Source organism: Rhipicephalus microplus, chromosome 4 (assembly GCF_043290135.1).
Source record: "Rhipicephalus microplus isolate Deutch F79 chromosome 4, USDA_Rmic, whole genome shotgun sequence".
Classification (NCBI taxonomy): domain Eukaryota; kingdom Metazoa; phylum Arthropoda; class Arachnida; order Ixodida; family Ixodidae; genus Rhipicephalus; species Rhipicephalus microplus.
Genome location: NC_134703.1, coordinates 482,572 through 554,660, shown reverse-complemented (window position 1 = coordinate 554,660; position 72,089 = coordinate 482,572). Strand labels below are relative to the sequence as shown.

At 44.9% G+C, this 72,089-nt stretch overlaps 4 protein-coding genes across 5 annotated transcripts in view; all 4 read right to left on the bottom strand.

Annotated features, from left to right (window-relative positions):
- The window catches only part of LOC119171889 (uncharacterized), a 12,850-nt gene extending 11,275 nt beyond the window's left edge, over window positions 1-1,575 (bottom strand). Inside the window, exons 1-2 of the mRNA XM_037422760.2 lie at window positions 1,484-1,575; window positions 282-450 (exon numbers count right to left, since the gene is read on the bottom strand). Of these exons, the coding sequence (XP_037278657.2) occupies window positions 282-448 (167 nt within the window). The 5' untranslated portion in view covers window positions 449-450; window positions 1,484-1,575. The remainder of the gene's footprint in view (window positions 1-281; window positions 451-1,483) is intronic.
- Window positions 1,576-15,960: 14,385 nt separating this feature from the next.
- On the bottom strand, window positions 15,961-34,345 carry LOC142814143 (uncharacterized). The gene is made up of 7 exons (XM_075892091.1): window positions 33,937-34,345; window positions 23,011-23,240; window positions 21,639-21,758; window positions 20,547-20,722; window positions 19,512-19,671; window positions 19,057-19,206; window positions 15,961-16,906 (listed from the first exon to the last, which is right to left on the bottom strand). The coding sequence occupies exons 2-7, from the start codon at window positions 23,226-23,228 to the stop codon at window positions 16,507-16,509; spliced, it is 1,224 nt and encodes a 407-aa protein (XP_075748206.1). The 5' UTR covers window positions 23,229-23,240; window positions 33,937-34,345; the 3' UTR covers window positions 15,961-16,506.
- Window positions 34,346-41,588: 7,243 nt separating this feature from the next.
- On the bottom strand, window positions 41,589-58,357 carry LOC119171887 (uncharacterized). Of its 2 annotated transcripts, none has more exons than XM_075892090.1 (4): window positions 57,623-58,357; window positions 45,313-45,943; window positions 43,046-43,713; window positions 41,589-42,216 (listed from the first exon to the last, which is right to left on the bottom strand). In XM_075892090.1, the coding sequence occupies exons 2-4, from the start codon at window positions 45,761-45,763 to the stop codon at window positions 41,686-41,688; spliced, it is 1,650 nt and encodes a 549-aa protein (XP_075748205.1). In that variant the 5' UTR covers window positions 45,764-45,943; window positions 57,623-58,357; the 3' UTR covers window positions 41,589-41,685. The 2 variants fall into 2 exon arrangements, with proteins under 2 accessions (XP_075748205.1, XP_037278655.2); XM_037422758.2 differs by having other exon boundaries at window positions 57,909-58,357.
- LOC119172591 (solute carrier family 2, facilitated glucose transporter member 8) lies at window positions 53,656-58,031 on the bottom strand. Its single transcript, XM_075892002.1, has 3 exons — window positions 57,623-58,031; window positions 56,249-56,985; window positions 53,656-54,333 (listed from the first exon to the last, which is right to left on the bottom strand). The coding sequence occupies exons 1-3, from the start codon at window positions 58,029-58,031 to the stop codon at window positions 53,803-53,805; spliced, it is 1,677 nt and encodes a 558-aa protein (XP_075748117.1). The 3' UTR covers window positions 53,656-53,802.
- Window positions 58,358-72,089: the final 13,732 nt, after the last annotated feature.

Here is a 72,089-nt window from a genome sequence, read left to right as displayed (position 1 = left end):
CACAGTGGTCTACATTTTTTTTTTGTCTAGTGCATTGTAGCTAGCAATTGTGATTCATTAAAATATGAACATTTTAGTCGGCTGTATTTCTAGAATTTCTGTCAGCAGATAGTGGGGGAGGGGCTAAGAGGTGCACGTGAAAGCAAGATCGCAGGATCGCGTTGAAGCTGGAGGGGTTGAACATCCTGCATGGTATTCATATTTGTGTTGAATCACATCCCGTGTTACATTCATTATTTTCGTAGCCTACATATGGTGTAAAAAATAAATGGCATAATTACGTGTCTTTGAAAGCAGACGCCGCTTTACTCACAACACTTGATACTCCTTTCACTGCGACCTTGAGAGGAGAAGCTCCGTAGATCTTTATAGTGGCCGAACAATACTGAACGCCAATAATGTAACTAGCAGCAAATACAAACAAAAGTTCGATGGAAATCCGCACCATTTCTGAAAAGAAAATTGTTGTTTGCACAGGAAAAAAGCAATGCCGCGTCAAACTTGTAGCCCAATTTGTATTTAATTAAGTCCACTGAAACTTTTGAACATTGTCGTTTGTGAAAGAGCAACATCTAGTCATCGGACACTCTGGTATAGAAGATGGCAATAAAAGGCACCTAATTGTTTGACAAGTTAGATTACATTAGTTTTAGTTAGGAGAAGTACTAGTCTTTTCTACCTCCCAATTTAGTCTAGAAATTTACTGCATTTAAATGTTCGCCGGCTCACGTATGCTATTGGGAACAGAGTCAAAGTCTACGGTGCATTAAATTTGTCAACTTTACTTCGTCGCATGTGGTAGTGTCCAAAACCGCACTGTGACATAAATACAATAAAATACAGCGCGCTTTATTCGACATTCTTAACTTTTCTTTATATCAATAATTAAAACTACAGGTAATTGCCGGTCTTACTCCTGCTAGCCACATGACCTATCAAAGTAAGAAAAAAATGAAATGAAAATTGGGGTTTATTACTTTTGTTCAACCTGCAATAGGGAAGCTCTATACATGAGGCTTCCCTTCGCTCTAGTAGCATTGAAAAATTTTCAAAAATTATTGGCAGCATTTACGAGCGACCCTGTGCAAGCTCATGGATGATGACGTCAACGTTTGCGTTGCTTTCTTAGTGTGATAGTGTGGTTTTTATATAGATGTATTTGTCTACGCAGCCTAGTGCCTACGACTTCATACTGGTACGACCAAGTTTACATGCACTCGTTCGTATCACCCTGGTCATGACTTCCGAACTTCAGAAGGGGCAAAATGGGAAGAAACTCTCATGTGCCTAGATTTAAGTTCACGTTAAAAAGCTCCAATTGGTCAGAGCTAATACCCAGTCCACCCCCATCCCATGCCTTATAATGACAGCTATAGCATGTACGAATTCCAGGAATTAATTATTCTCCTTCTTATCCTACTGGTCTTACAACTAACGTACCAGCATAGATTCAAAATAATAATTTGCACCACAGAGGACTTACTGAGGCTGCAATGGGTGCTCCTAGCAGGCTTCTCTCCACACGTTTGTTCCTTGCTGAGACTGACTGCACCGAAACTGTGTGAGGTAGTTACCTGACTTTGTGCAACATCAGAATTCTCCGAACGTAGAAGCGTTATTTATGCAAATTCCGGAAGTCGTTCGAACGCATCACGTAGATCGCCTCGTTAGATATTTGACAGCCGACCCGTAAACAAAAACGCCATTTCCCGCGAAGCTGTAATAGGTTGAACTCCGGCAACCTTTGAATCATCGGCTACGCTTAAAGGAGAAGTCATCTGCATAAGAAAGCGACATATTGGCTTTTGTGCACCTGCCAAAGGGAAACAGGCTTAGTTTTATTGTGTTTTATTGACATTATCACTTTTTGCTTCTTGCGTCCTCACACCTGTTCGCTGAGTAAAGTCCGGTGAGGTAAGTAAGCGCAGATAGTTTATTTCCCTTGAGCCGTTCTCAAAATTTATGTTCTCTAAGACTCGTACGCCACCCTCCCCACTTTCGTGGACTGCGTAACAGCCTGCGCTACGCCAGTGCTCGTAGTGGTGAGGGCAGGCACTTCTGCGATATGTGTGAGTAGATGCACTTTCTTTCATATACTATTCAACGCCCATGAAAAAAAAACGACTCTAACCCACGCTGTGGTGCCAATCATTGTGTGATTTGGGAAGCACCAGCATGGCTAAGAAGATTAAGGCAGCATCACCCTAGTGGTGCCAACACTGAAGGAAGCGCAAGACTGGGCAGCTTTCTTTGTTATTCATATCCATATGGATATAGATATCCCTGTGAATACTCATATGGCCATTCACACGGATATCCACATACGGGCATTCATGTCCATATTCATATGTGTACCCGTATGGATATCCTTATGAATATTCATATGGACATCTTAACACCATATGCGCGATGTGATTAATAAACAACTTCGTATATACTGTGCACACGTGTCATCACTTCTTTGCATGATCGAGTGGGCAATGTACGAAGGTTAATGGATCCATCAGAACTTCGCCCACTCGTCTTCATTCACTTCGTGAATATGCTGTGACTTTTTTTCCTCAATTTTCTTTTTGTCTTTATTTCTATATACTTCTAATTTTCTTTCTATTATTACCCTTACTCTATCTTCAAACTTCTCACTTGTTTTCTCTTTTTTTTTTTCAATTTTCATACATGATTTCATGTAAACTTTTCCGCAATTAATAACGGCTCGAACAACAATAGAAAGAAGACTTTTTTTTTTTTGGTGTGAGCACGCGCTCAATATGCTACAGATGGCTCAGGTACAAGTAGTTCTGCCTGCATGAATACCATCATCGAGACTCTCGGTGAGAAAGACGAAGAAGCTAGACTTTTTAGGTCAAGCACGCGGTACAGATGGCTTTTCTATGTGCAGTTTTGACTGCTTTACGCCTAGAGGCGCCGCCAACATACGACGGACTGCCCCACTTAAGTACTCCACACTTTACAAAATATTGTGGAAAGTGAAACACAGGAAGTGTAGTGCATACTTGTCCCGTGAGTCCATGCTCAGAGATTTAAAGCTAAGCCTCCTTTTATTGGCCTATTTCGAAAATTCCCGTGCCAGCCATGAAATAATGACGACGTCTGTCACATACTAACATTTTCCACTTTTCCGAAATTTAAAAAAGGGTCAAGTTTTTTTCTTGTGAAGTTTACCGTCTTTCTTTTCTTTTTCTTTTTTTTTTGCTGCAGTACATCACGGCACGTGATAAGCACATTGATCAATTTGATACGTGGGGTTTAACGTTTCGAAACTACCATATGAAACTGAGAGAAGCCGTAGTGGAGGGTTCCGAAAATTTCGAACACCTGGACTTTTTTAAACGTACACCCAAATGTGAGCACACGGGCCTACAGCATTTTCGCCTCCATCGAAAATGCAGCCGCCGCAGCCGGAATTCGATCCCGTGACTTGCGGTTTAACAGACGAGTACCTGAGTAACTAGACCACCGCAGCGGAGCTAGTCGTAAATAGCATGATCGAAAATAGGTTCAACCATACAATAATACGAGCCACGAACCTGGCTGGTAGAGTTCTCCAATGAGTTTATGAAGTGCGCCATGTAATTTGGCTCACAAAGCCTAGGCAACTGTCAGCCATTCCACCAGGCAGTTTCGTAGAAGAGCTGTAGGTGTCAGTGGTGGATGGAGAATTCAATGGGAAAATGTTCTGCTTATTCGCAGTATTAAATCGTCAATGTGGCGCTCATTCACCGGATGCGTTCAAACTTAAGTGAAGCCCAGTTCATTCGGAACACAATATCAGCTGTATTTATTTTTCAAAAAGCTAATCAATATATACCATTTCACCATACGTAATATAAATATTTCACGGCTTCCTAAGATAGGCGTCGAGGAAGCTTTTCGAGTCAGACAGTTTCCATGTAGGTTTCGAGGTATCAATCTTGAATTTTCGGCACGTTGGTTCATGCAGAAGACGTCTGCAAAACGTGAAATATAAATAAATAAGCGAAAATTACAATAATGTCACTATTATGTGTGTCATTTGTTCCTCTCTTCTTTTTCTGTAAACCGCAGTCCACAGGCTTCTACATAATTCGTCAAAAAAAACATGTTCAGCATACTGTGCCCATGGCAAAGCAGCTTCCCTGCGTTACGGGCCACGAAAGCGCTGCTGACTTTCTTGCGCATAACAATCATGAATGAAACTCAGTAAACAGTGTAATCTATGTGTGGTGTGTGTGGCTGTATGTATTGTGTGTTTATAGGTGTATATATCGTAATCATCAGCCATAACTTGAAGTAGCATATCAGGCGAAAAGCTAGAGAAATATCGCCAGCTCTTCATTAAATATTTCTCTCTTCTATTTCTCTCTCCCTGAAGCTCAAGCACTCTTGGTGATGGCCATAAAAATTTCAAGATGTATATCTATTTCTACGCCAAAACCAGAGTGAAATGAACCTAATTTGAAAGTGTAAACGTCGCCTTTTCCACGCTTCACTACGTTCAGTACTGATCCTCACTAGATAATGAAAGCTTGATTAGGGACGTCTTCCAGCTTTACAAGACCCCCTCCTCTTTTTAGCTATGCATAGATTCATCATAGAAAGTGATTATTCCTATCACATGAACGTACAGTATCAATTTTTATCTCTGTTCAAAGCTATAACGCAAAAGGCCGCTCTTTAGTGTTATCGCCTTCAAGGGAGCCGAGGTAGCAATCGTGCTGCCGGTTCCACATAACCGATGGCTGGTTTGTTCGCTCGCCACTAGGTGACGCGATAAGAGGCTGTATTTGCTCTCGCTCCCACAGTTACGCACTACAAGCAGCTGCCGGAGCGCGCAGGCCAGCGCTCGCGTGTTCCCTTTCGTAAAAACTGACAGTGTAATCTTATCGACCAAAGTTCTCGAAACAGTATACTAATATTTCGTAGCAAACCTTCCCTTTCTGTGCTCGCCATTCAAGGCACCTCTCATCTATGTCACTAGTACGTTACCTTTTCCCATTATTGTAGCATCTTCTTCCATATGTAAATAGTTGTCGGCGTTGAGATATACAGATGTATTAGGTATCCCCTTCAGTACCAATAAAACTTACGTAAGCTTCTCCCAAAATTAAGCACGCCAAACTGCGTACCCAAACTTCTACATTACTTATAAGGAACACCACTTACCTCACAGACTCCACGCAAGTTACAGTATAGGCCTTTTCGAAACACTGCGTGCCGAGAAAATCAAAGTATATCATTCCAACACAGGCCGACATCAGTTTACTTTCGCTGTTATCATTCAACAGACAGTCGTAGAATTTTTGGTCGTCTTCGCATTTCATCCTGGAAACAAAACGAAACATTCGGTACAACTCGAGGTCAAGTTTCAGTGGCTTCCTGGCCATTGTGGGATCAGTGGCAATGATTCCGCAGACAACGCGGCTCGCACATCTCACCAAGAAGAACACACCCTTCCGATTCCTTTGTCAAGGACTGACGCTGCAAATCAACTTCGTCACCTGGCACGTAGTCTGAGTTTGCAGGAGTGGAACACCCCAAGCATAAGACATACGAGACTATACCAAATAAACCCTCGACTGGAACTTCGACCTCCATCCGGACTTCGTCGACGTGAAGCTTCACTTTTTTGTCGTCTTTGTTTGGGGGTTGCCTTCACAAAAGCATATAGAACCCTCATCGGATTGACCGACAATGCGGCATGCGACGTCTGCTGCACCAAAGAAGACATCGACCATCTGATATGCCATTGCCCTCGATTTGCCTCTAAAAGACAGAAGCTTTCGGACGCATTGCGACAATTGCACGATCGGCCACTCTCTGTGCAGATGCTACTGGAACACCGTCATCGCCTTTCGTCGGCTCAAAAAGCAGTCAAAGCTGTCTTGTGCTTTTTGAGGACTACAGGCCTATGTGACCACCTTTAACTTTTGTGTAGTGCCACCGCTGCATACGCGCCAGCCGATTGACTGACAATCCCCCTTTTTCTCTCTCTCTCTCTCTCATCTTTATTCCCCCTTCCTATTCCCCCAGCGTAGGGTAGCAAACCGGGCATGTGCCTGGTTAACCTCCCTGCCTTCCCTCTTGTTGTTTACCCCCCCCCCCCCCGTCGGTACAACTGATGGGGCCGTCGTCGCATATGACAGCATCACAAGCATCTCAAGTAAGGCAGCCTCTAGCAAACCTGGTTCCTCTGTATTAGCCTATGTTAACAAATTCAATACATTAGACTTCCCTAGACCCGCAAACGAATTTTCGTCTCTCCCGGTGTGCCTTTTGGTGAAAATACTAAGCCCACAGTCATCACCGACAAAGCGCGAAGAAATAGCTTCAACAGTTTTTGTTGTTGTTTTTCTTTTAGACACTAATAATTCCTATGGCTAATATATATATATATATATATATATATATATATATATATATATATATATATATATATATATATATATATATATATATATATATATATATATATATATTACTGGACGCGCTTAATACTGCAGTAATAAGCGCGTCCAGTAAAATTAACAAGATCCACGGATATCGGAACGCATGGCTCGTTGCATTGGCTAGGCATCTTCACTTTTCCCTTTTCCACGGACGCACGTGGGTTCTCATGCTCATGCTCATAACATCAGATTCTAATGAAATTCTATTGCACGTACCATCAAAGTCATAACATCCGATTCTAGTCCACATAAGCCAGGACTGTCACTCAGTGAAAGTGAACACGGCTCGAATTCGAAGTGTTAGATTTTCATTAAAGTGAGGTATAACTGGTTTAGGGGGAAATTTTCCCAGCCTTCAGATGCCATCGTGGTTCCGCAGAGGCACCATCTTGTTTGCGTTGCTAATGTAGATAATCACTAAGCGTGGAGCTAGAAGCTAATATGAGCGCTCCCTACGAACAAGACAAAATACTCACATGGGCCACAAGCGTGTGTTCACGATCCCGTGTTTCCTCGAGAGGGGCTGAGTGTATTCTACGCTGTGATCGTGATCTCGGCAGCATCGGTCTGTGCCTCGCAGCGGACCCAGGTCGTCTTCATGTTCCGATATATTTCCATTTCCACACCACTGTGTTCCTGAAATGATCTGAACACGTCTGACCAACCATAAGTTAATCAAGCCACAACCTCACAAAGTTAGCGACGTGGCCTCTTTGTACATATATTCTTATTCTGCCTCTAGTTTATACCCCAAGTGATGTCGCGTACAACCACATATTTTTTTTTTGCACTAAGTTCCGTGATATGTCGAACTATACTATTAGGAAAACATGCAGCTGCTCTAACTCTCACAGACTAAATGTCGTTGAACGTAGAGTGTTGCTGTAGGAAGCATTTGGTCACGGGCAATTGTCTCGAACAAGTTCTTTCAGGCACCCAGCAAATTCTTGAAAGTGTGGTGATCTTACTTTTCGCTTAAATAGCAAAAAAATGCATCAGGGCTGGTTCAGTTTTATGTAAAAACTACCCAAAGTTTACTTTGTTGTGCAATGCTTAATTACTGACTTTTAGAAAACATGTCGGTAATAATACCTGGAAACATGAATAGATGTTCGAGAGTCTTCATACGTGAAATACTTTTCAAGTGGTCATTAATTACAGCTGCGCAAAACGTGAAGAGCTTGAGCAGTCTAAAAAGCCTCGGTCCTCTTTTCATATTGGAATATTCTTGCTTAATGTGGTTTGCATGCCATGCAATGATATCCTGGTATGCAGTAGCAATCTCTTTTACTTGCTTGGACGTCACGTAGGTCACACTGCTTTCATTCGCAGTAGTCACAATCTTCGTTGTGAGCCTGAAAGACGCTCTCGTTAGGCCAGCACGATGGTCTCTCACACATATGATAGGCAGTAATCTCCACTGAATCACACTTAGGCAAGTGGTAGCAGCCGAAACAAGATAAGAAAGAATAACCATCAGCTCTGAAGCAACCCAAGTTAGAAGTCACCAACATCTTTCTAAACTATTATGCAGGCGCATCCAATAAGGCTGTTTGTAGGCAATGCGATTGATTGATTGATTGATTGATTGATTGATTGATTGATTGATTGATTGATTGATTGATTGATTGATTGATTGATTGATTGATTGATTGATTGATTGAATAATAAATAACTGAAACAGGCAGAACTGTTATTCGAGACCAGGTAGAAGCGTAGGCCATCTTTTGACAGTCACCGAGCTACCTTAGGTCGAACATCTACTGCATGCCACCAGATCGACACGGGTAATCACCCACCACTACCGCAGTGACCGTACCGTGTTTCACCGACTGAACGCCGTGTCATCGGTGAACACGTAGGTGACATGCAAAAGCGTGGCGTCGTTCAACTATCAAACAGTCCTTGAGCGTCGCCGGTTGTTTTAGTTAAAAAGAAGGATGGCAAGATACGCTTTTGCGAAGATTATCGTCGTATAAACAAAATAACACGAAAGGATGTTTATCCTTTGCCTCGGATCAATGACTCCCTCGACTCTTTACAAGGCGCAGAGTTCTTTTCCTCCCTTGATCTGCACTCTGGGTATTGGCAAGTGCCCATGAATCCTGATGTTAGGCGAAAAACTGCCTTTGTTACGCCAGACGGCTTATACGAATTTAACGTGATGCCATTCGGCTTATGCAATGCGCCGGCAACATTTGAGCGCATGATGGACACTATCCTACGAGGCCTCAAATGGAACACGTGTTTGTGCTACCTAGACGATGTAGTGGTATTCTCGCCCGATTTTCCCACGCACCTTCGTCGCTTGGAACAGGTTCTACGCTGCCTTTCTGCAGCAGGCCTCCAACTCAACTTGAAGAAGTGTAACTTTGGAGCACGCAAGCTGACCATTCTCGGACACGTCGTGTCGAAGGATGGCGTTCTCCCTGACCCCGCTAACCTACGTGCTATTTGCGAGTTCCCGAGGCCCGCGTCTCTCAAGGAGCTGCGTAGTTTCATTTGGCTTTGCTCATACTTCCGCCACTTCGTCCGGGATTTTGCCTCAATCACGGCACCTCTGACAGACCTACTTCAGGGAAACCGCAATCTATCTGCGTGGTCTCCAGCCTACGACAGTGCTTTTGCGAAGCTGCGTGAACTGCTTACAACAGCACCCATACTGCGTCATTTCGATTCAAGCGCTCCCACAGAAATCCACATGGATGCTAGCGGTGTCGGTATTGGCGCTGTACTCACCCAACGAAAGCCTGGTTACCAAGAATATGTTGTTGCGTACGCGAGCAGCACTCTTACAAGCATAGAAGCAAATTTTTCGGTAACTGAGAAAGAATTCCTAGCGATCCTCTGGGCCATTCCAAAATTTCGGCCTTATCTGTAGGCCGCCCTTTCGATGTTGTTACCGATCACCACGCGCTCTGCTGGTTATCTTCCCTCAAGTATCCCTCCGGACGCTTGGCACGATGGGCTTTACGGCTCCAAGAGTACGACATCCGTGTCATTTATAGCTCAAGCCAAAAGCATGCCGATGCTCTATCGCGTTCGCCTGTTTTTACCGATATTGCGAGTGTCTTCATCCAAGACAACTTACTTCCACCATCAGGACTCATCGATATGGCTGCGGAGCAGCGCAAAGATTTGTGGATTGCGTCTTTGATGGATTACCTATCTGAACATTCGGCCGTCCGCCATCTCGAGCGCTACACCGACAAGCCCCTCACTTCGCCATGCATGATGGAATACTTTATCGCCGCCGCTACCACCCTGACGGCCGCAAATGGCTACTCGTCATACCCAGGCACCTTCGTGCCAGCATATGTGCTGCTTTCCATGCCGATCGGCAGTGTGCACACGCCGGTTTGTTCAAAACCTACGCCAGGCTACGTTTTCGGTTTTATTGGCGTGGCATGTACACATTCGTTCAAAAGTACATTCGATCTTGCACAGATTGCCAACGCCGCAAGCACGATCCTAGCCGTCCTACTGCACCAATGCAGCCGTTACCGTGCCCAGTGCGACCATTTGACCGGGTTGGTCCTCTGCCATATACAACATCTGGGAATCGCTGGATTATTGTAGCGATCGAACATCTCACGAGATATGCAGAAACGGCCGCTCTACCAGCCGCGACAGCACGTGATGTTGCGTCTTTCGTGCTGCAACGGTTTGTTCTGCGTCACGGCGCTCCACGTGAACATTTGAGTGACCGAGGCCGCGTGTTTCTCGTGGATGTTATTGAAGAACTTCTTGCTGAATGCCATGTGATTCACCGCTGTACTTCCGCATATCGTCGACAAACAAACGGCTGGACCGAACGTTTCAACCGCACTCTTGGCGACATGCTTTTTATGTATGTCGCCTCCGACCACATCAACTGGGATCTTATCCTTTCTTACGTAACGTGCGCTTACAACACGGCACCTCAAGCGACGACAGGCTTTTCTCCCATCTTTTTACTCTATGGTCGAGAGCCATCATCTCCAATCGACACCATTCTCCCCAAATGACCCGACTCATCCGAAGGCAAACCATTTTCCAAAGCCGCTCGGTGTGCGGAAGAAGGTCGGCGATTAGCTCGCACCCTTACAACACAAGAACAAGGGCTACAGAAATTTTGTCGCGACGATGGATGGTCCCACTACGAGTTTTCGCCCAACTCTCTTGTTTGGCTGTGGGTGCCTCCCCCACTGCTGCTCCTGGTACCTCTACAAAGTTCGTCTGCAGGTACCATGGGCCTTATCGCGTCATAGAGCGAACTTCCGCTGTCAACAACCTCATCGAACCTCTCACGCCCACTGCGGACCTGCGTCGCCGAGGCCGCGAAATCGTACACGTGGATCGTCTCATACCGAATCACAAACCACTTGTCCTCACGATACCTTAGAACACATACTTGGCTCCGTCTTCAGCGAGGGGGAAATATGTAATGGAGAAGTAGTGGGTCATGCAAAGCTCGGCAAACACATCGTCAGTGCTAAGCACGAGACGCTCGGCTCGGACGTTGTCGCTGCTTTCGCTGGCTAGGCCTACAGCCCTACCTGGTCTCAAATAACAGTTCTCACTGTCTCAGTTATTGATTGATTGATTGATTGATTGATTGATTGATTGATTGATTGATTGATTGATTGATTGATTGATTGATTGATTGATTGATTGATTGAACAACGAATGACAGTCAGTGGCTAAGCGGCAGACGTCAACAAGGAATCAATGAAATAAAAATCGTACTGCAGATTGTACCTGCTCTCTACATGTCATCATCGTGCCTTAAACATCACGGACAACTACAGTACCAAGTTAAAAACTCAGCGAAATATCTTCATGCAAATTGAAGTACACTAGCAATTTTATGACTTGGATGGGGTACTTTGTTCCAGTGCGGGCTCAAAAAGACTAGCATAATTAATTTCTCATTGACTCATCCAAAATCTGTCATTTCCTAGTTATGCATTGATAGCTTCGATATAATTGGTTGGATCAAATAACAACAACAACCAAGTCTCGTGTGTCAGTGTCATTAAAATAGCACTGGAACCACAAGCATTGCTACAGTCACTTATCAACTACACTCACGCAGCAAAACAAAGGAACACAACTGCTTACTCACGCACAGCACACAAAGCAAACGTAATTAAGAGTAAGTGTCATGTCTCTTCTGCGGAATAAATGTGAAACATGAGATTCTAATCCACATAAGCCCGGACTGTCGTTCACTGTGCGTGAACTCGGCTTCCTCTCGAAGTGCTAGATTCTCAGTAAAGCGAGGCAGCTTCAGATGTTTGGCTGGCTATGCAGCCGTGGCTAGCATAGACGAAACTTGAAAAGACGATACGATCACTTGAAAAGCGAGCGAGTACTGGCGTTATTCAAGCAGATTCGATACGAAAACATAGCGTTGCCTACTTCTTCTGTAAATGCAGTAATGCCGTGAGTGACATGCATATAAAGTTGTTTTAGCAGCTGTTTGATCGATCCTTACAAATGATCACGTACATTTCTGGGAATCCGTTCGTGCATAACTCTAGAACGCAGCCGCTTAGCCGCTTACAAAAGCGAGGGCTTTCAAAAAACCTGTAGGTGCGTTAAACAGCAAAACTTTATTGTCCTGGCCGACGGTCTTGCAGATCTCCCTCGAGAAGCATGTGCACCCGTGTAAAGAACATCGAGCTTCTGAATTCCATGACCAGATTTTCGAAATCTCTAAATGAGCCTAATAAGTGTACATGATTTCTGCTAGAATCATAGCACCTACGTAACTAAAATGAACTAAGATAAAACAACGTCTTTCTCAATTGACAGAACTTGTTTAGAAAAAGTTGCGAACGTGTTGAAAGGAATGTTCTATATAAGCACTAGGCAACACCTCGAAGCAGTAGAGTAAATATTACAGTAGGTCGATAAAGCTAAAAACATGATGTACAGTTGTTGAATGGCCGAGTTTAGACACACAAGACTTGCGCATAAGCGATGACTCAGTTGGCCTGGTTCTTCCTTGAACAAATACCGTTCGGTGTTTCAAGAAACATTTTTTATCCTTAGAGTAAAAACAGAAACGACACAATTTTTCATAAACTACAACAAAGAAGCTTGCATTAAACAGCTTATCTGGCTGTTATAACGTAATAATATTCCCTTGTTGTTACGTTATAAGGATATGACTAATGAAATTGTTACCACAGCAGGGAACATACGCTTTGTCATATGCAACAGCTGTTGTCTCATACGCTTGCCGAATGAAATCAAGGAGGCTTCAAATGTTTTGTATTCTACCAACATTGTTCAGTTTGTTTTGTTTGATTTCATGCTTTCACCACCGGAAGTTGAAGCGTGCAGAATCAGTAAGTGTATGAACGTGCTCCCAACAAGCAGTCTCTCTGTGATGCGACAACGAATACTGAAAGCAAGATTCGGTGTGCTACTGAGCGAAATACTGCTGTTGTTTACTTAAAAAATGCTGTACAATCTGAATACCACTGCAATAAAAAAGCTTCCTAATCTACAACGTGATTTATTTGAGGTACCGGTATAAATTTTCACGTACTGGGATAACGTTTCTCATGTCGAGCAACCCAAGTTTCCAAAACCACCAACCTAACCCACATACTGGAGTATGTGAATATTTTGAAGACTAAGTTATCTTGGTGTCTGGATTTATTTTGTATTCTGGATTTTCGAGTGTAGACGTGGAGTCAGATTGTGTTGTCTGAATTTATTTTTATTGAAATGAAACCAAATAACAATTCTGTAGTCGCCATTTTGTCACGACGGCTACCCTTTCTTCACCAAGGCTTCTTATTGATACATAATGACAAATCTGCCAAACCAGTGCCTGCTTTGCAAGCTAGGAGGCTGAGAAGTACGTATAAAGAACCATGACTTTACGGAAGAATGCATTTAGACCTTACATGTAGGCATTTGCCACTAAGCGCTTTTCTTAGCGCTTCGGAATGGCCAACAATGCGAAGTCGTAAGAAAGCTTTTTAGCATGAATGTTTTGCATGAATGTCCGCAGTATGATGCACACAAACTATATCCCGCGGCTGCAGTAGATCGCAATAATTGCGTACCATTGTCCGAACGAACATTCGTGGAACACATGTCTTGACATCCTTGAAAATACTACTACACTACACCAGGACAGTGAAGGGCATTCTAGCAGCACTGTGCAAGCATTCTCATGAAAATGTTACATGCTCCTACAATATAAGCCACTTCTGCAATGCACTCCTCACTAACTTTTAGCATTAGGTACACTTGACTGGCCGGACCCAAAGTACCCCACTCGTATGCCTTATCAACGCGCCGACCATAATCTAAGATCATAATCGGCGGAAACGCTTGTTTTGTCTGACGTAAAACGGCTCATGTTATGGAGAGTTAGCGATTGCAATGGTATGGCATAGCCCGGATGCCACAATGCGCGCACTTTGTAGTTTGTCCTTTTTAGACCAAGTGCTATATTTAGAAACGACACAACCAAACGACGCGAGATCAGTAGGTTTTCACCTTTCTGTAGCACCTGTGCGCGAGTTCTTTCAGTTTCTTATTTCTGGTTACTTTCTCAAACTTCTCAATTTATTTGTCCATCTCTCCTTATACCTAAAAAAAAAACACCTACGCTTTTGCAAGCGCGATACTTCTTCCGGTTATTCTACCCAAACCTCTAATTTTCTTCGTCCTAGTCTCGCTATCCCCCAAGAATTCATGTGGCCTTTGGTGGCTTAACTAACGTATTCGATGTTCCCCGAACACTGCTTTAACAGCCAGCATAGTCCAGCCTGCTGAATGGGGCAGGACTTCACTCGCAAGCAATATAAGCGGCAGTGTGTAAACATCGCTGTTTTTCAAAAAAAAACTGCAATGCACCCATAATCATCGTGTCGACATTCTATAAAACACGAGGGGCTATAAAATACCGTCACATTTTCATTGATAATAACTAACTACCACCAAACGTACATGACGAGGCTGTAAAAAAACGAATCAAATGGGCACGCGACCAGTAATCTACTACACTGGTTGTTGATTACTGGGAAAGTACTGGTGCCAAATTTTGTTTTGTTTGCATTTGCATGATAAAACTATTGCGTAAGCACCAAGAAGCGCACATAAATGAGTGCCTGCATCATTTGAACTTAAGTTTTCAAAAATTGTAGATTATTTTTAGACAACTTTCCCGTTATCCAGGCTTTCAAACTGCATCAATCAATATGACAGTAGCAGGAAATTTTCTTTTTTTTCAAAATAAAAAAGAATGTTTAAATGTTTATAAATGTCGCACATCCCGAGACTAAAGCTCTTGAGGATTGCAGATTCCTATACAAATCAATGAACAAGTTTTGATAGCTTGGTGACCATGACTTCAGCCTTCTCGCAACCAAAACATACTGCATGTTTGGTTACTACATTTACAAATCTATACCAACACAGTGCCATTATTTTACTCTAAACAACACAACTTGCTTGTTGCAATTCACAATCCTAGGAATATCCGGCATAGGGGCATGTGATATGTAGAACTAGTGCACCGGGAGTATTGGAGTCTACCGGGAGTATTGGAACATATGATTTCTCGCTGTTTACGGAGCATAAGGCACTGGCGTGTGCCGTCTGATGTCCCATTTTTAATTGGCGTTGGTCTGCCCCTAACATGTTCATAGTAAAAAAAGAATACCAATAACATTTACTTTACGGCAGAGCCAGCTACACCACATTGCGATTGCCAAAACTGGAACAACGCAGTCATGCCAACCACGCAGTCATATAGAAACGTCAATCAAATAAAGTGACGTGTCAACCGTCGGACGAAATAGAAGAGTCAGCGGATAGGAAGTTCCCAGCAACAGGTTTCATTCTAGTCTTAAAATAAAAATATCACGGGTAATCACAAGTATAGGTGTGTAGACCCATTCTTATTTAAGGGGAGTGATTTTCATTTGATATGTGGGGTTTAACGTCACAAAACCATCGTATGATTATGAGAGACGCTGTAGTCGAGGGCTCCGGAAATATTGACCACGTGGGATTCTTGAACGTCCACCTAAATCTAAGCACACTGGCCTCAAAACATTTTCGCTTCCTTCAAAAATACAGTCGCCACAGCATAGATTCCATCCCGCGCCCTGTGGGTCAGCAACCGAGTATCTTAGCAACTAGACCATCATGGCGAGGCCTTGAAGTGAGTGTTTTGTGTGCATGATTACGTTCACTTCATTACAATGAAATGTTTTGGGCAAAAAATAGCAGTGGCTTAGCTAGGCTATGCCAGGATGTACGTAGCGTGAGCTACGGACGGACGCACGGGCGGGCGATCAAGTGAGTGATCTCACGCGAGTCAAGCGTAAGCCCCGTAGGCCTTCGGAGCGCCAGCTGTGTGCCTGTGACGTCACTGCTCCTCGCGCTTGCGTAAAACCACTCACCGTAAGCCACGCAAAACTACTCAACCTCGGACACTTCGCTTACAATACAAAAAAATATTTGCACCGTGCGACCAAAAAAGAGTATACAAAAGACATCATTTATCAAAGTTTATTCTTCAAACGTCTCTGACTTCATCATCTAACACTTATTCAGTGCGTTACTAATATATACATTCAGCCGCTATCAAGCTAAACGCGCATCTTGGAATATTTTTGTTTTACAGGTGACTCTCGTAGCGATGACATGTGGCAGTTTCTTAGCCCACAGCAGCCGGACCATTATGCAGTTGCTTAGTTGCGTAGTTAGGAGCCAAGTGATCAATAACAAGACATGACACTCTAACGAAAGTTTGCACCATATGCGCGGTATAGCGTCCCCAAACTGCATACAACATCTGGCTTGTTTGTGCATTTCTTGAAAAATCTGCGTACGATTGATTTTTTTAACGAGGCGATATATTACACGACGGTCACAACACGTAAGTCATTTAGGGTGAAGATGGGCTAGGCAGGTAGCGATAATCAAAGGGAAAACAGGAAACATAGATTATGATCTTTCGTTAGAGACAATGCAAGCCCCAAAGAGTGCAAACTTTTCTTAGAGTGGCACGGTTATTACGCTGCAGTGTGCGTCCATACTTTCACCCAACGTTAAGACCCCCGAGGTTCAATCCTGTACGCCTCGATCCTGACGAACGCGGAGCTGCCGGTTTGGGCGTCGTCTCTTCGAACACGGGTTCCTCGGTCGCGTCGAGGCTGTAGTCGGCAGGGTCCAGCTTCTGCCAGTTGTCGGGTTCGGCATCCACAATGGGTTCCTCCTCCGGTTCTTCCTCGGGCTCCTCCGTGGTAACAGGCACAGTGCCGCCATCCTGTCCCGGAGTGGGAGGGCTGACTGGTTGTTTGCCCTGGTTGGACTGCTCCTTTTTGCGGGCCAAGTAGTCCTTCCAGAAATTGGGGGGTGAGAAGGTCTGCCACTGTTTCTGTTCGGCCGGATCCAGCCTGTATTCACTGCACTTCTCAGTTACTAGAGGGATGTAGAATCTGGAAAGTACAGGAAAGAACGCTGAATTGAATAGTAGGCAACCACCCATTCGTGTAAATATTGGAGGAAATCTGTGTGGATTTCTCTGAAATGAAAGTCTCTTGTTGAAGGAAGATTTGTTCGGGTCAGGGCATCGAACTAGGTTGCAAAGCCTTTCATAGGCGGTCGCTCTAGCAATAGAGCTAAGCAGCATGCTAGCCAGTGGCAGCGCGAGATAAAACCAGTTAAAGGAATACTGAAAATGATTACTGCGCAAATTTGAAATGTGACGGAAGGGTTATTAATTGGATATTTGACGCTTCAGGAAGGAATGCTGTAAGTTAACAGTAAATTAACGTAACCCGCAGGTAATAGCACAGTTTTTCCCACCGCGATAAATCCTAACATAGGCGCTGATTTTAAATGGTAGAGCGCACCTCCTACGCTATATATAAATTCGCAATAGAATGAGTTCTGTTCATGTGAGTATACAAGATAGAAAGAGGAGCTACTGAGCAGTTTTTACAAACGAATATGTTTGTTTTACATCATAAAACCTCACTTGCGCCTGGGGATTTCTCATTTTTTGTAAATATTATCTCATAAAGTCGTTCAGGAAAAACGACACGTCTTAAACAGACACTCGCAGATAGTGACCGGCACAGTACAGCAAGTATGCTTTCTCAAGCTAAGCACCTTCAACTAGTTTTGTAAGATCTATTACTTCAATGAGGGGAATGCTCTCAACCATGCTTATTCGCACTTGTCGTATTTATTACACCAGTGAGTGCATGTATACATATCCCTGATAGTTTACGTGTTAAGCACAGCCAGAGCAAACTTTAGCCCAGGCCGAACTCTCTGCTTTTCTGTAAATGAAGTATCTCCCTCTCTCTTTTATACACGGGACGATTTGATAATTGTTACTTAGGTTGCACTGATGTGCCCTTGCTCTTGCTCCTTAACATTTTTCGCTAGCTTTGTTATTATGCATAAACCTTCTCATAAAAAATTTATGCAAGAAGTGGCTGTCAATCGCACTGTTGCACGTGTTATCAGTGAATGAGATATGGGCTAGTTGCAAACGCTTCTCACAAACGAAAAGCCTCAATCATGCCACTCGTGGTCTCAGTCAGATTAACTAAAAAAGCTCCCAAGCATTTCCCCGAGGGTGAACATGGTTAAGTGCGAATACACGGGGGGATGCTATGAGGGGTATTTATTAATTCGCACTATTATATTTATTAATCACACTATGGTGCCTTTATGGTGTAATGGTTCCTGGAAATCGCAATTTGATCACACGGGGGAGTTTACGTTAACTCACTGGCGAATGCCAACGGATTTTAACTTTACTCCCCCTCACGACCCGCTCGCGACGGGAGACTGAGAGAGTAGGCGGGCGCGCGAGAGAGAGGGGTGCGCGCGCAGCTGCAGCGAGCGAGGAGAGCGGAGGAGCGAGCGAAAGGGGAGGGGGACTATCAGCGTCGCGTCCGTGGCTTATTCGGTAGAGCGTCGCGCTGCGGCCCGCCAAGTCCTCTTTCTTTTAAAGATAGAGAGAAGACTGCGGACGCCGCCGACGGCGGTGGATGGTTTGGGGTCGCTTATAAAGTGTATTCACACTTAAAACAGCGTGAAGCATGAATCTCAGAGAAGCCCGTTGCTTTCTTTCTATGTTTTTCGTGTTTCCAGCTTTTTGTTTTTATTTAATTGCGAAGGACATGAAACAGGCAAACGAGCGAGATTCGAATAAGTATATGGCGTTCTCTTGGCAGCTAGAGTAGTTAGAGAGAAAAAGACATGCATGATCGCTAACTCTCTTTCTTCGAGCCAGGTACGCAGTTGATTCACGGTCTTGTGAAACACCTTTGCTAACCATATTCAATTAGGTGTTAACGTGCAAATACTAAGCACGCCAGGCTAGTCCTGCCTGCTGCATAGCCATCAGTACTACTACTGTCACGCACACAGCTTTATCATCCTCGTGATTGCCTTTTTTGCCCCGCCATATACGATTCGTGCATTACGAATTGACACGAATCCCTACAGTTATGATCAAAAAAAAAACTTTCATACACGTGCATATAAGCTGGATATGTAGCTACGGCAGTGAAATTTGAGCTAATTTCACAGCCTCCCTAGTTTCTCTCTCTATATTACGAGTACTTACGCATTGTTCTGAACACACTTCTTGGGATATGTGTAGTCAAAGCACTTGGTCCGCAGAATGTTGAAGAATATTTTCCCCACGGTGACTGATGCGATACTGCTGTCATTCAGAAGGCAGCCGTAGAACATCCGGTCTCCCTTGCAGTGAGTCCTGCAATAAAACGATGTTCAATATTGCATATATAACATCGAAATAAAAATAACATGAAATAAAAAATGTTGAATTTAAGCTCAAAGCATTCTGCGCAACCTATCTCAAACAAGCACCAAGTCAGTCTAAATATCAGACAACAGTTTTGTTCTATCTTATGCACAGAATCTTCACCAGAGTAAATTGCGGTTAAATCATCTGTTTGCATTTCGCACCGGCGACTGCATCGCATTACTCGGGGCAGACAGACCAAACTCCACTGTATAATGAGAAAACTGCAATGGTGGTCAACTATAGTTACGCACATAGTGTAGAGGTTCGTGTTTCTAATGCCGTATTTAGCCTGAAAAGCCGGGATGTTGTCCTCGGAGTGGTCATGCTCCCGGCAGCAGGCATCGGTGGCCCTGGACGGTCCCAGGTCATCGTAGTTCTTGGCTACATCGCCAGCTCCGCACCATTTTGTGCCTGGAATCGTGCAATAATGACAGAAACATGTAAAAATAACAGCAAGCGATTTGCAACACAACGCTTTCCCATGGTATATAGACTTGTTTCTTTTTCTTATTTGTCACAGGAAAGTGAAGTTTATTATCATTCAGTGCTACTTCAAAAGAACCCAATTTGTAGGTTCTTGCTGCCTACCATTCTTTAGAAAATCAATACTACAATCACCAAACCCTCGCCACATTTGCTGACCTTCAAAGTTACCAGATCGGTTTTTTTTTGTTTTACGTTTTAAGCAATATTTGAGGCCTTAAAAAGGAGAAGGATACCTTTGTTGATCTTATTCCCAGCATATAGTGTTAAGTTTCCGTAATCGTAATACTGACCTCGTTTCAACCACTGAACCCGGTACTTGTGTGACACTCACTGTATATACTAGTTCCACTTTTATGAATGACGCACGTCATTGCTTTCCCACCCACAAACTGTACCGGAGGCTTCTAGAAAGTTACTCCATCAACCGTTCTGATGGCATCGACGTTTTCCTGTGACGGAACATGCGATATACGTCACTACTGCACCGACTCCATTGAGTGACATGGTTCACTGGGAAGCTATGCTGGCTCTACTCTCGAGTGCTCGGTGAGGCCCCACACTTTCACCAAAAGCGCCCCAATTCCGCTATAGGTCTTTTATGCCACTGGCCAGCACCATATACGGATGTTAAGAATGTAAAAAACCTTTTTCGAGTACAACAGTATGAAATTCGTGTGGAATAATGAGTACAATAGAGCGGACATTATGACGATAAACATTCCTATGCAACGGAAACAGCTTCTTCTCGCACTTTCTTTAAACAACGACGACTTGAGTAGGGCGAAGAACGAGTTAGATACCTGGGAATATGAACAAACTCTTGAATATATCGCCGATGTAGTCAAACGCAGATTTCTGCTTGCTGGCAAAGTTCTCCCGCGTTCCGCATAGGTCCAGAAATTGATCCATTTCCTCGGGCGTAACCTTAGTTATTAGGCTTTCAGGCAGGACGACGAGAACGCCTTCAATCAGAACCCTAGGGGAGGAAAACGTCGTGGCAATTCATTATTGAAGCAATGGTCAGAAGACTATATGCACACTTCAAAAATAATGACAGCTTGACCCGCCAACCTTTCACTTTAAAACGTATTTCGTTGAACATAACACTGAACCTTGTTCACCGGTAATAGGAGAAAAGTTACTTGACACATCTCTGTGCGGGCGATTAAATGGTTTCACGAACATAACTCCAAAACGTCACATTTGTGAAACCCACCTCGTTCGATTAGAGCCGATGGTAATGCAAAAAAAGATATGCGCAAAAGTTTTAGACCCCATGAAACAACAAACTTGTAAAAGTTAAACCCTTAGATCTTAATACGCCATGCTTCACATTCACTTCGTGTGTTGGCACGTAAAACCGGTCAGGTTAATTCATATACCTGATACCTTATGAAAATACGAATTTGAGAGGCATTATGTCATGTAAAAGTGCAAAGATGCCACTAAGACTTAATTATGAAGTAGTGATTTTGTCGCAGTTATTTGTCGTGCTCTTTCCGTTGCCTGCTTATCAAGCTTCCAGTCGATTCTCACTTACTGTAGAAGATAATACTTAAAATAGTCGTTGTGCTTTTAGATTCGAATTGTCGTACATTTTATCACTACATGACTATGACAAATGCCGCTACAGAGGTTTTCGAAGATTTTCTCTATTTGGTGTTCTTCAACTCGCACTGACATCCAGATGTACACAGATCTATGTCATTCTGCCTGCATTGAAATGTGACTGCCATTGCCGGGATCGAAACCGCGACCTTCTGGTCGGCAGTCGAGCGTCGTGACCGCTACACGCACCATGGCACTTACTAAAAGAAAGTGTTATGCCATCTGCTTCAGCAACTGTTTTCGAGTAAATACGGCGCTGATAGACTTGCATATGCGCCACTTACTTGTCACCGAGCAGGTTGCAGTCGATAACATGACCGGAAGAATTCTGGAAGATTTCAGCGAGTACGTGTCCTCCCAGAGGCACATCGGTGATCACTCGATGACGGACGCCCGGGATGGCACTGCAATGTTCAACCGTCATGAAAACAAGTACAATATAAACAATGCACGTACTTCGTTATGTAAAATATGCACAATGATTAAAAGTAAGCTTTCGTGCTCAAATAAGTATAACAGGCAAGAAAAAACTATTCAGTCCACTGAATTATTTCATAGCCTTGCATGTCACCTAGCGAGGCCTCGACAAGCAAACAACTTTAGAACACAGTTTTTAAAAAAAAGCCCTGTCAAGTACACGTGATGCGAATGCCCAGAAGACTCAGAAAAACTACTGCGATTCATTTGTGTGTCTGAATAGTTGGTTCAAGAACAAAAGAAGCGAGCGTAGGTGAGTGATGGCATGTTGAATCAAACTGATAATAAAGAAGTAAAGAGATCACGTGAAGCCACGCCACCCAGCCCTAGATCACACTCAATATTAAGAGGATCCCGGCACGTGGTAAACCTTAAGCATGCATCAATCTGAAATTAACCTTAAGAAATCTTATTAAATTGACTTTACAAAGCCAAAGAATAAAATCGCTCCTTTGTCACTAAGGTTTCCGAAGACTCTTTTAGTACTGCCCTGTTACAACTGCTTCCGGTTTAAAAGAACAACGAAGACTACGACCAGATTTCCAGTACCATCTCCCACGATTAAGGTCGGTGAATTTAGAGCGTGTTCTCGCTATATGTAAGGAGGGTGAGTTTCGCCGGCGTTCTTTTCAGTCAGACGCGCGCTTTACTGGCGGAGGTCGCTTCTTTGAACTGCCCATTCTCAAGCCCGAGAGGTAACGATCAATTTGCATGTACTCCCACAGGTGTGTCAGCGCCGTGAGTGTATTATGCATCGATGCATAGACTACTTTCATGTAATATTTCTCCGGTAGCATCACGTATGCTGACATGTTACAATACACGATCCATTGTAATTTGAATATCGAAACTTAGCTTCGTGAAAGCACGCGAGATGCACTAGGGCTTACAAAAAAAAAGTTGTTTTTCGCACGAAAGATTTGGAGATCAAAGCTTTTTCAGTCCTCTTAAAACAAATTCTTCCTGCCTCTAGAACAACATTCTTCTCTTCATACATTCTCATCGTTCACACCAAAGTGCTCACCAAATATGCTCACCTGCGACAGTTTCTAACTTTGGAGCTTATTGGTGAGTACAAGTTTGGTATGTTACCAATCTTGTGCACACTTTTCTGTCAAATAATTTCTTTCACATTTAATAGAACTTGAACTTGAATAAGCAAACGGGAAGCCTACTCACTTCTCAGTCAGCTGCTTGCTGATATCCGATGCCGAAGTGTTGGTAATCTTTCCGAACGTTTGGTCCCAGGCTCGCGTGCCCAAGTTCACCACGTTAAGACGGGAGCCCGTGTTGGTGAGCGAACCCAGCGGATTGGTTAGGATTCCCAGCTGCTGAGCGCTACAACATGCTAACGCAAGCAGCAACAGGACGCCGTGAAAGGCGTGTGGCGTCGTCATTGTTCAAAAGGTCTGTAAGAAGAATAAAAACAATAAATAGGAGTCACGCATAAGTCCTGCCTCTGCATTTTAAGTTTGGGCTCATTGTGTGGTAATGAATAATCATTACATGTGCCTTAAGGTTTGCCTGTACCCTGCACCTCCACAACATATTACAAATTTAGCTTAACAAAAATGTATAACTTATCTCTTTGTTTTATATTGTTATTATACCCGTCACGGTGGTCTAGTGGATAAGGCACTCTGCTACTGACCCGCAGGTCACGGGATCGAATCCCGGCCGCATTTTCGATAGAGTCGGAAATGCTTGAGGCCTGTGTATTTAGATTTGGGCACACGTTGAAGAACTCCAGGTGGTCAGAATTTCTGGCGGCGTTCCTCGTAAATATATGATAGTTTTGGGACAATTACCTTTCACAATTGTGTTTGTACAATGTTTTTGTTTGCCTTTAGTATGATTTCATTTTGCTATATTTTATTCTGCTCTAATGTACCTGTTTTCACATTTTCGAAATAAAACTTTATCTCGCTATTTTTAGAAGTCGAACAACGCCTCTACTGTTAAAATAAGCTATGTATTATCATACATTTTTTTAAGTTTGTAACATAAAATCTCTGTTAGCTTTCTTTGTTTTCCTGCCTTCTTATGAGACAAAAATCTTCGTAAAGTCGTTTATCAAGGCATTTTATGTGTGACTTGCATCGGATTGAGTACATTCAGGCATAAGCGTGCGAACAAAATACCCCTCCCCAGCCTCCCGATGGATCGCTACAGTAGAAAAAAAAGCGCGAAGAAAACAGACTAAAACGAGCGAACAGGACTAGCACTGTCTTCGAACACCTGCGTTGTTGTTTCGTGCCGTACGTTTTACGCATTAAATATGAACCAACAAGCTCACCTACACACATTTCTTTTTGCATTGCCTTTGTGTCTTTTTGCGTCGTTTGTGTCTTTACATTTAGTTTTTGTCTTTTGTGCTTGAGAGGGGAGGGGAGGAAGGTTGGCTCCTTCTTTCCACTGAAGCAGTAGATATATTGCGGTAAAACTTTTCACCACTCCACCCCTCTCCCCGCCCCTCAAATGAAAAACCCGGCGCACACCGATGTATATTTGCGTATGCGTGTAGCGAATAAACTTTCAGTTGTGTCACAACGTCTCCAGGTAAGGGGCAAAGACCTGTACAGGGAAGAAGCGTTCACGGTACTGGTTATGCGGATTCCGGTTAGCGCACGTTATACGTAGAATCGCGTGCTACACAATGCATCATAGAATGAAAAATGGTGAATCACTCAAATTACGCTACCTATGGGTAAAAAATCTTCCATAATGACAAGTCTTTCTTTCTTGTTTTCTTTGCCATTAGAATATAGAAAGATCCAGTAAGCAAGAACTCTACAAACAGTCATTCCCGCACGCGATGTTGTCCGCATTCCTGCACTCATAAATCAGTAAATCCCAACGTTAACTCCAAGAAAAGAGTCATCTGACTCTTTTTGTGAGATCTCCCTCACCACACATATAACTCTCCTTAAAGATACACGTGAACTCTCATTGGAGAATATTATACTTCTTTCGGAGAGTCCAGGGAGACGAAAGAGAGTTAACACATCTCTTGAATGACAAGTGACGAAGCAGGGTTCACCGAAAATAGCAACACATACTTATATACTTTTTTTTAATATACAAGAGCAACCACCCCATTTTTTATGTATACATATGCAAGCTCGTGTATCTAACGTAACGTTTGCTTGTAGAGAAAATCGAAACCACAGAAAGGTTTGTGGGTGCCTAAACTACAGAAGGACGTCAGCCTCTCAATGATCGTTAAGACGGTCGAGGCAGGAACGGAACTGGCGAGGGCCTATGACGACCGTTTCGGTAAGTATTTTGACGCTCGTGATGCGTGGTATACTGCATGCAGTCGGCAAGGCTACCCGTTAATTCTTCCTCCTAGTGCCGTCGTTGAGCACAGACTCATTCTTCGTTTTGTATATATATATATATATATATATATATATATATATATATATATATATATATATATATATATATATATATATATATATATATATATATATATATATATATATATATATATATATATATATATATATATATATATATATATATATATATATATATATATATATTGTAACGGGGTTTATTTGCAGCCCCGTCGTGGTGGTCTAGTGGCTAAGGTACTCTGCTGCTGACCCGCAGGTTGCGGAAATAATGGGTCATAATATGGCTTGAGACGAGAGACGTGGACAGTGTCGCGGCCGCGGTAGCGTAGGTCTGTGGATGGGATGATGGGCTCCACGATATAGTTGACGAGTGACGTTTGCTCTACAACGCGGTATGGCCCGATGTATTTTGGGAAGAAGTTTTGCGGAGCGGCCAGGTGCGGTAGCAGGTGCCCGAAGCCATACCAATGAACCAGGTGGAAAGTTTGGAGCCGAACGGTCCCCAGTCTGGCGGGATTGCTGCTGCCACTGGTCCTCGGTAGAAAAATAGCGGGCAAGCTGGCGGCATTCTTCAGCATGTCGGGCAGCTTCGGACAGAGTTGTACTTTCGGACTCATAAGGTTTACATGGAAGAATAGTGTCCACTGTATTTGAAGGTTCTCGTCCGTACAGAAGAAAATATGGCGAAAACCCAGTAGTAGCTTGTACGGCAGTATTATACGCGTAGGTGACGAACGGGAGAACTTGGTCCCAATTTGAATGATCAGAGGCGACGTACATCGACAGCATATTGCCAAGAGTACGGTTGAAGCGCTTCGTCATGCCATTAGTTTGAGGGTGGTACGCTGTACTTGTGCGGTGCACGATTCGGCATTCGTTGAGTAATGCCTTCAAGGCGTCAGAAAGGAAGGCACGGCCTCTGTCACTTAAGAGCTCTCGAGGGGCACCATGACGCAGAATGAAACGTTGCAACAGAAACGTTCTAACCTCACGGGCTGTGGCAGTCGGCAGCGCGGCTGTTTCGGCATAGCGTGTCAGATGGTCTATCGCAACAATAATCCAACGATTACCAGCTAGAGTTGGTGGTAGTGGTCCGTAAATGTCAATGCCGACGCGATCAAAAGGTCGACTAGGACAAGGAAGAGGTTGTGACGGGTAGACTTGCCCGGGAGGTAACCTTTGTCGTTGGCACTGAACACACGAGCGAATGAATTTTCGCACGTAGTTATATATGCCACGCCAATAAAATCTGAGTCGAAGCCTAGCGTATGTCTTGAAGAGGCCTGCGTGGGCGCACTGTGGGTCTGCGTGAAAAGCTTCGCAGATAGCAGCTCGAAGATGGCGGGGTATCACAAGGAGACACTTGCGACCGTCAGAAAGGTAGTTGCGTCGATAAAGAAGATCATCCCTTAGGCAAAAGTTGCTAGCCTGGCGGCAGAGAGCACGAGACGGCGAAGGATATTGAGAGGATCAGAAAGAATGCTTATGAGGCCACTGATCCAGGGATCCTTTCGTTGTTCCACCGTCATGTTGCGCAAGGCGGATGACGCAAGTGCAGGCTCGAGGGAAGAGAGGCAAACACCTTCGTCCGATATGGGTGAGCGAGAAAGGGCGTCGGCGTCCGTGTGCTTACGACCGCATCTGTAAATAACGCGGATGTCGTATTCCTGAAGTTTGAGCGCCCAGCGAGCAAGTCGTCCGGAAGGGTCTTTAAGTGTGGATAGCCAACAAAGGGCGTGGTGGTCAGTGACGACGTCGAATGCGTGACCATACAGGTAGGGGCGAAATTTTCCAAGGGCCCAAATAATAGCTGAACACTCTTTCGCGGTCACGGAGTAGTTAGCCTCGGCTTTCGTCAAAGTTCGGCTTGCGTAGGCGACGACATATTCATCAAACCCTGCTTTTCGTTGCGCGAGCACAGCGCCAAGTCCAACACCGCTGGCATCAGTATGAACCTCCGTAGGAGCGGCAGGATCGTAGTGGCGGAGGATGGGTGGTGAAGTCAGCAGGTGGCGTAATTTGGTGAATGCATCGTGGCATTGGAAAGGTCCTTGTCGCCGCTAAGAACGTCCGTAAGGCGCGCACATACGGAAGCAAAATTTCTAATAAAGCGTTGGAAGTATGACGACAAGCCGACAAAACTTCTAAGTTCCTTCAAGTTCTTTGGCTTCGGAAAATCGGCGACTGCTCGAAGCTTGGCGGGGTCGGGAAGTATGCCGTCCCGCGATACGACGTGGCCAAGAATGGTGAGCTGCCGGGCACCAAAACGACATTTCTTGAGGTTGAGTTGAAGGCCGGCGTCGGTGAGACGTGTGAGGACGTGCTCTAGACGATTTAAATGGGTGTCGAAATCAGTGGAAAAGACAATTACGTCATCGAGGTAGCATAAACATGTGTTCCACTTGAAACCTCGTAAAATAGTGTCCATCTTTCTTTCAGAAGTGGCGGGAGCGCTACAAAGGCCGAAAGGCATAACGGTAAATTCGTATAATCCATCAGGTGTGACAAATGCTGTTTTCGGTCGGTCAAATGCTTCCATAGGTACTTCCATTCAGCGAAGAGAAGTATTCTGCTCTCTGCCAACAGTCAAGGGCGTCGTCTATTCGCGGTAACGGGTAAACGTCCTTACGGGTGATCTTGTTTAAACGTCGATAGTCCACACAGAACCGAATAGAGCCACCCTTCTTCTTAACAAGAACGACCGGTGACGCCCAGGGACTGTTAGAAGGCTGTACAATACCCCGCTGGACTATGTCAGCAACCTGGTCGTCAATAACACAGCGCTCCGACGCTGAGACTCGGTAGGGGCACTGCCGTAGAGGCGTATGGCTTCCTGTGTCAATCTTGTGAGATATGTTCGATGTGCGACTGAGGCCACAAGCGTGGCTGTCAAAAGAAGTATGAAACTTTTGCAGCAGGTTCACTAACTGGCTTCGTTCTGAAGAAGACGTTGCGACATCGATGGAGCGGTGGAAAGCGTCAAGGAGTGACTGGTCAACAACAGAGTCAGAAATGAGTGCGCTGAGGTCCGTAGAAAGTAAACTAGATGGAGCGTCAAAAATGTGACGGGCGTCGATCGGATGCACGTGACCGAGATATTCACCATAGACTAAAGGTAAAGGCCCTTCTAACGTATTGTACGTGAGCGTCTTCGTGACGCCATGGTGGAGAGTAAGGAGAGCGACAGGCAGTGGAGAACATTTGCGTTGAATGAACAGGGCAGAGGGCGTAAATAAAACACCACCGTTGGAGATAGCGTCACACGACACAGTCACCAGCAGAGAATAGCGCGGTGGTACGGTGGTGTCGTCAGAAACAAACAGTTTATAACACGGCAGGGAGGCTTCGACAGCGTCAACATCAGGAAGTGCAGATAGCTCAAGTTCAGCGCGACAGCAGTCAATGACGGCATTATTATTCCCAAGGAAGTCCCAGCCGAGTACCATGTCATGGGAACGCGAGGGCAGCACTACGAATTCGACGATATACACAATCTCTTCGATGACGACTCGTGTGGTACAGGCTGCGAGAGGTGTTACACTTTGCGCGTTAGCCAATCTAAGAGAGAGGTCGGATAATGGCGTCAGAACTTTGCGGAGTTTGCGGCACAGGTTGATGGAAAGGACGGATAGAGCGTCTCCGGTGTCGACAAGCGCCATGACGACGATACCATTGACTGACACTTCAATGACGTTAGCTGGACAGGGGCGAGTACTTGTGCATGGCGACGGGGACGCAGTTCGTACCTCGGGAACTGCGGCCGTTAGTTTTCCTGGTCGGTGGGTCCGGAACGGCGACGCATAGGTGAAAGCGAGCGTCGCCTATGCGTCGCCGCTTTCACCTATGCGTCGGAGATGGGGAGCGGCGGGTCGGGTCGTGTGGACGATCAGAAGAAAAGGAAGAGGAAGGAGGGCTTGAAGGCGTAGAAGAAAACTGAGGGTCGAAAGAGGGCATTCGTCGAATGTTCTGAGCAGCCTGGCGACGACGACAATAACGTGCTACGTGGCCAACACCGCCACAAGCAAAACATATCGGACGGTTGTCGTGGGTCCGCCATTGGTCGGAGTAGACTCCGACTTGCGGCTGGGGGGCAGAAAACTGCGGCTGAGGTGGTATCGGCATAGGCGGCGGTGAATAGGTCGGCGGCGAAAAGGGCGGCGGCGAATACATAGGCGCTGGCTGGAACGCAGGCTGTCGAGGTCTAGCAACGGCCTCGGCGTACGTGAGAGGTGCGGTGACTGGGGGTGGTTCACGGGCGGGAGGAAGAACTTGTGCGACCTGGTCTTGAATGAAGTCGCGGAGTGTAGGCGTCCATCTGCGTGGTTGATCGGGTACGCAGGATATCAAAGAGAGCTGACGAACGACCTCAGCGCGGATGAACTCTTGGATCTTGGAGAGAAGAGGGGCATGGTCTTCTCCTATGCCAAGGGTGGAAAGGCTGGACATAGAGTAGTCGAGCACCGAGGGACGTCGGGTGGAAAGAAGTTGCCTGCGCAACTCGTCAAAACTCTGGCATAGCTCAATCAGTTCAAGGACAGTGCGAAGACTCTTAAAAAGCAACACTTGGAAAGCGTCGTCCTCAATGCCCTTCATGATGTGCTTGATCTTAAGCTCTTCGGACATCGACTCGTTGACTCGCTTGCAAAGGTCGAAATTCTCACCAAGCTGCTGGGACCGTGTATGTAAGCGTTGTTCGGCACGGCGTTTGCGTACCTCAGGCCGTCCGAAAACTTGTGTGAGGCTAGTTTTGCAGACCGACCATGTAGGAAGTTCCGCTTCGTGGTTTATAAACCACAGCTTGGCCACGTCCGACAGGTAGAAGGAGACGTAGGCCAACTTGGCGGCGTATTCCCATTTGTTGTGAGTACTCACTCGCTCGTACATTGAAATCCAGTCGTTAACGTCCTTGTCTTCTGTGCCTAAGAAAAGAGGGGGATCTCGCGGACGCAGAGAACCGGCGCAGCAAACTGTAGGTGGTGCCGGTGGAGGAGTTGGAGCGGCGCATGCGTCGGTAGGCATAATGGATGGTAAAATGTGATTCCGAAGCTCCAGGGTGATCGAAACCCAGCAGACTCCACAACTTGTAACGGGGTTTATTTGCACAGCAGAACGCAAAAAGCGAAGCAGTCAGCAGCGTCCGGCCAAGCGCAGCGAGCACGAGCTTATGCTGATGGCGATGCCCCTGAGGCGCCGAGAAATGCCGCTGAAGCTCCTCTTCTTCACTACAATATATATATATATATATATATATATATATATATATATATATATATATATATATATATATATGAGATATAACAGACAGTAATGCCAAGGAATGTACAGGGGAAGTTATTAACATTAATGGAATGTAAATAAGAAGAAAGAAAAGTGGATGAAAAAATTACCAACTGTAAGCAGGAATCGAACCTACGACCTTCGAATTACGCGTTCGATGCTCTAACCACTGAGCTAATACAGCGGCACTCCCTCCATCCACTTTTTTGGGTTTATCTGTGAATTTAGAAGTAGGAGCGACAGTCAGCGCCATCTATAAGCCAAACAACGAGTGTGAAAACACTCTTATGCGCATGTTTGGCGTCACGTAGCACGTGAACTTATTATGAGCGGGCAGCTGATTAATTGTCCCTCTTATACAACCTAAACACACCAAGTCTGCCAGTACGAGACCCTCGTTCAATGAAATAAGGGAAAGAAGTGTATACCTAAGGGCTCGTTTTTCCGTGTTTTTAACACAATAATAATGAGATATAACAGACAGTAATGCCAAGGAATGTACAGGGGAAGTTATTAACATTAATGGAATGTAAATAAGAAGAAAGAAAAGTGGATGAAAAAATTACCAACTGTAAGCAGGAATCGAACCTACGACCTTCGAATTACGCGTTCGATGCTCTAACCACTGAGCTATTACAGCGGCACTCCCTCCATCCACTTTTTTGGGTTTATCTGTGAATTTAGAAGTAGGAGCGACAGTCAGCGCCATCTATAAGCCAAACAACGAGTGTGAAAACACTCTTATGCGCATGTTTGGCGTCACGTAGCACGTGAACTTATTATGAGCGGGCAGCTGATTAATTGTCCCTCTTATACAACCTAAACACACCAAGTCTGCCAGTACGAGACCTTCGTTAATGAATTAAGGAAAGAAGTATATACATAAGGACTCGTTTTTGAATGTTTGACACAATATTATTGATATCTAACAGACAATAACGCCAAGGAAAGTATAGGAGAAGTTATTATTTTGTAATGCAAGTAACTAAGCGTGATTGATAATAAAACAGTGAGTGCGATGTTTCAGAACTTCTGGTTTTCTGCTCTGTATTTAAGCATCAGTATATAGATGCCGCTGTTATATAACGTCCTCTTGAGTGATAGGGATAAACTGCCATTCATGATTTCAGAATGTTTGCTGAATGTGCTGCATCCAAAGTCTGATCTTCTAGTTACTTCAATTTATAAGCTGAAGTAGTCGTACTTCAGTACAACTTCCAGTGCCTCGCTATCTATTGCAAAGCGCTGTTCTCCTACAAAACTGTTACGCATTACATTAGTTTTATGCGTATTAAACTAACAACGAGGGTTCAACTTAAACTCAGGATGAAGCCGTGAGCAATACAAGAAAACATTGAAATCGTAACCTAAATGACAATGAGAAAGCAGGGTGTATCAGAGAACAAATTAGTTAAATGAGTCTTAATAACGTCTTAGTCGAGATTAAAAAAAAGAAATTGACATGGGTAAGACATGTAGAGCGAACATGGAACATAATCGCTGGTCAATAATAGTAATTCACTGGACTCCAGGAAAAGGTGAACGCACGAGGAGGAGGCTTAATGTTGAGTGGACAGACAAGATATTTACAGGTAAAACGTGTCAGCATCAAGCACTGGATAGGGGTAATTGCGAAATATTAGAGAGACCTTTTCCCTGCATGCAAAAGGCGTAGTCAGCATGATGATAAAGACGATGGTGATGGTGGCGGGGGCAACGACGTATCCGATGTCGGACAATACAAGTAAGGTCGAGGAAACATCGTTGCTGTCATTGCTAAGACAAGCTGATGCAGACGTTTCTGTAGCCTAATAAGGGACACTAGCATGCCATGCTGAAAGGTTCAGGAAAGAGATGAAGTGTTAAATATCTTACTGGTAATGACTATATTAAACTACGCTTTCGGACCGCGATGCACAGGGAACTGTGTAAGTGTCTAATTGAGCGTAAGAACGAAATTCGTACCAACGTAACAACCACTAGCAAAAGCGGAAACAAGAAATGCGTTCTCTACAACCTGCAGCACCCTTTTATGTCTCTTTTATTTCCCATTTCATATGTCAGTCGTCAGGCTACTGATTGGAAATGTAGCACTACCCCTACTTTCATCTAATCTAGTTTTCACACAACAGTACTTTTATGACTAGGTCATGCCACCATCGACAGGCCATATCACTGACCTTCTCACTGTCAAATATCACTCGTGACTCAGTGTGTTGGAATGGCATAAACTAAACATGAATAGTTATGCTATCGAAGCAAGCGATTGGATTTACTCCAAAAAGAACATGCGTCGTACAAACACATGTTTATGGAAGGTTAGATAGATTTCGTTTACCAAATCAATCGAATCAACATACATCGAAAGAAATTCGTAGATAAGGCATTGAAGGATCCCATTATTAAATTTAAAAAAAAAGTCATATGCAATTGCTTAACTTTGGCGAGCAATACATTCAACACCAAAGCTGTTGTAGTCGACCATAACATGTACATTGCCACCAGAAAATTCTCGTTATCACGAACGGGCACGTACCGCAGGAACTGGACAGATGTCACTACTCATCACTGGTGTACGGGAAATCAATAAAGAAAACGTTAGCCCAGGAATTGGCGGTGGCGAGCTGAAGATTTCGAAGCGAGAGAATACTATAAGAAACGTAAAAGGTAACGGCAGCAGTGAGAAAACCCCGAAGAGATGGAAGACCTACGTAAACTACGACGTACCCGTTGATTCTACGAGAGTAGCAAACGCTCTGTTTCGGCGAGATTGTCTGTGTGTAGAGTTTGCACATCCGTGTCGTGACTGCCTGCGGTTCAACTCGAACCTATCTGCTCTCAGAATCAACCGAGAAACAAATTAGCTAACCTAGCCACAGCTTAGCAGCAACCTAGAAGCAACATCACACAGATTATGCTGCAGGATTAGCAGTTTCCAGCTGTTTCAAGTTTTCAATCAAGTCAAAACTCAGCATCTCCTTAAGCAACAGTTTTCGTCATGCACAATGTGCGGTCTAGTTTTCTTATTACTACGATTGATTGATATTTGGGGTTTAACGCCCCGAAACCACCATACAATCATGACAGGTGCCCTAGTGGAGGGCTCCGGAACTTTCGACCACCCGAAGTTGCTTAACATGCAATCAAATCTCAGCCCCCGGGCTTACAGCATTTTCGCCTCCAGCGAAATTCTCATTATTATGACGTTTACATGAAAGGCGCCAAACGCAGCCGTCACCGTCAACACTTCGGGACTTCGAACAGGCGCGTTGCGAGCGTCTGTCATAAAATGCCTATTTCTCATTCGCGTGAAATGAGTAACGTAACTTCTATACAATTAAATGTATTTTCATCTGGGCAGGCTGCATCTTTGAAATTTGAATTCGCGCTGTCCTGCTATAGAACAAAAAAAAAAGAACAATGTGCAATTGATGAGTTGGCGTGGCAGGCGAAAAACACAGCTTACCTCAGCCACTCCGAGCCAGTGCGATGAAACTAATTTCCCGCGAAGACTGGGGCGATGAGCAGCGAAAAAAATATAGGGCACTAGACGACGACCTCCGATGACAGCCCGACGGTCGGCAATGACCCGTAGTCTCAGATTTCACCGGCAACTACGACGCACGTGGTGGCAGATAGAAGAAAAAGATACACCACACTCTTCACCGAGATGGATCCGTCTCGAGTGGCCGACTCAGCCGGAGAGAATCGCGCGTACGTCAGTCCTTGATATCTTCTTTCATACGGTCGCAACACCCAGTTTTCTCTTTTCCTTTCAATTCCTTCGCGAGTCCTATTCGTTTACGCTGGGCTCGTCCGGACGCGGATTGTCGTACGCAAACCCGCCAGTCTGTCGCGACAGATTCCGTCACGTGCCGGTAGTTACAGAGAGAGAGAGAAAAGACGACGAGAAGTAATTCAGGAAAGGATATGTCCTCAGTCTCGCGATGGCTCACCTTACAGAGGAGAGGCCTGGACAAAAACAAAAAACAAATGCGCGAAAGTGCGAGAAGAAATTGCAGCAGAGAGTTGGGAAATAACGGCGAAACGGGAAACTGAAAATAACAATAAACAGGCTCCCGCGGTGGCGTTGCGCGAACATCCAAGATCGCACTACTTGGCTCACCCTTGCCTGATCGCGAATCGCTCCGACGCCACTTAACGTTGCGACGCGCGACGCCGAAGTGTATTTTTGTTTGCCAGCGCCACCACCGTACGGTGTCGCTTGGCGGATCTGTCCTTGTATCCGGCGGCGAGTTATTGCTCGCCGTGTCCAAGTCGGTACAAGCGGCAGACTTGGTGCGCCGCCTTCAAGCGAGAACGGATTGCAAGGAAGGAGCTGCGAGAAGCGCCTCGCTTTCCTCAAGGTTGCATACAAATGACCAGCCTCCTTTCCCACGCGATACAGAGGCACACCGACGACGTCGAGCCCTTGGGCCATCGCTGCTCTCTCGCTCTCTGTCTTACAGCCTTTCCGAAACGGCTCCTTTCCCTTTAATATCGCTGCATCTCCCCTCGTAACATTTACTGCCACCGCGCGCAATACACGCGGCGTCCAAGACTTGTCATAATCCAAGCGAATGCAACGCAAGCGTGTTTGGAACGGGTGCCCCCGCTCACTGTTCAGCGGAGATAAGAGAAAGATGGGCAAAAATGGCTCAATAAAAGTCGACCCGCAGCATCACTAAGGAGGAAGCATTTCACGGTGGTCTCGACATGGGGCACATTTATCACCTTTGCTTGGGCCACAGTACAGCGCCTTTTTCGCGCGAGTTCTTAGAACAGGACGAGTGAGCATCAGATACGTGCAAACGCCATACCGCTTTGTTATTCCGGCAGCCGGTGACGCTTATCTGGGCAGTAAACTGTGTATTGCTTTCCACGGTTCTTCTTGCTGCACTTTTGATATCTTCAAGACATGAGCCGGTGTTGTGAAATCAAGGCACAAGTCCACAAGCGTGAGTTTTTCTTAGCGATGAAGAGAGGTGCTGCAGCGAATATAAAATGGGAGATTCGGAAAAAAACCTCACTTCATCAAGATTTCTGTGCATTCGCAGGACACGGAAAATTTTCTTGTAAACCTGAGTAAGCCAATCACGTCGAACGAACGCCTGATAAACGCTCTAATAGATCGCATAATACAATATGCTGCAGGAGAAACCTCTCGGTACTATTATGGTTCTGTGAAGCAGCTGTCATGATAGTACGTGCTCGAATGATCACCCATGTTAAGGGTACATACGGACCACGCCTGAAACATTTTCACATACAGCTTTATTAATTGTTCCGAAACGAAACAGAACGCACACTTCTTTCCAAAAAGGAAGTTTTAGACTAAAGCAATACACGTTAGCGCAACAGACGCTTATGCAGTGTGCTCCCACACACACACACACACAAAAAAATCACCGATGGTTACGATAATGCTTAGTGCGAGTTGAGAGTGCAGCTACTTAGGCGTGTTGATTTCGCGATAAGCTGAGCAAATGCGTATGCACAAAGGCGACGAGAAGTGGCGCGAGTGGAAGTGTGGAATGCTCGGTTTTCGCGTCAACGTGGTGAACCTGACGCTGCCAACTGCCACCGCCGCTGGTTGAGGGACACTAAAGAGCAAAACGATTTCTTGCGTATTAGTAGAGTAAAATTTCGCGATCCCGAAAACATTACCCTTACCACTACACGATGCTATAGTAAGCGAGAAAACGCGCGAAAAATTGTGAGTGGTGGCGCCATTTTCAGATTCCTGCACCAAACACCGTGACGTAAGATACTTTGAAGGCGTCCACTGGACCCCACGTCGCTTCCAATTGCTGCAAATGAAGTACATTGTCATCTGTGAGTGCCATAGGCATAGCGCGCGAAGTATGAAAAATTTTCGTCGAGTCAGTGTGGCGTAAGTACGAAAAATAGATTTTCAATATTCTTACGAACGGATATTTCGGCCCGAAATTTAAATATGAACCTTGATTTTCTCCGCTAATAATGAACTTACGAAAGTTAAACATAAGCAATTAGAGTTCTCAAAGTGAAGTTCGTCGATTTAGACGAAGTCATTGTTTCTCTTTAGAGTTCATTTGAGCGTACGCAAGAACGCTTCACGCACAAAGTGCCGCTTCGATCAACGCCCGTCATGTTGTACAAAGCCTCAAAGATCGACCAACTTTCTCGTGCCGCATATGTGTAGGAGTGCGTTGCGCTGTCAGAAGAAGCGCGAGCGAGCACGAGACAATGCAGACGCTAACATAGCGGCTCGGCGGCTCTCATTATGGGAAAACTGCTTGGGGCATTCACTCGTTCACCCGCGTTCTCTTCATCGACAACGCCGACAACGGCGACGCCACTCAACGCAGAAACGAGCGCCTATGAGCTGCGCTACAAAAATAAAAAAAAGGAAACAATGTGCCTAGTTTAGAAAATGTCAAATTATTTGCACATATCAATTTATTTGACTTAAGTTGTAAACAATTAACATATTCATGTTCCAGCTTTTTGCTTAACCATCCTCTTCCCAACTATTAACTACAGGTGAAAACACATATACACGTTGGAGACGCTCGCGAGCCGTGTATTACTCCGCTGATTGATTGATATGTGGGGTTTAACGTCCCAAAACCACTATATGATTATGAGAGACGCCGTAGTAGAGGGCTCCGGAAATTTAGACCACCTGGGGTTCTTTAACATGCACCCAAATCTGAGCACACGGGCCTACAACATTTCCGCCTCCATCGTAAATGCAGCCGCCGCAGCCGGGATTCAAACCCACACTGTGCGGGTCAGCAGCCGAGTACCTTAGCCACTAGACCACCGCGGCGGGGCATGTATTACTCCGCTAATGTGTACACAAGCATATTTTGACTTGACTACATTTCCTCAGCGAGAAGAACGCGGGAAAGAAGAAATATCCACGAAGGATGTGTAGGGTTGGATAGCCAATTTTCTGTACTAGCAGCGGGTATGTACTTTTATCAATAATTTTTTGCGTTTCACATCCCAAAACCATCATGTAATTATGACGACGTAGTGAAGGGCTCCTTAAACATCGACCACCTGTGGTTCTTTAACGTGCACCTAAAAATAAGTACACTCGCCTCTAGCAGATTCGCGTCCTTCTAAAATGCGGCCGCAAGCCATGATTCGATCCCACGTCCTGCAGGTCAGTTTCCCAGTGCTATAATCATGCACTAGATCACCGTGGTGTGTTGTATGCGCCTTTCCTAGTCCTAGCCTTGTTCTCACAGCTAAAATGCACTCAAATGAAAGCCAACTAGCCCATAAATTTGGCATATTTTGCGCAATGCAGTGTACGCTACGTAATATGATATCCCGTCCTAGCACCGTATCAAGCGTTTGCAGGCATCAGTTGTCCAGCTCAAAACCGCATGACCAGCACAAGCTGTTAAAACCGGGCAGAAGTGATGGATTGGAGTGGCGACGAGCAACGATCTCACATATCTAAATTATCATGATTATGATGATGTCCAGTTGTCCAAGTTCAGGGGATGGGGCTTGAGGAGCTAAAAAAATCTTTATACAGAAAATATTTTTTATTATGATGAAGACAGCACAACCCAAAAATTGGAAATACAGTAAGCGTGGTATTATTATTATTATTATTATTATTATTATTATTATTATTATTATTATTATTATATTATTATTATTATTATATTATTATTATTATTATTATTATTATTATTATTATTATTATTATTATTATTATTATTATTATTATTATTATTATTATTATTATTATTATTATTATTATTATTATTATTATTTTCACAACAACGACGGCAAGACGAAAACAAACGAAAATGCATTGCTTTAGAATAGAAAACGGTATTACGTGTCTCGTGGAATGCTTTCCCTGAACACTAAGTCAATAATATTAACTCCTTCACGGAGCTAGTTTTGCGTGCCTTTACACTGCAACGTTTAGTATCAATATCATTATAACCACCACCATCAAACAAGTCAAGGTTTATTTTGTTGATCAGCATGTGTAACTTACTTTATGCTGAACCCCTCAGTGGCCATGTTTGTCAGAAAGCCAAAACTCCCCTCTCATGCTGATTTTTTCGGTAATGCGAGAAACATTATTAGGTTGGGGTCAGTCAAAATGGAACGTGATGCCCGCCTCTCCTTGCCCGCGGGAGCGCGCGAATTGCAGCAGAGATACACGTGGACGCGGCGGTGTCTGTTTTCTGCGTGCCCCTAACGGCCAACGTCAATGAACATAGGTGTGATTAGTGCCAGCAACGCAGCTCCCTCTGGTCAGCGGTTGGTGCCTATAGCGCACCTGTAGCGCCAACAAACTAAAACGCAATGACCATCACAGAAGAAAGCTGTCCCTAAATCATACCCACGCTTTACATGTGCGTGCTGGGAACCCATTGAGTGCAAGGATTCCAGCTGAGTTTTCATAGAGCCTAAGGGTATATTTCACAGTCATCACTGTAATTAGGCAAAGGAGCGCACAGGATGACGCTATATTGTTTTTTTTTTCTACTTTGTTTGATCGTACTCGCTCTCAACATTTTTTCTCGAGATTTTCTGCGATGTGTGACGCATTAGCACTACGACACAAAAGAGCAACGGTACTTAGCAATGATAGTACCCTGTGTTGGCGTCGTTTATTTCAAGCATAAAAACAGATTTGTTAATTACCGCTATGGTATGATCGCGGTTGTTCAATAAACAACAAAGCTCTGTGCACTACAGGTACGTACACAGACAGTTCTTGAATACATACAGCTAAGTATAGCGTATTGCATGTCGCCAGTTGTTGCGTAATGGCGGGCAACAAAAAAAATTGACATTAAATGACTAGGGTAATATTGTGCTCCTTAATGGAGAAGGCGCCAGGTTGGCGGCCGAGGCAGCGCATGTAAATTCGTGTCTCCCGTGGCGTTACGAAAAAAGAACTCCTACATCCCGAAGAGTCGTGATTCTCGTGAGCCAAGAAATTAGCTAGGCACGACAAGCCACTCTGAGAACGCCTAGAGTGCTTCCTGCAATAACTTATCTCACCTGTCAGCACTTGCAAAGCCGCTTGGCCGGACTCCAAGCGCGGCGCATGAAAATGCGTGGATTGCGAAGTGCCCATGTGGTACATCACATATGGCGTACGCACATCACACCCGCACGCCGCACTTCAAACCACCAGGCGATGACACCAAGACTACCTCACGAAACATCAGAAGTTAGTTGCTACCTATAGGCCCCGCGGTAGTACGTCACCAAAGAATAAAGATATTAACGCACAGCAATTTGCACATGAAGTACATTACGGAAATCGTCATGAATGGGCCTGTTATGTGAACTTAAATGAGGTCCGACATAGCTACCTGCAAGTGGTGGGGATTCGTTCTGAAAGACTACTGGATGATAATACTTTGTTATAGGCCAAAGCATCAAGCTCAACTGATGTGTATATTGCTGAAACATCTGTCTTTAATTGCACACTTCTGCCATTATGAAAGGTTTCAACAAACGACTAAACATTAATGCCAAACACGCAAAAACCTCACAGAGCCCTTCTAAAACTCAAATTAAAGTATAACATCCACTACAGAGGGAGAAATTGAATTCAGGTCAGAAGAGAAAACGTGTTAGTTTGTCGATGCATCATAGCTAAATTGCAGGAAAGTGAAATATGAAGGAGTAAGAATAAAAAGACACCTGTACAAGATTAAGGAGAGAAAACTGGACGAGTTACATTATTTTAATGATTTACGCTTATCGTTCTCCAGATTAGTGTGCATACATATCCGATTGCCCAGGTTGGGTGCATCTGTCTTTTCGAGAAACCATCTAGTATACGGTGGCCTTGCGGAATCGAACCTTATACCTCGTGCATCGAAAATGGGTGCTCTAGCACTTCGCGTATAAGGCAATTCCAGTAAATTTTCAAAAGGGTGACTTTATTTCTTTTACTAAACCTCAGTGTAGTGACTGTCGCTTGTTTCTGTGAAAAACGAGTATACTGTCCTTTGCGTTTATACGTGCGATCATGAACGGTGGTTCCAAAAAGTCAAAATCCGTCTCATGAAGTGCTCACAACGCCGATTTTTCAAGGTGTCGGATTAATATCTCAATCTGGGGTACCTCCACAGGAATGTGTAAAATAAAATTATGTGATGGTCGGAATCAGACATATGTAACATTGCCCCTAACTTCGAAACGCGGAATATCTGGTGCCTGAAACTGAATTTGAAATGTTGAAATATTAGACGCATTACATGGTGGGCGTTTTCTGTAGCACTTTTTGCCCATTATTACGCCTTTAGAAAAGCGCTTGAATATGTAAAAAAATACCGCTGCAAAACTATACTTATTACCTACTTCCGTGTATTTTGTAGTCAAGTTTGCTACAAAAGGCATCAATAACATGTTTCCGACAACAAGTATGTAAACGCTGTAACACCTAAATGCTATTCGCGTTGAAAAAGGTAACTTGAAATGCTCACCTTGGGTCATAATCTTATTTACTTGCTATGGTGGTTGATTTAGTAACTACGTCACAGACAGACTTGTGAAGGAGAACGTGAGTTACTAAAGTCTAATGCGCCATGCAACAATCTTTGTAACATGTCTATTTGAATTGTATTTTCATCGCTAGTCTGTGGGAATATAGATAATAGCGAACATGACTTCATTTAAATAACGCACGACGGCTACCACAAAGCCACAAGTCCATAAGCTTGCAGTCCCGTGCTGCAATTTTCAGTTCGCGATGCGATAGATACACACGTCCAGCAATCAAAGTTATTTTTCTTCCTTCCCAGATGTACAGTTGGCCAAACTTAGCTATTGTGCGCCGCGGTCAGTTTTTTGTCTGTCAGTGCCATATTATGAAACGAAGTTACAACAAATTGCTTCGTGGACATGTGCTTTATGGGCATACACTTGTCCTTGTATCCAGTGAAACTTAATTCAGTCGTACGGCAAAAATACAGAAAAAAACTGCCACTCATGCACGATAGCTGTAGATTTCGCCGACTGTACACCCCACTGAACAACAGCCACGCAATTGTTCACTGATATCCTTTAAAATACGCCAAAGTATTTGATTTTGAAACCCTTTTAATTCCCAAATATATCAGCGAAAAGGCATTATTAATACCAAAATACATTCACACTTTATTCACATTTGGGTCGGTGGGTCAACAGAGTAGTGATCTCCATAAACTAAATATTTAAAAAAGCGTAACTAGCCGACACTTTGATCTCTGTTCTTCACCCCTGACTCTTGTGGCGAGGATGAAGTCCCGCCAAACAATTTCTCAATTTCTTCTAGGTCCTTTCCTCCTGTCTCGGGGACGAATACAAGCAATAGAACAAGACAAACGACAAGGGATGCTCCGTAGAACCAGAACGTTCCAGCTACGCCCAGGATGGCACGCATCCCGTTGTAGCTCAATGTCACAGCAAAGGCTTCGGCAAACAAGATGGCTGTGCAAGTTCCCGTTGCAAACGCTCTGGCCTTCAGCGGAATCATCTCGCCAAGTAGTACCCAGGGCAACGGACCCAGGCCCACGGAGTAGCCGACAAAGAAGAGGCCGAGGCTTGTCAAAGGTAGCCAGCCATAGGTCTCCTTGAAGCTGTCGCCCACGCTTGCCTTCAAGCTGAAGGACAGGCCGAGCGCGCCAAGACAGACCGATGACAGTATCGTCGAGAACACGAGAAGAACTTTGCGACCGACGCGGTCGGCAAGAAAGGTGGCTACTCCTACCATCACCATCTGAAACACCGAGAGAAGGACATGTTATACTGGACAGAAAACTGTTATCCGAGCATCATTACGTCATTTTCATTGCTATTAAGATGCCACACAGCATTTGCTCACTGCTCACAGCTACCGATGCTTGCATTGTATTGACACTGAAAAGCCCCAGCCCCCACACTGTATTGTATCACCTTTAGGACACTACTGCAAAAAAACATAGGATTTTGTTTTTAAGTTGAAACTGAATAAGCCAAGCAATCCTAATCATAAGTTTATATCAGCTACGTTTTCGTGTCACTGCAGACGCATAAGAACTTAGAGAAAGTATAGTATACAGCAGCTTTATTGTTTGGAGTCAAAAGAGATCACGAGTGACACAAATGTACTTTTCCACTGACAGAATGAGTTAATCTGGCAATTTCTCGCAGTTACAAAGAAACCACTCAGTCCTTATGAACACTTCTTGCATATGTTAAAGCATGAACATAGTTAACTTATCCTGTAACATCTCTTTAAAACAGGTGCATTTAAACTTCATCTCTTGATCACTTCATAGGCAGCACAGCCTGCTAAGGAGTGTTGATTTGACGACAGCGCTGCTAACCACAAAATCATGGAGAGCGAATGCCGTGGTTGTTTTCTCATTCATTGCACGAGTTACTGTGGCTCTCAGCAAAACGTGTCTGTTTCCTTAGAAGCGCAGATTATTCAGACAGCGAAACAGTAAAGACAGTCCTCCTCGGTGCCATGTAGCATCCAGAACTTGTTCAATCAGCCGGTTCACCTAACCGCCATACAAATAAAGAGTGGCGATGTCAACGTTACAGATCCATCACAGTCTCACCTGTATAAATGCCAGAATAATAGCAGCGTCCTCGGGCGACACGGTTGTGCCGGCATCTTGGAAGATGTCCAGAGTGAACGTGATGATCAGGGAAACGGCCGAGAGCTGCTGCATCGACATGATGAGCAGGACGCACAGAAATGACCGGTACACGCGGCGCGAAGTCATATCTCGTAGCGATAAACCTGTGGCACCGTGCATATGTGACAGGGCAGCTTCTAATGCGGCCAACTCGCTCGCGGCACCCGGACCAAAGTAAAAGCGCAGCGCTGCAGCCGCGCTGCGTCGTTGATTGTTTTTGAGGAGCCAACGGGGCGACTCGTGGCACCAGAACAACGCGACGCTCATGGCGGCCGCTGGTATCAAACAACAGGCCGCCAGGAGCCAGAAGGTCAGGAACTTGCCGAGCACGAAGACGGCCAGAATACCACCGCAAAGGATGAGGTTGGCCCCCGTGTTCAGCTGGCCCCGCAGGTTGGCCGGGGATATCTCAGAGATGAATACGCTGACGGTGAGGGCCACAATGCCGGTGCCAATGCCCGTGAGCAGGCGGCCGACAAACAACGCCGCCTTGGGAGTGGCCACCACCAGGCACAGCCAGCCTACCATGAACCAGAGTGAGGAGGCAATCAGGGTGCCGCGACGGCCGATCACGTTCAGTTGCCGGCCTGCAGAAGTGTTTAAGAACGACGAAATACCGTAACGAAACATTACAAAGAAGAAACCACTTGAATAGTCGATTAGTTGGCGACTACTCGGTGACTAACCGTCATGTGTTCACTTGCTATTGATGAGCAGCATTCAATTCTTAATCTATAACGGGGCGACAATGTGGAAATGTGATCAACCGTACATGTTCCTAATATACAGTTTACTTTAATGGTAGCGGGTACTAATACACATATAGCGTCAACCAACTTTCTTTGGTTGCTGTCATATTGTGCAGACCCAGTTTGGTTCGAGAGTATGAATAAACGGTGGTATCGTATAAAAGATACAGAAAGCTGTAAATTCTACTACGCCTCCGCAAGAAAGAAATACTATACTTTATGAGATAGTTTTCCTTGTTAGACGCAATAATAAAGAAAACTAACAAACAGTAATGCCCCGAAAGTATAGGAGATGTTATTGCAAGTAAGTGTAATGCGAATGCGAAAAAAAGGAAAATGAACAATAAGATAGTTTGTCACCGGCAGGATACGAACCTGCAATCTTCAAATAACGCATCTGGTGTTCCACCCCTGAGCTATAGCTCAAGTCAGGTCACTCAGTCAATACAGTGGCGGTCATCTCTCCATCCACGTGAGAACCTGCTTCAGACAGCAGCATTTTTCTTCACATACGCATTACAATTACTTCTGATAACATTTTCTATACTTTCCCTGACATTACTGTCTGTTAGTTGTCATTATTATTATTATTACGCCTTTGCAAGCGTTGTAACCAAATCTTCCTCTGCAGCGGTCACACATAGCTTGATTAAAAGCCCTGACCTTTTGCACTTCCTTGCTATACTCGCAGTGTGACAGCCAGACACTGTGGATCGCTTTAGCCAGTCTAGAAAACCGAACAGTCAGCAGGTAAGCCAAAAGCACGGCCTCAACTGGCATTTAGGCTGCGAGCCACAACAGCACTCCCAGATTTTCCTCAGAAATACGCGTTTTGAATTCGTTCAGCGAACTGGGAGCGCGGGAACACACGACCGAGAGAGAAACGCACAGCACCAGTGCTCGTGCTGCGCTGTTCTTCTTCTCTCCGTTGTGCGTTGGCTCCTAGTTCGCTTAGCGAACATGAACTACCGGCTTGCCCACCTTTCTAACAGTTTTCAAACCGCTCGCGATCATATCATGCAGGGCATCTCTCTTTCTTTCTGTATCACATTTTTTTTTCCTTTTCCATTCAGTATAAATAGTAAATTTAGGCGCGAAGAACAACACGTGCCTGCGAGAACATGAGTCTGTGAGGCGGTGGCAGCCACTCACTCACTCTGTTGTGAACGCCCACCCAATCGGTGCATTCCTGCGTGGTCTCGTTTTTGGCACCTAAGGTTACTATTTACACTGAAGACGCACTAACTATGGCCCAACCGCAAGTACTACCAGAGAACTTTTCTGTCCACTCTTTTCCCCAAAGAATACAATCATTATCATCATCATCAGATTCGCTTCAGTATTGCGCACTCAAAAGGTCCCTTATAGCTAAGTTATGCCCAAGATGTCCCACACACATCTGCTTGCATACTTTATCAGCATGATCTCCATGCTTACCACCACCTACGCCTCCTAAGACTGCACCCAGCATGACGAGAGAACCGAACCAGTCACTTTCGGCCGCGCTGAACTCCATGTTCCTCCTAATGCTTGGAAGCGCTGGCGAAGAGTAAGCCACGGAAAATCCAAACGATAGAGATGCCATGTACGTTATGGCTATGGTCAGGTACAACCGCTTGCGCGCTTCCGCCTCTGTACCCAAACTTCCCGGCGATGCCGCTATCAATGGCTTTGGCTCCTGCTGAGTCGAAAAGTTCGGAACAGCTGCCACGCTGGCTTCTATATTAGCTGGGATTGTCATGCTTGCGGCCTCATGGTGCGGGTCCGTTAAGCTTCTGCTCCTTGCCGCTGAGTGCGGATTCGCTGGCACTACGCTTGTTGTGACGGCTTGGCTTTCCCCGGCAACTTCATGCGCTGGAATCGAAGATCTACCACTGCTGGCTTCCATTTCAGCGCGGTGGCCGTTTTCCCTTGCGAAGGCTGTTTTGTGGCACTGTTTACTGGCTCAACGTTTTGCTCGCCCGGCGAAACTCGAGCTCCGGCATTTTCCTCAATATGTGACGTGGCACTGGCTTCCACAAATAGTATACTGTCAGTGAAGCTGCGTTTACTGTAGGCGATCTTGTAACTGCAAAGACAAGAGAGTGTCCGTTGAATCCCCAAATGATATATGTGCATTTTTATGGGCATCGTTCATTGGTAGTATGCGGAGAGAGGCGTAGTCCGAATTTGTTTTTTTGGGGGGGTGGGTAGGGGAGGGCGGGGGAAAGGGGGCCGTTCAATTGTAATGTACGGGCGTGCGTTTGTGTGGGTGCGTATGTATATAAGCAAGCAAAATTGAAAAATTTCGAAGGAATTGGAACTGCAGCCCCCCCCCACACTCCGCCCCCCCCCCCCGGCTAAGCCCCGTCCTTTTATGTGGAAATGAGCTATATGTAGTTTTATTTTGACGGAAGCAATAAACATACAAAGAATAAAACCACACTCATAAAACTGCACAACTACAAAATGAAAAATGTGTGTGGGTTTCGAAAAAGCTATCTTCGGTGCATGTATCCAATGCGCAGCACATTAAATTATGTCTCAACGTTCCCTGCCCACATTCAAATAACGCGCCTATGTATCACCGTGCGCATAAGACACGCACGCGAGCAGTAATGTCGTGCCGCGCAGAGACCCTCTTGGCACGAGCACCTGGCTGGACTCTGCTTGTATGGGTCACACGCTGTGAATTTCCTCGTGGAAAGAATGAAAAAAAAACAGCTCTATGACTTGTTTATTTTCGACTGACTCACAGTTCTACAACCACAGTAATCTTTAGTTGTTGGCACAGCTGACGGACGGACGGACGGATGGACGGACGGACGGACGCATCAACGGACTGAAGCACACTTCGCCCCAATCATCATCATTTCCTCCATGGACATGCTGTGAATTTCAGTTGTTCGCACAGGTTCGTCCTTTCAATAAATACGTTTGTTCTATTACCCTGTGTACTTTAGCATCATTACAATGTCAATATTGTCACTGTGACACGTTTTGACGTTGGGAAGTCGCTTAACATTAACCTGTCTTGACGAGCGTCCGTAGTCCTCGTTGGGCACTTCCGATAACAGGAATAGCTCGTGTGAAATTTTCAGTTCCTTCATATTGATCACTTTTATCAAGCTCAGAGAAATGTGCCAATCAAGTTATAAAGTATTTTGCTTTAAATGTTTCCTTAAAATATACAAATCCCAACTGCTTATTTGAATACGCCGTATGACCCAGAAGCTATTACACCTTAATAATGATTTTCTCAGGTAACGAGCCCAATTTTTCTGGCCAAGTCGGCCATAAATAAAATCATTCGATTGTGTACATTAGATCATGAAGCTCTCTTACGAAGCTATTAAGTTAACAATCGGTCAAAATCAAACCTGGGACCTTGACTGTGACCTCATTTACAGCTCTCTGTGCCACACTGAGGCTCAAAGGAAGTTCATTTGTTTGTATCACTTGACAAATACTTCATAACATTAACCTATAAGAGTTATCTTTCTACTCATAGCATGCATAGCTACTATCGGTCACAAGTATTGACATGATAAAAAGAATAGTACTGTCTTCTTCCGCGTATATACAAGGCCCAGGGCGTAACGAATGTGGTGTATCATTTGGAACACTGCATCATTAGTTGTACACCGCCACCCAGGTATGACGCTTCAAGCAGCAAAAACCTGCCGTTAAATGGGCTATTGCCCAATTCTTTCAGAAATCAGCCGACAACTACTTTCGTGTGTCTGAGGCACCACTTAGGCTCTTGAGCACGACGAAAAAAAAAAAAAGCTTTCGGCGCTATAGATTCACCTATACAGAAGCATTGCAATTTTCGAAGCGAAGCAGATCGAAGGTGTGATCCCTAGAGGCTGGATTATCAGAAATTAAAAAGACGCACTTTAGCCCCAAGAAACAGGCAAGCAAAACAAGGCTTTAGGCCTCCAACATTGCAAATATACGCAGAATCGATTTTAAATAAATGCAAAACATTTCGAAGGAACACGTGCGTGACCTCTATTTACGACAAAAAAAAGAACTTAGGAGAAATGTTGTTTAATATGACACAGGCACGAAGAGTTGAACGTAGCCCTGTAATTGTTCTTCGTCACGAAAGCTTTGCATGCAGAGCATGGCCTTTCCTTTTATCGCATGATGAGTAAAGTGTCCACTGTCGAAGCAACAAGAAATTGGGTGCCTTTCTTTTCAGCATGACTGAGAAGGGGGTAGAGCAGGAGCAGACATCCATATCGCTAAAATGCCAGAAAGAGTGTATCGTTCCCGTTGGCCGGATCGACTCGCGTACAAGCCTCGGCACTGGACACCTCAAATAGCACATTATCAAACAAACAATACCCGCTAAACATTACAAATTCTTCTCTTCTCTCTACTGTGACCACTCTCCGCAATCAGTGCCATGACTTTTATATGCTCACCGACGTGTCCCATTTCCCTGCTGCTGGCATTTTCCGGTAGTTGGACTACGTTGAAACCCATATAGAATTCCAAACAGTTACTGTTGCGCGGTAACATGCACAATAGGCTCAAACTGCACCCGGAAGCGAAACATGACGTTCAATAATGTTCACATCAGTGCCAGTTTTGAAAATTGGCATTTATACGTACGTATAGGCGTATAGGCACGCACACCAGAAATATGCGTTTATAGGCACTATAAAGATGGCATGAAAGTCCTTATTAGCCCTTTAATTGATGCTCGCATCAAAATGGCGCAATAGGAGCGTAAAAAACAAAGTAGAAATGGGCCTGAAATTCAGCCTTTGGTAATTGCGTCTGACTAGATTTGATGTATTTCTATACCCTATAATGGGCGCTCACGGCAGGCTTTTTTTTTTAAGACAAAAAGTGATAGTTCTATTTATATTTAGCTTACGAAGGCCGGCCACGAAACGTACAACTCCCTCGTTATTTCTTTTCTCGCGAGTGTTATCAATGCGCCTTAGATTCCTACCTTGTAAGTGGGCCTCTTGCTGATTGTTTGGCTCATAGAATAATTCTGGAGTGGCAGAGGTGGTAGCCTGCTGGCATACTTTGTCAGCTCAAGAAGCAGGGCTTTACTGCGGAAGGCTTGCCATTTCCGGTACCAAGTTCGATCTTGCAACAGTCAAAACAGACGCACGTTAGATTGCGATCTCTACACAACAGAACGTCAAAGGATGTTGAGCGCAGAGAAACGCAAACCTTTGATAACGAGTTAGGCTACACGTTTAGCCTAGAGCTGAAGAACGTCCTTGTTCTTGTTCTTCACAGATGGCTCTTACCCACTGCGAGGGATCTCCAACAAATCCGGTGGTTTTACAGCTGTTCTTTATAGTTTCACGTTCAAGTTAAAGATGGAAAACTGGGCGAGGTGTTTCAAATTCAGTGTGAATAACAGTGCGAAACCAGATACAGACTAGAAATGTTCACTGCACAGAGTTGCGGCGTGTCCGCTTCTAGTCTATCTGTGGTTTCACGTAGCTAACCACAATGAGTGCCAGCTTAATCTTTGCAAAGGAAAAAAATTGGAAACGCAAGAACGGTTTAAATAAATAAATAAATAAGTATAATAACAACAAAATAAAATAATAATAATAATAATAATAATAATATTATTATTATTATTATTATTATTATTATTATTATTATTATTATTATTATTATTATTATTATTATTATTATTATTATTATTATTATTATTATTATTATTATTAATAAATTGAGAATCATACATCTGTCATAAATTTAACATAAATGCAATACCATTGCATGGCCAAAGCGCAGAACCCCACCGCACGTCACACGACGTGAATTGCATGCCGGGTGGATTATTTAAAGGTGCCCGCCCATTGCAAAAGGCTGAGCCATTTCATCAGCACCAGCAACAGTTACGGCATCAACGCTGTGCGCTGCTGCGTTGGCGAACACATTTCTGTACCGACGAGCATAGTCGATCTGCACAAGTTTCATATTTAAACGATACAAGAGGATGAACAATTTTCCGAAATGCGTTATCGCAACAAAACATTTTTTTTGTCACTTCGCTCAGGAAGCGTTACATATCTTGTGTTTAGTGGGACTCACGGTACCAGAGACGGCGATGATGATGATGATGATGATGATGGCGGCGGCGGCCTAAAAGCATAGCTCACACTCAATCTGCGGGATTATCCGAGAAATGAGAATTAGAGGGGATCACATATTACTTTAAAGTGCAATCAATCATAAAATGGTTAGAAGAAATCACATTTTACTAATTGAGAGATTTACAATCGAAACCGCCTTGGATTGAATAATAATCTTTCTACAGGAGAACAGATAGCCTGGTGAGAACGACCCAATGAGTAGAGTGCTGCGAGTGTGTCGTATTTTTCAATTTCTTTTTTACTAAGAGCAATGGTGTGATATCGTGCTTCGTTACCTACAGACGCGCTTTTTTTCGAAATCGCGTCCTAAAATCACCATATGATTATGAGAGACGCCGTAGTGGAGGGCTCCGGAAATTTCGACCACCTGGGGTTCTTTAACGTGCACCCAAATCTGAGCACACGGGCCTACAACATTTCCGCCTCCATCGGAAATACAGCCGCCACAGCCGGGATTTGATCCCGCGACCTGCGGGTCAGCAGCCGAGTACCTTAGCCACTAGACCACCGTGGCGGGGCAGCTCAGCTTTTGGGGTGTTAAAGGCAGGCTACCACGGACTAATTTCAAATCTCTGCTTTACTATTGTACAGCTGGTCCAAAACTAAGCGCCTGCTTTACTATTCTACAGCTGGTCCAAAACTAAGCGCCAACAATATTTACAGCCGTTTGCTTCTATGATAACGACGCAAAGTGAAAGATATTTATAATGCAAGGGAGTTTATTAACCTCTGGAGTTTAACGTCTCAAAACACAATATTAGTGCGAGGGCCGCCATAGTGGAAAAGTCCGAAAATTTGGTCATCCAGTATTTTTGTCCGAAATTCCGAAATTTGGTCATCCATCGAAATGTGACCACCACGGCCGAGGTTGAATCCGTGACCTTGAGGTCAGCAGACGGGCACCGTAAGTGTTCTGTTGTGTTCTGGCGGCTCCGGCACCACAGTAACGTCAGAGGCACCGCGGCGGACAGCGAAAGATATTCAATGGTATTCGTGAAATTTAATAAAACGCCACGCGAAACAGCACAGACCATGTAGGGAAATGAACAAATCTTAAAGCACATGGTACTCGTGTTCCCGGTGTATTTTAACGAACAACACCCAGCTATACCGTTATTGTCAATCCTATATGTTAACGATACTGCGCTGAAAGCGGCCCCATTTCATTTCTTTTGCAAACAGGTGATATTGCAACCATAGTGTAATGGGTACAGCTGGTCTGTATAACGAATTGCAAACTTGCACGCGATGCACTGCTATTCTAGCTAACAAATGACTGGTATCATCCAGTTTAACATTACACGTACAATAATGTGTCACCAGTAATGGGCGTTCTACACCCGCAATGACACCGCATATTTTCAGTGAAGCTCCATTCATCATGTCAACGCCGGGGAAGGCTGAAGTGTGTCTGCCGAACGGTTACGCAAGCTGCGCCACGTGGCTGTGTTAGGCGTTTATCACACAATAAAGTCATTTGGGGACAACTTGTCAGGCTTAGAGTGATTTGTCATTGGTAAGCTTAGTAGCGTGGTATCATTGAGTAGATGGCGAAGTAAAACAAAAATAGAGGAGGATAATTGCAAGGCAGCGCACTTATAATAAAATATCGCCAAAACATCTAGAAACGTGCCACGTTCACAGCGAAAGCCGAGAGAGCAGCGTTTCTAGAGCATTTGTTTTTTAAGCACACTTAGAGCAACTACTACATGTACACTTGCATGGTACCTGCTGTACCATAAATCATCATAACCTTTGTAATGTAGAGATGCACCCATGCACTACGTCATTTAGCGCTCTTCGGAGCAGCTTGATACCCGCTACACATCTGTACACTTGCATGGCTCCCACTGCACCATAAATCACGATAATTTGTGCAGTAGGGATGCACCCACTACATTTTTTTTGGTATTCGGTGAACCTTGGTGCCCGCTACACGCCTAAATATGTGCACTTCGTTAATGCTGTGGGTGATGACGATGAAGAATTACGGCTGGTGCCTCTATACTGGGTTAGCTCTAAAGGACCCACTAGTTACGAAACTCGCAGTCACGCAGTGTGGTACACCCGAACGCTATCATACTCTCCTACCCCACTATATTACAAAGGCTAACTTGATTTCATGGCAAACATTAGAAACATACATGCGAGACACCCTTACTTTATGAAGCATCATATTTGTGGTGTAGGGAAAAATTTGAAGCAGCGGGGCATCCCCAACTCACCTGTAAGGCACAATGGCTGATCTTTCGTAATAGGTCGGAAGCTTTAAACAACCTACTCGTTGCGCAATTTCACATTGTTTGACGCCTGGTTACTACTGTATTCTACTACGCTATATTACACGACGCCTGGTTGTTAATGTATTCTACTACGCTAATTACGCATGTAGACGCGATTTTTTCTCACAAGGTGAAGCTTCTATAGGGTGAAGGAGCCCCAAGCACCGCCGTGTCTCGGCGGTACAATACTCGGCTGCCACACATAGAGCCCGGGTTTGAATCACATTCTAATCTGGGTATATTTTTTGTTTAATTATCATTTCGCGCGAAAGTGGTGACGAACACCGGCGGTGGCAGAGGACCTAGCACACTGGAAATTGGTATCGTGATCCTTTAGCAGCTTTTGCTGTAGAATGGGGCGCATATGGTAATGGCACAGCTGTCTCACTTCTCTTGTCTCTACCATGAGCGCTGGCCTCTCTACAGCAGTACACAAAAAGCGGACCAAAATCGGAAAGAAAAAAACAACCGGGATTGGGGGGAGGGAGGGGGGGGGGCAGACATATCGATTCATTGGGCGTAAGCATGTGCAATGCCCTGATTTAGTGCCACTGATATGACGCGGGTCGGCACATGATGTACGCGAATTATGACGAACGAGAGGACAAAGTTCTCCAGCCAAGCTCTTAACGAATAAGTGATGCGTCTCAAAACCGACTGTATAATTTCACGTTTTCGAGCAACCTCAAACGAGAGATATACGCCAATTTTCAATCTTTTTTTTTCCTTTTTTGTCCAACTATTTTACTCTCTCTACGCAACGCTCACATTAGTTTACACGGGGACTTTTGTGCTTCTAGAAAGCAATGCGACAAGCGTATTCAGTGGCGAGCCCATCCACGGTAATTTGATGCAGCAAACAACAGAACAACAAGGCATTGATCATATGGTCAACCTAATTCCCTAGATTGTGAACACTGTCTCTCGGTTCCGTGCAGGAGAAGTGACGCAGCTTGTCTAAGACTTCAAAGACTCATGTGTATTTGTTTTGATACGCCTTACTTAAGTTTAAGATATTTACACTGAGTGCGGCTATGCGTATTCTAATTGTAGAAAACAATTATTGCTTTGTTGTAGTTGTAATTCGGGAAACCTGCGAGTTCTTGCACTGTCACTGCGCACATCTCAGCAAAACCCCTAGCCTCTTTTTACTATTTGGTTACTTACTTTTCTATCTACGCATATTCGTGGACAGAACGTGTGTATGACATCAGTATAATTCCTCATTACCAGTTATTTCCGGTGTTCACTCATGTATAACATCAAAAACAAGATATAATATCGGCATACAATTTTCGAAGCTAATACATCAAAAGTGAGGATATATATATATACATAAGGCATCTTGTCTGCTTAACTAGTTGCACCTAATTCTTCACTATTCGTTTAAGTTTCAACATCATTTAGCCGGCATCTCTAACGCAGACACGTAATCAGAGAGAACAAATGAACTCGTATTTTGCAAAACAGCGTTCAAATGCGACGAACTAGATCACAACAAATATAATACTAGATAAACGCAACTATGTTGCATTCGAAGCGTCACTCTTCGCTAATGATCCAAGAGGAGACGACAAGCTAGGCCCGAAAAGGCGCTCAATTTGTTCCAGGTCTTTGCCCTTTGTCTCGGGAACAAATATTAAAACGAGAACGAAGCTCGCAGCCAGGAATGCGCTGAACATCCAGTAGGTCGCCGCAGTGCCCAGGATTGCACGGATGCTGTTGTAGCTTATAGTGAGGACGAATGCCTCGGCGAACAGTGTCGCGGTGCACGTCCCCGTCGCGAATCCTTTGGCCTTCAGGGGTATCATCTCACCCAGAAGTACCCACGGCAAAGGGCCCAGCCCGACGGAGTAGCCGACGAAGAAGGCGCACAGGCTCGTCAACGGCAGCCAACCGTAGGCCTCCACGAACTTGTCCGCCACGGCCGCTTTGATGTGGAAGGACAGGCCGAGCACAGCGAGGCTTAGCGAAGACACGGCGGATGAGAAGAGAAGCAGCACTTTCCGGCCCAGGCGATCGGCGAGGACCGTGGCTACTGCCACCATGATCACCTAAGTAGTGCACATAAAGCGCATAAAAAGATTTCTGCCAGTTCATGGCTGTCATAACTGCTGGTAAGCGAAGCTGTACGCGCGCAAGTAAATGCGATAGGCTAGCGAGGTCACGTGGTCTCAAACACGTACGCCGCTTGACTTCAAGTACGCGTTTAGACATATCGAGCACCACCGTAATTTCGAAAATCATTCTTTCACTTTAGTTCTGCGCTCAATCCGACCTCTGCTCACGTGACATGCGTAACGTCTTCTAGTACTACTATAGATGGCTTGCAATGACGTCACGTCAATGAAAACACCACGTTGGTGCACTGCATGGCACATGCAAGGTTATGACACAACGTGTCAATGTTATATCGCTTGCAAGTTCTTTTGTAATTGACGCAGTGGGGTCAATAGAAATCTGGCGGCATCGTTATCACACTGAAACGGATTAAACACGATGAGGTTACACTGTTGGTGAACATAAAATCTCTAGATTTCTTTCTGCTCTTCTAGTGACTTAAGGTGTACCCCTACGTCATACAGCTGCGATAATCCCATCTCGTGCAAGCTATTTTATGGGTGTTCGAAATTACCCTTTATGGTTTTCTTGAAGATGAGCACTGGGAAGAACATGATAACCATCATTGCAGATAACTTGTGTATCTAGAGGGACACAAAGTGAAACAATTCTGGCTGTCAGTGACCCAATTACGTAATATTTATTAATTAAGTTTCCAGTGACTGCAGCAAGCAGGCATATTTGTGTTGAATAGTTGGAGGCACTCACGTTCCTACAGTTACACTTGGGAGAATTCTAGCACGTCCGTGCTCCGAGATATACCGCGACAAATTATAATTGTGCTTTGCATGATTATACATGCAAGACAGGCAGCGCTGGCGCGAAGCCCCTTCCCGATAAGCCACGGCAGTTGCGTGCGTCATTTAATCTGACAATGGGTCGAAGTCATCGCAAAAATAATAGTTATACCCTTTTACTATATACCGGCTGGCGATAGGAAGCTATGAGTGTTCGTCACATCGGGGAGGAACACTGCACCGGTCTTCACCGCTTCGCGCGCGTGATCATGCAAAGCACATAAAATTTTCCGTCGGTTATCTCGGAGCACAGACATGCTAGAAGTATTCCACGTGTAACAATAGAAACGTGACTGCCCCCAACTTTTCAATACAAGTATGCCTACTCGTTGTAGTCACTGCAAAGTTAATATTAGTTAATTGGGCCACTGACCGCCAGAATCATTATCTCACTTTGTGTCCCCCTGGACACTTAACGTATTTACAAAGGTGGTTTTCATGTTCTTCCCAGTGCTGAATTTTAAGAAAACCACCATAAAGCTTAACATTGAACACCCGGTATATACTAATACACTACGACGATTATACTACAAGGTAATACCGCTTTGCTGCCCCGTCTCGGGGGTCTAGTGGCTAAGGTAAACAACTGCTGACCCGCAAATCACGGGATCGAATCCCGGCTGCGGCCGCTGCATTTCCGATGAAGGCGGAAATGCTGTAGGCCCATGTCATCAGATTTGGGTGCATGTTAAAGAACCCCAGGTGGTCGAAATTTCCGGATCCCTCCTCTACGGAGTCTCATAATCATATGGTGGTTCTGGGACATTAAACCTCACATATCAATCAATCAATGCCACTTTGCTGTAAGGGTTGCTACTATCTAATCACAAATTTCCTGATAGGAGCATATATACGTTACTGCCGTGTAAAGAAAGGTAAGATGTCACGCTTCTTTACAGGATGTATAAATAGGCTAGTTGGTGGTAAAACAACGTGAAACATGTGTCGTACGTAAAACAAACGGACACAGAAAAAGACGAGGATAGCAACCGATTATCCTGTCGTCACTTTCTTTGTCCGTGTCCTTTCGATACAACACTAGCTTCCTTACTTGGATGGCCGCCACGGCAATTGCTGCGTTTTCTGGGGACACTGACGTGCCGGCCTCCTCAAAGATGTCCTGGGCGAACGTGATGATCACGCCTACGGCCGAGAGCTGCTGCATACTCATGACCAACAGAACACACAGGAAAGACCGGTAGATGCGCGGTGATGTCAGGTCTCGCAGCGTAAACCTCGCTTCAACGTCCCCGCCTGGGCGCACGAGAGCCTGCTCCATCGCGACAAGCTCGGCTGCGGCGAAAGGGCCGACGAAGAAACGCAGGGCCGCGGCCGCTCGATCCCTCAAGCCGTTCTTGAGGAGCCAGCGGGGAGATTCATGACACCAGAGCAGCGAGATGGCCATGATGGCCGCCGGTATCATGCAGCAGATGGCAAGCATCGAGAAGCTGAAGAACTTTCCCAGCACGAAGACTACCAGGATACCGGAGGACAGAACCAGATTGGCACCCGTGTTGAGCAGCCCGCGCAGATCGGAGGGCGATATCTCCGATATGAAGACGGTGACTGCGAGCGCCACCATGCCGGTACCGACGCCTGTGAGCAGGCGACCGACGAACAGTGCTGCCTTAGGAGTGGCCACCGCCAGACATGCCCAGCCACTCATATACCAGGCGGATGAGGCGATCAGGGTGCCGCGCCGTCCGGTGACGCTCAGCTGACGTCCTGTCGCGTGCCCGAGAGTGTAAAGCGCAGTGACCGCCAAGTATTGAACTATTTTCCATATAACTGCAAACATTAGGATAACCAGAAGAAACGAGTACACACAGTGGTTCACTGCTAAATGGAACATCGGAACTCGCGTCGTCCACTGGGCGCCACAGCCGGCCGGCGACTGCAACAAGTTTCGCGCAAACGCAGTTCGCTCAGTCGGCGCTACTTCGTTGTTCGCTACCATCTGCTGCCGTACTCCAAACCATCGCGCAGCTCACGCGAACATAGAAAACAGCGTGCTCTCTGCGCTTACGCGAAACTTGAAGCAGTCGCCGGCCGGCTGTGGCGCCCAGTGGACGACGCGAGTTCCGATGTTCCCTTTAGCGGTGAACCACTGTGTGTTAATCAGTGGAGTAGCCAGGGGGTGGAATGACTTGACCTTGTGCCTCTCCCCCAAAACAAATTTCTGTCTTTGCTCCGGGTATGCGGATACCATACCGGAGCCATACCGGAGCCTAAGCATTACCGGCGCTCATTAACGGGCTGCACCAACTTGTGCCATCATTTCTATTTACCCTGCATAGCATTTTTTCTAAGCAGAGGTCTCACTATCCACCGAGCGTAAACGTATTGTTCAGTCATGCTACTATAGCGTCCTAATGGAAGCAGTCGGAGAAGGTAAATATGCTTGTGGTGACTATACCTCGCTTACCACCGCTTACACCACCGATGACTGCGCCGAGAGTGACGAGGGAGCCGAAGCAGTCGCTGTCCCCGTCACTGAATTCCATGACCTTCCGTATGCCCGGAAGCGCTGGAGACGAGTAGGCCATGGACAGGCCGCACGACAGTGCAGCCAGGTAGGTTACTGCCACGCTGACGTACAGCCGCCTGCGGGCATCTGCCGCCGTTCCCACGTTGTCAGGGGCGACGATAGCCACGGCTTCACCGTCTGTCAGCGTTACAGGGCTCGGAACTGCTGTAGAGCACACGCTTACCATGAAAGGCTCTGTGGTACCTGTGATGGCTCTGTTCAGACAAGGAGCTTGACGTGTGGTCTTTTCTGTCAGGTCAACAGGAGAGTTTTCACCGATTGCCGTCGTACTGATGCACGTGGTCATAGCCACTGGCACAGCGAATCCGCTTTCTGCAGAGGTCACATGCTCAGAAGCCGATGCGACAATATCGGTGGCCGCTACGCCAGCTGATAAATCCCGACTTCTTGCCACTGTTTCCTGTACTGCGCGCACGCGACTGTCGACCGTCACGTCCGTCGCAAGAGCCTGTGTAGTAGCCGAGTTATCAAGCCGGCGGTGCCTTACAACGACGTGGTCAGGGGCAGCGAGTGCCGGTGAGTTTCGTTCCGAGGCACCGATCGGTCTAGCCGGAGCAGTCCTATCGTGACTGAGCGGTTCGGTGTTCTGAACGAAGAGCGCGTTCGTCGGTGCAGTCGCTCTATCCATCGGCGACATTTCCGCAACTCCGGCATCCAGAAGAGCTGCGGTTGCAACTGCGAAACAAGCCATATAAACGAATATTTTATTGCTATATATAACCGGGATCGCTAATAAGCAACGTGCAAATAGAATACGGAATCTCATCACAGCCGTTTCTTTCCTTTTCTTTTTTTTTTCTTATCGTGATGAGTATATAAGTTCCAGCTAGCCCATTTTGCTACTTTACTTCAGAATAAAGAATGATGTTTCCTTCTTTTTTTGCCTGACGCATGCCATGATCCGTATAAAAATTTTAAAAAATGGCACGACAAACTGATGAAACGAGGGAAAGCTGAAATATTAAGACACTTGTGCGGATGCGACTGTGCGGAATCTGGAAATAAGATGCGGACAATGCGGTTATGTGGAGCCATCACCGAAAAAAAAAGGAACAAAATGTATGATTTTCACTATCAATGTACTACTAATATTGTTGGGGTTTAACATCCCAAAACCACGATATGATTATGACAGACGCCGTAGTGGAGGGTTCCGTAAATTTCTACTACCTGGGTTTTCTTTTTTATGTGTACCTAAATTTAAGTACATGGCCTTTAAGAATTTTCGCCTCCATCGAAAACGCGTGGCTTCCACGGTTGGAATTTTCACTATCAGAGAACCTCGTGCAATTAGTGAAGATATTGTACACTGCAGTCGCTTAATGGTTCCTCAGTTTAGCAGTCCTCCGTGTTTGCTTTCTCGAAGGAACCTTCGTAAAACCACTTTTTTTGTGACACTCTACAAGTGTGAATAAATTTTAACAAAGGGGAGGGGCAGATAATATCCACAAAATATTGAAGTGCTTTAAGCAAGGCAGTGCCGTCGTACTAGACGATCTCATTGAACACGAGTGACCCCGAAACTTCTAAGATCTATGGACCCCCCAATGCAACAAAAGTTTCGTGGTAACTTATTTTTTGGTTTTTAATCTCTTGAAGTTCTATAACCCGATAGCGAACAATTGTTGCAGCATGACCACCATGAGAACTAACGTTGTCACCAGCATAGCAACAGCGCGATGTCATGGCTACTTGAAGAACAATTTATTTATTGATATGTGGGGTTTAACGTCTCAAAACCACCGTATGATTATAAGAGACTTCGTAGTGGAGGGCTCCGGAAATTTCGACAATCTGGGGTTGTTTAACGTGCACCCAAATATGGGCACACGGGTTATACAGCATGTTCGCCTCCATCGAAAATGCAGCCGCCGCTGCCGGGATTCGATCTCGCGACCTGCGGGTTAGCAGCCGAGTACCTTAGCCACTAGACCACCGCGGTGAGGCTGCTTGAAGAACAACATTGCCGAGCGATCGTGAAGATGATTCCAGCCTCAGCGACGCGATATCATAGAAAAGAAAAACGCACAGGAAAATGTTGGGTTTATAATTCAAGGTTATTCAACTGCAGTTTTAAACAAAAATATTTACAAAAATTTACCGAAAACCAATATAGCACTAAGGCGAGCACCACTACACAAAGCGACAGTACGCCTAAATGAAGTCTGACGCAATTCTTCTATGAACCATGGAAGTGGTAAGTACAAATCAGTGTTGGTGGGCAAGTATACTACTAACAAGACGTTACAATCCTAATCATGTTACAGCACCGACTCGAAGGCAGCAGTTTCAAACAGCCTATGAGAATGCAAGGTTTTATTGTGCAGCCTAATTTCTAAAGCCAATTCACGGCAGTTTTACCTTCTGAACAGGCTTTCTGCTGATCCTCAGGAACGTGGCTCGTAGCGACAGAACCGGGCTCCTTCCAACGTAGTCGATCTTCCGAAAAACTGCGGCTGCTCGTTGATGAGATATCCATTTCCAGCTCGAACCTGCGACTGCGGCAGATAAAAACAGCCTCAGCGTTGTATAAGAGTCCCCGTTAATTGACTAGTGACGGTCGTCTGAGCAAACGATCTGGTCGAACATATCGGCTTCTTCATTGAGAATTCGCGAGGGTCAGCGTGCCACGAAGATGATGATTATGCCTCAAACATGGCTCATACCCAATGATGGAGATCGGTCAAAAGCTGATTACATAATTCAGGCGTCAGCCTTTCTTCTTCGGAATAATGTTGCTATGGATAGCATTTCTTATTTAGAAGACATTGCGAATTCATCTTCACAATCAAGGTTTGTGGCTTTTTTATGATCCGAAAAACAAGTAGCAATAAACGATCCAAATTCCATATGGGTGCAGAAGGTTAGTAAGCTTAATTAGATAAGCGAACTCGTTGAAGAACATCATTTCTTCAGCCACGGAAGCTATAATATAAAGAACGAGACTACCTTCGCAATATTTATTTTAATTTGCAATTCTGAGTAATTTTCGTTATCTTAGAAAAGGCACGCTGACAACCACATAACCAAGTTTCCGGACATCCTTGATAGCTGTTACTTAGTGAATTTAGGGTTGAAGCTTGACAAGACACATGCAAAAAAATCCATCAATGAAATCAATGCGCCTACGAGGCACATCAGGATGCAGGCAAATTTTTAGCGGCCTGAGGGACCTTCATTTTTTAGATGCCAAACATCTTATGAAAGAGCTTGATCAGGTGGCGTCCGTGCTCCACTGCGCATGTGCTACTCTCTCTACCACTCTAGTTTCTTCACTTTCTTCAAGCATGCAAAAAATGCATACTTGAAGCGGTCGTTGGTTCTGCATTACGGTCCTGCATGTGCGTTTTCTACTGACTCTGCAGTTCCATAAGAAAGAACATATCAAAGGTCACTTCATCCCGATATTTTGGAAAAAGATAGCTCATAGTATGTGAATTAAAGGCAAAATCTTTCTGAACGGTTCTTTGAAGGATGTCCTAAAACATAATGGCATGTTTGCAGCTAATAAAAATGTTTTCTATTGTCTCAGGTACGTCGCACAGACGGTAATTGACGGATGAAATAAAAATACCCGTTTTTGCAACCATGATTTTACCGGCAGCGCATTTGCCTGAAGCTTGCAAAAGAAGGCTTTAATATCAGGAGAAATGTACATCTTCCGGAGTCGTTTTAGTAGATCCTTTTCTGGAGGGCCGGAATATAATGAGCGGTAAAGTGAAGGTTAAAAAAGGATGGATAAGAAATCTTTACAGAGTCTTCGGCATGATACTGTGTATAGGCATTCTATAGAAAATCGGACTTTGAGAAATTGGACAGTGATAAAAACTTCCCTCATAAATCTCCACAAACACAGGCGTACAGAGAAATCTGCAGAAACAATCAAGTCCGGTAAGGCATTAACAAATGTAATCTGCAAGAATGATCGAATTATGCGATGGGAACTGTCGCGAAAAAAGCAGTACCTCGAAACAATTTGTCATATGTATATATATATATATATATATATATATATATATATATATATATATATATATATATATATATATATATATATATATATATATATATATATATATATATATATATATATATATGTATGTGTGTGTGTGTGTGTGTGCGTGTGTGTGTGTGTGTGTGCGTGTGCGTGTGTGTGCGTGTGTGTGTGTGTGTGTGTGTGTGTGTGTGTGTGTGTGTGTGTGTGTGTGTGTGTGTGTGTGTGTGTGAGAGAGAGAGAGAGAGAGAGAGAGAGAGAACTAATCCCAGTCAGCCCTCAATGCAATGCCACACAGGCCTTAATAGGTTGTCCCGTATTATTGGTTCAAAAGTTGAATACCACACAAATGTTGCAATAGTATGATGGAAACGCTGTATGTAAGATCGAGTGCAGTGATTAAGTTGCAATACATAGTAAAGCTTCTTAGCTAAAACACTGTTGCAAACTTCAGCTCCCCCAAAGATGGAAAGGCGATGTGGAAGAAAAGTTTAGACCTGTCATTCAAGCTTAGGAACACGTTCTTTCGCGTAAGGTGCCCTGAATCTGTATGCATCTATAGTGGCACATCAAGGTACGTTCGTGGAATACGAGTCCAATTAATTACTGCGACTTTGTTTGATATACTACCTATGATCTAAACCATACATCTAAACTTTTAGATGAGTATAAACGAGCCCCTATACAATGCCGAATTCACTTATTGTGGATAACACATTTTCAACACTTCGCTTGTCCAAACAAAAAAAAAAATGTTGCGTCATCTGCATAAGCCAATACCTTAATCTCTTTGCCTAATATGTTGAAGCCACGAATACTATTCGATCGTATTGCACTAAGGCATAGCAGTTCAACATAAAATGCAAACAGCAGTGGGGACATTGCGCAACCTTGTTTTACAGAAGAGCGAATTGATACTGCCTTTGTCAGCAGGCTATTAACAATTATCCGAGTTGAACAGTCATTGTAACAAAGTTTAACACCTTCCGCACAACAGAGCCCACATTTGCAGCCTCCGGAAGGGAAAAGAGAAGAGAACGACTGACCTGGTCAAAAGCTTCAGCGAGGTCTACCTGCAGCACAGGAAGCTGTCTTTGATAACTATAGCAATACTGAAGAAGTGTTCGAGCAATGTGTATGTTTTTAGGGGCGAAGCTTCTAATAGCAACACCCGTTCGTCCCTCGTAGCCGTTGTAGTAGTGTCTAACAAGTATAACATTTTGACCTCCAAGGTGGTGCCGGTGAGATATTTCGTCTGTGCGTTGTTGAACAATAAAAAATAGTGCTCAATGTACATGTCACTGGCTGCTAATGCGCGATGAGAGACAGGAGCATTCGGCTTTTAGTTAACGCGCACGCTGCAATCCCCATTAACAGCCATTGGCATGTACATTGAGCACTATCTGACAAGAAAGGGTTGCTACGTTATACTCGCTGGGTGTGACCTCCTTAGTTTTAGAAAGGTTTAGCAAGCGTTGAGCCGCAGTGCTATGAATACAATGAACTAGTTTATACCATGAATGAACTAGAGGTGGTTAAAGGTGGGAAGTAGATACGAAGCGCAAGCCGTAAGAAAGTAAAAGCCGAATTCTCCTGTCTCTCATTTCCCATTAGCAGCCATTGGCATGTACATTGAGGACTATTTGACAAGAAAGGGTTGCTACGTTATACTCGCTGGGCGTAACCTCCTTGGTTTTAGAAAGGTTTAGCGAGCGTTGGGCCGCAGTGCCATGAATACAGTGAACTAGTATATACCATGAACTCGAGGTGGTTAAAGGTGGGAAGTGGACCCGAAGCGCAAGCCGTAAGAAAGTGTGCGTGTGCCACCTCTCGTTTAGTCCTTGGAATGTCCGCTGGATGGCGATGCTTCTATATGGGGAATATATGATGAAAAGATGCGAGATGGTGGTACTTGGAGTGTTGAATAGATATACGAACGGACACATAGACAGATGCATGGATGGACGCATGAACGGACGCAGGGCCGGATGCATGGACGAACGCAGGGACGGGCGCACGAACAGACGCATGCACGGACGGGTGGATGGACGCATGGACGGTCACACAGACGGACGCATGGACGGATGGAAGCAAGAACGAATGGATGGACGAATGCTTCGCCCCACTCTCCATCATTCACTCCGTGGATATGCTGCCAATTTTTTTTTTGTATGAAGCGACCCCTAATTCTACGAGTCAGGTGAGAGCCAATGAGTATTGACATCACAAACTGTAATTGATTTGAAAACTTTGTATCCAGCATTCAACAACGCTATTGGCCTGTAGCCTACAACGGAACGAAGATTTTCCTTTTTAGAACTTTTCAGAGTCCGAACAGTATGACTTTTACAAAAGGACCGTGGGAGAGTCTTCATGTCGTAACTTTTCCTGAATATTGTAAAACTCAGCAGGAATACCAACAGGCCCAGGTGTTTTTACAAAGGTAGTTGGTCAATGGTCTGTTTGATTTCTTCCAACGTAATAGAACTACTGATGAACAATGGGCTTAACAGAGAAACAAATTAGATTTGCTTTCATCACCATGGTCATCAGGAAGAGCACTAAACAACACTTCGTAGAACATTTCGAATTGCAAAATAATGTCCGTTGTATCTGTTAAAAGAGCATCGTTTTAACGCAGATCTGGAATGAACTTGGATATGGAGTGACGCCGCTCATGAAGTGAAGATCGACGCGTCGGTGGCTCGGAATTCTAAGACCTGCGGTTCCGAAATAAAAAACGCGTTCCTCTGCAGCGACCAGCATCATGATTTTGCAGCTGACACTTCGTGTTTTCAATTTTATTATTGTATGCTCCTGGATTTTCACATTCAATCTCGTAGCGGTTATAGAGGCTTTTAAACATCTCTTTTCCTCGTTCTTTTGATAGTACGATTTGACGGATCTGATCACTACAGCTATCGAACAAACCTCTTGCTTAAAAAGTTCCCAAGCAGCGAATAGATGTAATGCTTTATAAAAAAAATTCTCTCCACTTAATTAACTTTATTATTGAACTTCTGATCGCTTACGAGGTCTGAGTTCATTTTTCAAAGCGTCCATTGCGGTCGGAAGTGAGTTCGGTGGTTTTCACCAATCTTTGCTATAACAATGTAGTGATTCAGATTTGGTTGCACGTTAAAGAACCCCAGGTGGTCGAAATTTGCGGAGCCTTCCACTACGGCGTCTTTCATAATCATGTGAGTGTTTTGGGACGTTAAACCCCACAAATCCATAAACAATGCAGTGATTCAAAAACAAAACTGGCTCAATGCTGCACGAACATTCCTAAAAAAAGTGATGAAGAGACGTAAATTCGATCAAGGCGAACGGAAGAGCTTGTCTGAAATCGAATATATTCAGTTAAAATTGACCTAATGTACCGATGTCAATCAGTCCTGCATAGTCTACGGTACCAGTTAAAACTTCGCCACCCCTGTCTCGGTAGACTATTAGAATTGCTGCGATCAATAGGATCACATACACAGCTGAAGTCACCTATTAGCACAGTGAAATATTGACAGCTAATTAGATTGCACATATCTTCAAACAAAGTGCCACAGACATCCCGAAATTAAGTGTGCGTCACTTCGTTCCTTCGTGTGTTAAGTGCTGTTTGACGTAATTATCACGTCTACGCATAGTACTAAGCGTCCTAACAAGGCAAGCACTGGCAGACTACCGCTATGGATCAGTACTGTTCTCGGCCGACGGCTCGATATTTTTCCAGCAAAGCAGGCAACAGTACTGCACTTAGGATTCCTACATGATCCAAGGCTAGAAAAGTAGTCCTTTAGTAAGGACGTTGTGTTTCGGACATCCACTTCATCGCCCCTCTGCCCATCTTTATTCCCATCTATAACCCAGATGAACGGACGGACGCGTGGACGGACGCAAACACGGACGGAAGGATGGACATGCAGACCACAATGGCTCAAGTCAACAACCTTGTATTTTCTCTGTATAAGATATCACACACCCTCCCTCTGCTCATCTTATCCAGTTGCACCCCCTGTACTCCTTAAACTGAAGCCGCAGCAGTGGCTTATACCCGTGACACACGGGCAAAAGTAAAGTACTTTGAAGTAAAGCCCTTTTGTCGCCTAAGGGGACCATTTGCAGAAAGGAGTGGCGCTGATGACACACGGCACCGGACTACTGTTTTAGGCGGTGCCTCAGAAGAACGCTGCAGAAAAATGGCGCTGTTTGTGCAAGCAGCAAGATTGGAAATATTAAAAAGAATCTGCGCATGTACAACACATTCAGTGACGCCGGAGCATAAAACCGTTTTTTTTTTATTGTCTGGTGGCTTATAATGTGCATACCTGTAATTTTCTTTCGCTTTTTTGCGTTTTTAGTAGCAACTTAAGTTCGCCTGGCAACTATGAGCAGTCAGTGTTGCTGTTTTTGTTTTTTGTCGTGCTTTTTACATGGCTGCGTCCAGCTGGGTCAGTGACGGCGTGCCGCGTTTCATCGTGGTCCTGCGATGTCTCAGCGCAGAGACAGAGATAAAGCAACAGTTGGGGTGGGCCTGACTCTTGTCACCCTCGGCTCCATCGAAGATGAGCTAAACGCTGCGAAGGCAATTTAGCTGTGAATTTGCGCCTGTGTACGGGGAATACCGGCGTCGGTGAGGCTCTCGGCAATCGCCTCGTACACTCCACCGCTGCGCTTTTGCTTTTGCAAGGCGTCCAAATGGTCCTCCCATAGCTTTATCAGCGCCCAGGTCACCTTTTCAGTCCACTGGACGCGCGGTTTTTTTCTCACCGACTGAGCCGACTCCACTGTTACAAGATACTACGTCACCGACACACAGAACACCTACCGACACAGCAACTGCCGCTGCCAACCCTAACATGATCGCGCTAGTGACGTAATGCAGGCGTTTGAGAGTATGGACAGATTATAGGCCTTCACTTTTCAACAAATCGCACTGCTGCTGAAAATGAAAACATTTTCTCAGCGCAAAAAAATACCGACAGGACACCGCAGTGTTGCGACACGTTTTCTTCTATTGATAAATTATGCACACTGTATGCGAGAGTACTCCCTTCCTGCCAGAAAAGTAGATGCGGGATCCGCTTTTGCGAAAAGGATCTTTGCCGGAAAGGAGTTACTCCTTTGTCGTGTGTCACTGCGCCCAAACGCCTTTCCGAAAGATGTCCCCTTGTCTAAAGGACTTCAGGGTGCCCGTGTGTCAGGGGCATTAGCGGTTACGGCAATCAGCTGCCGGCCCGGAAGTCAAGTGTTCAATCACGACCGCGGTGGTCCGAATTCGGTGGAGACGATATGACAGAGGCCCGTGTACTTAAATTTACGCTCACATTGATGAACCGGGGGGGGGGGGGGGGCGCTAAAGTCGCCAGAGGGTACGGACGCACTACAGGTCGGCTCCTGTGTCTACGAATAATTTCGCAGCGACAATCACTACGCAACCACGAAAATTTGGTCTCAACGGAACCGCCTCATCATCAGAAATCAGCCGATACCAACATCCAGTTGGGCCGACCCTTTTCTTTTTTCACCACTTTACGGCCACTTTCTTGCGCGTCGTGCAACACGGAGAGGCGCATGACCGAGCCGGGCTTCCCGACGCGCAAGGCGGCACTAAACGCTATGGACCTGGTCTCACCGGCAGCCGGAGCGTCCGGCGACGACGCCGAGGCAAGTGAAATCGATTTTCAAGAAGAAAATTACAGAATGCGTGACGAATCGGTAGAAGAAAAGGGATGGCACACTGTCAAAAGGTGATGCCGTCGCGGCGAAGACAAAAACAAGGAACGCGACGTCGATGGCGAACGTGATGGCACCAACGCTGATGCTGGGAGTGACTTGTTGGGCGAGTTGGTTCATTCTTGACGAGCTTATGACGCGAAAAAAAACGCGAAAGAAGGACAACCACTTGTCCTTCTTTTGTGTTTTTAAATGCGAAGCATTTCTTAGTGAACTTCGCTGACTTTGAGCATGCCTATCTATCTATCTATCTATCTATCTATCTATCTATCTGTCTATCTATCTATCTATCTATCTATCTATCTATCTATCTATCTATCTATCTATCTATCTATCTATCTATCTATCTAGCCACCTACGACTTTTAGCTCTCCTGGCCGTTTCGATAATGGTATCGATACCAAACTTGGTATGGCATAACATGACTGTATGAAGAACAAGTTTGACTAGTCATAACTTGAAAATCATGACATGTATGACATGAATGCAATGATTTACATTTCATGGTCCTTCAGCTCATGCGGTGGTTTCGTTCCTATGGCATGTTGCAAAACTGGTATGGTATGGCATGATTGCATGCTGAACACAAGCGAGAAACCCTAACATGAAAATCATGAGATGCGTACAATGTAACAACATGACTACATACCACGCTCATGACGCGCTCGCGGCCGTTTCGCTAGCGTCACATATACCAAATTCGGTATTACGGTACGTGAATGGATGGCAAAGGTACAATACTGGTGCAAACATGATAAACATGAGATGCGTTTCATGTAACAACATGACCACAGGATACGCTCATGATGCGCTCGCAGCCGTTTCGCTAGCTTCACATGTACCAAACTCGGTATTATGCGACGAGAACGGACGACATAGGTAAATGACACATCCAAACATGATAATCATGACATGCGTGTCATGTAACAACATGACTACATGCCACACTCATTATGCGTTCGCGGCCTTTTCGCTAGTTTCACATATACCAAATTTTCTATTATGTGGCGTCAATGGATGACTAGGGTATGTGGTTGGTGCAAATATGACAGTCATAAGATACGTGCCATGTGAGAACATATCTACATAACACGATCAAGGCACCAATACATTTCGACGTGACACGGTGCGCGTGCTCCCCCGGCGTTCATTTCGTCGCGTCACGCCAACGTTGCCACGCCAGGCGCCGGTCCTGCCATATACTCGCAGGCGCGCGCCGCGCTACGTTGCTTTGAGGCATGCGCGTTTCAGCAAGTCCGGCGCCCCTCCGTCACGAAAAAAGGGAGACGCAGTGCTATCTGGGTAACGCATCGGCGCGAAATGCAGAACGTCGCATTTCGCGCCGGTTGCCATCAGGCCGTGCCGATGGACGCCGGTCGCTCCAGGCGTCAGGCTAGAGTGATCGCATTTTGCTAGCGTAGCGTTGCTGTGCCCAGCCTGTGCGCGCGTCAACGATACATTGGAGTATATTGGACACTTCATCATGCACTCGTAGCCGTTTTGCTAACTTCACGCGTACCGAATTTGGTGTTACGTGACATCAATGAATGACGAAAGCATATGACTGGTGCAAACATGATAATGATGACAAGCATGCCATTTAAGAAAATGACAACATACCATGCTCATAGCGTGCTCGCGGCCGTTTAGCTAGCTCCACATATGATAAATTTGGTATCACGTGACGTGAATAGATCACGACATAAACGACACATCCTAACAAGATAATCATGACACGTAAGTGATGTACAGCATCATTTACCTCAACCTCTTAACATTGTGCTGATTTTAGAGTGACATATCAACCTTTCTCATTCGTGCTTCGCATATCATAGATTCCCACTGTACGTTGAATCTACCAATTTTTTTTTTCGCGCCATAAGCTCGTTAATGCTGGGAGTACGGGCAAGACGAAAACCAATACCCAAGAACTCGGCCGAATTGAGAAGATGAGCAGGATGCCTAGGCTACCTGCTGGTGACTATGAGGTGGTTATTAGGCCCAGAGGGCTCATCAGGCCCGGCGGAAATCAACAGGTGCATCTACGAAGCAGCTGGCATACCGTTCGAAGACAGAGAGTAAGACGTCATCTGTCCCAACAAGATTCAGAACATCTTGGTGGTGAGCACTCCTGATCCGTATGGGGCTGACCAGTACAGACGATTCAAGCAGATCAACGCCAGAGGCAAGGTACACGAAGTGGCGGCGTACGAGACAGCACCCGAGGAGACATCCATGGGAGTCATCAGAGGAATTCCTCTGGAGGAAACGCCAGGAAATATTATATCGGCTCTTGTTACGGCTAGAAACCCCGTGGTCATCACTACAAAGAGGCTGGGAAACACCACAAATGTCATAGTGCTCTTCAGCGGCAACAGGGTCCCGACTACCGTGTGTTACGCAGGGGTCATCACATGCTGTGTGCTCTATCGAAAACAAATAGACTCTTGCAGACAGTGTAACAGGATTGGCCACAAGGGCGATGTCTGCCCCAACCCGACGGATAGACTCTGCCCTGGGTGCGGTGCCTTCAATTCACACAGAGACCACACGTGCAAACCCAAATGCCGGATGTGCGGCAAGGATCATGCCACCGCGGAAAGAAACTGCAAATCCAAGTATAAGAAGCCCTTCATTGTCAATCAAAGACAGTGGGCCAAGACACAAGAAAACCAGAGACAAGCGACTCCTCCAGCAAAGGAAAAATCCTGTTTGAGGTCGAGATCGAGATCAAGGGGACGACGAGTTTTGGGGTCCACTTCTAGAGGCACCAACCCTGTCAGGTTGCGGTCCAGGTCCGGATCAAAGTCAAGGGATTCGCCATACACGGTGAGCTGGGCAGATAAAGTACGCGTGTCACGACCAGCTGAGACTGGGGAGTCAGTTAAACACACTAATGAGGAAGTCGAGAAGCTCAAAGCAGAAAATACACAAATGAGATAGATGATTGCACAGTTAAATGGCAAAATCGAGCAACTTTCGCGAGAGGGTACAACCGGGAAACTCGAAAAATCCACTCGTACCATGATAGCGAATAGCGAAATTTGGATAGGTGAGGATCGCATAGAGGTGACACCCCCCCCCCCTCCTCCGCTCAAACTAAAAGCCAAAAGTCCAAAGACCGTGGACTCGCAAGTCCCCAGGCAAGATTTCGCTGAACAGGAAAGATTAGATACTATTGAGAAGAAGGTATATCAAATACTAGCCACGATCCAATCGTTAGTCGAGGCCATGACCAAAGGGTCCATCGATATTGCAACACTCACCACTAGAGTCGAAACAATAGAGCGCTGCACGAATGGTGCAATGACAACAACACCTACTGTACATGTAGGATCCAATAAATTGGTAAACTCATATAGATAACATCTCTAGCAATGCGCTAAAGAAGTTAGCATATTCAAAAAGTAAACTGCGTCACACTTCACCTTCTATAAAACTAATAGCTTACAAAGCGCTCATCAGGCCTAAGTTAGAATATGCAGATCTGGTCTGGGCGCCGTATCAAAAACATTTAAAAACATAGAGAGGATCCAAAACCTGGCTTCTGAGGTTCATTTATTCTAGCTACTCTCGTTTTGCAAGCGTCTCTGCCCTTCGCGAGAAGGCAAATCTGAATACACTCGCTCATCGTAGAATAGTCTCTCCATTAAAATTCACCTATCAATTGTACCATGGTCACTTCAAAATTCCACCCAATCGCTACATAACCAACCCGTCCATGCGCTTTGACCGTATTCATCATCATAAAACAGTTAGACAACCATTCAGTCATGTGAACGTTCATCAGTACTCATTATCCCCTCATGCTCTTTCATTATGAAACAAGTTACCTCAGGAGGTCGTTAGTGCGGACACGACACAATCGTTCGCCCATCTCGTCAATGACCTAACACTTGATTTTTAATATGCAATATATTATGTTCCTCATTAGTGCTGAGAGTTTTTGTATTTCGGTATGCATGCCATTATTGCTATGTATTATTTATATTTTCCCTGATGTTGAGAATTTCCTTATTTTTGTACCAAGTATTGTATTTTCTTATATTTTTCTATTCTGTTTTGTCATTGACATTTGTTACCCACTCCTGCTTGGGCCCGCAAAGGGCCTGCAGTATTTGTAAATAAATAAATAAATTTGCAACCACAGCAACAGTACTACTCGGATAATCTAACCGCGATGACACCGATAGCTATTCTACGGCAAGCTACTTTTATCCCTCCGTTACACGTGGCTTAAGGTATGAGCAGACGAGGTAAGGGACAATTCGAAATTTGGCAATGGAATTGCAGGGGATACGGGACCAAAAGATACGTTCTCCAACAATATATTAAGCAGGGCAATAAACCGGACGTTCTTTTCTCCAGGAGACGCGTGGGCTTCCCAAAGTGGCGGGTTACCAATTCATAGGCACCAGACGGGGCGATAAAGATAGAATTCTCCCGACATTAGTTTGCAGAGAACTGACGGTCAAAACCCATGATCTCGGTGTAGAACATGATCACATAATAACAGAAGTCATTCCTAGAAATTCAAGGGCGACAAGTATTTCTGTAATAAACATATATAGCAACCCGTCAAATCGGCAACAAAAATTCAATAATCTGTTCAGGAAA

Excerpts from the sequence above, each read along its gene's own strand:
- LOC142814143 (XM_075892091.1), bottom strand. The coding sequence starts at position 23,228 with ATGACGACGCCACACGCCTTTCACGGCGTCCTGTTGCTGCTTGCGTTA. Across the intron at positions 20,723-21,638 it reads TGCAACCTGCTCGGTGACAA|GGTTCTGATTGAAGGCGTTC; the intron begins GTAAGTGGCGCA and ends TTCCTCCCCTAG. Across the intron at positions 19,672-20,546 it reads GAGTTTGTTCATATTCCCAG|GCACAAAATGGTGCGGAGCT; the intron begins GTATCTAACTCG and ends GCACGATTCCAG.
- LOC119171887 (XM_075892090.1), bottom strand. The coding sequence starts at position 45,763 with ATGGAAGCCAGCAGTGGTAGATCTTCGATTCCAGCGCATGAAGTTGCC. Across the intron at positions 43,714-45,312 it reads CTTAGGAGGCGTAGGTGGTG|GCCGGCAACTGAACGTGATC; the intron begins GTAAGCATGGAG and ends ACACTTCTGCAG. Across the intron at positions 42,217-43,045 it reads TTATTCTGGCATTTATACAG|ATGGTGATGGTAGGAGTAGC; the intron begins GTGAGACTGTGA and ends TCGGTGTTTCAG.
- LOC119172591 (XM_075892002.1), bottom strand. The coding sequence starts at position 58,031 with ATGACCACGTGCATCAGTACGACGGCAATCGGTGAAAACTCTCCTGTT. Across the intron at positions 56,986-57,622 it reads CATCGGTGGTGTAAGCGGTG|TTATATGGAAAATAGTTCAA; the intron begins GTAAGCGAGGTA and ends TAATGTTTGCAG. Across the intron at positions 54,334-56,248 it reads TTGCCGTGGCGGCCATCCAA|GTGATCATGGTGGCAGTAGC; the intron begins GTAAGGAAGCTA and ends TGCACTACTTAG.